The sequence below is a fragment of the Cibotium barometz genome, chromosome 21 (genome assembly GCF_041138505.1).
Source record: "Cibotium barometz isolate CiBa-2024 chromosome 21, ASM4113850v1, whole genome shotgun sequence".
NCBI classification, from domain to species: Eukaryota; Viridiplantae; Streptophyta; class Polypodiopsida; order Cyatheales; family Cibotiaceae; genus Cibotium; species Cibotium barometz.
In genome coordinates, this window is record NC_141066.1 from 15,775,746 (window position 1) to 15,844,433 (window position 68,688).

General features: G+C 42.5%; 1 protein-coding gene across 1 annotated transcript; it reads left to right on the top strand.

The window, feature by feature from the left end:
• Window positions 1-18,499: 18,499 nt before the first annotated feature.
• On the top strand, window positions 18,500-60,571 carry ELO3 (radical SAM domain-containing protein / GCN5-related N-acetyltransferase (GNAT) family protein). Its single transcript, XM_086815441.1, has 9 exons — window positions 18,500-19,259; window positions 19,654-19,723; window positions 19,817-19,989; window positions 20,247-20,421; window positions 20,661-20,827; window positions 23,059-23,278; window positions 23,402-23,506; window positions 59,742-59,894; window positions 60,070-60,571. The coding sequence occupies exons 1-9, from the start codon at window positions 18,727-18,729 to the stop codon at window positions 60,232-60,234; spliced, it is 1,761 nt and encodes a 586-aa protein (XP_086671567.1). The 5' UTR covers window positions 18,500-18,726; the 3' UTR covers window positions 60,235-60,571.
• The last annotated feature ends 8,117 nt before the right edge of the window (window positions 60,572-68,688 follow it).

Here is a 68,688-nt window from a genome sequence, read left to right on the forward strand (position 1 = left end):
AACTTTAGAATTTTACCTTCCACAAAAATGATGTGACAAGGCAACAATACATTCATGTCTCTAACTTATACCTTAGTGTTTATAAATTCTTTCAACATTAGAGACTAGCTCAAGGTTTTTGGGTTGTGATTTCATAGAAGACTTGATTGTTTTGTAAACAAGATCATCGTGGAAGAGTGATATTCTAACTATATTTTGATGGAGAGAACGGGCTTTGATGAAAAAATATACCAACTGTGCTTTGATATTAAATGACTGCATTATGAATGCAAAAGTATACTAGATATATTAAATCTCAAATTAGTCTCATTATTGTTGTTTTGATTTTTATTTTCAAGGGTAACGTAGATATCCTTTTTCCAACTTAGAAACATTCAGCACAAATATAGACAAAAAGAATATAGTGTTCTTTGATCTCAAATAATTCTAAGTAATATTTTTTTGGGATTTTCTTTTCGAGACTATTAACCACACATACATATTCTTTCCAACTTACTAGAAAGAGCTAACCAAAATTATAACCATACTATTATATTGTATGGCAACTATGCATATGTAGTCAAAGGTCAAGGGTTAGAGAGAGAGAGAGAGAGAGAGAGACAGAGAGAGAGAGAGAGAATGCATTGATGTCCAAGCATCATGTATTAATATAAAGTGAAGTAAAGAAGAAATTCCTTAGGAAAACACACATACTTTATAGTTTTCTAGTTATTTTTTCAACATTTAATTTGCTTTATTCTCATAGATAAGGTAAACTTTTAGGTTTGGCTATAAAAATACAAATATTTATATACAAAATGCACAAAAAATAGGTCTATTTCTCAAAGTGGGACTTAGGAAATTCCCAAATTCCCCAATATGGTGTTTAAATTTATTAGCATTGTGTGATGTACCGATAGAGTCCAAAATCTTTTGGTTGGGTTTATTGGAGGAAAACAAGACAACCAAAAATATGTTTGGCCTTATGCACGGAGATCATATCTATAGACAGTAAGTCATTGTTTTCTATAGCTATTTATGTTTAGTTGTTTGCAATTTCTACAAATATGTCAAATGCATACTTTCCTTTATGATGTGATTTCTTTTCACTTTGAAGCTGGCTTCGAAAAAAGAGGTCACTCTTGAAAAGATTTTGCAAAGGGCAAATGCTATCCTTAAAGATTTTGTGGATGAGCCTAATGGCCTAGTGGTGCCCAATGATTGCTTGCTCTATGATTATTATGAGGAGATAAAGATTGAGAAGAGGAAGCAATTGTTCCCTCTTGAGACAAGCCAAGACACAAGGGAAAAAAAGAGTGCTGAAAAGGAAACAAAGAAGTCTAACATGGTCCAGATGGCTACATTATTTTTTGCGAGTAGTGTTGTAAGATTTTTTTTTCACGAGTAGTGTTGGAAATGTTCATAAGAAAATGCTACATTCTTTTTTACTCAATAATACATTCCCAATCATATGTTTCTTTTCAATGTTTTCATATATTTCGTTTGTTTAAAAGAAAGGGGTCATTTGTTTGTCATGCCTGTAAGAGCAAAGAAATGGTTGGCTCTGGATAATGAGACTTTGTGTATGTACCCTCAAAGTATGCATAAGTTGTCCAAGTGTGAGCTAGAAATGTGTCCTTGGTGGATTGACCTTGAGAAGGGTCATGTTTTGGAGCAGGAGAAGAATTTCCATCAGCATTTCAAGCTTGGGCAGCCTGTCGAGGTGGAGGAGGTGGAGAAAAAGAGACCTACACAAAGGAGAGGTTAGTTGAGCTCTTTATCAATATGTAGGCATCTACTAACTATTGGTCATTGTCTTGAGTTGCTCGTTGCTTTATTTTACATATGTAAGACAAAGACAAAGTTGTGGAAGAGCAGATGATGAGATAGACATGAATATTGCGGATACTCTTGATGATCGTAATTCATTTTCAACCTCTCTAGAATTGAGCTTGGAATATTCTTTTTGTTATGTTAATAGTTCATTATGTCAAGTTATGGTTTTTGACTTTTTGACTATCCTATCGACAATTGCATGAAGAATTGTCTTTCTTTGGATTATTTTCAAGATGACGGCCTTAATGGAAAAACAACACGAATCATTTCTAAAAGAATGACAACATATGTCTACCAGACACATTTGCCAGTTTCCGATGTGTCATGTGGGGATGGTGCAAAGTGTTTGGCTGTTGTTGGGGATTATATTGCTATTCCACAAGGATTTTATGATTGGCACAAAGAATGCATCTTACACTATAGTTCATGAGCACATGCAAAAAATTCTCACCCAAGGGTAGACAATATGCAAGGAAAGGGAGATTAGTTTCTTGGGCAGCTAATTTGATATTTTTGGACCTCCCTTTTTCGGTGGAGTAGTACATGGTGCCGCTGACTCTAGGCCCCCATGGCATACAATATCTGAGGACCATGTGTAGTATGGAGTTGGTTTGGCTGCATTGACTCTTGGTGGTTCTGGGCTGGTTGTTGATTATGGCATCGATGGGAGGTAATATTCCATGTGTTGGAAGCTTTCAAGCCTTTCCTTTTGTCTTGCAATTTGTTTGATAAAAGCTATGTTATATTTTATAGGAGAGACAATGGGTTAGGTTGATCGCTATTGCCGTGTATCGAATTTGGAGATTTTGCACCGTGTTATTGTCATACAAACCCTATGGATACTATGAGACTACTAGTTTCCGAACAAAGGTAGTGTCTTTAGTGGTGGTTCCATGGAATTTTGTTCGATATATATGATTTTTTTTACCTCATTAGATTGTTGTCATCATGTTGTAGTATACCTCTTTTATGCTCTTTGTAGTTCACAGATGAGGTATAATTCCTTTGATTTATTAATTGGAGAGTGCACCTCTTTTCGAGGTGCTCATATGCATCCTATGGATTCGGTGGTATACCATTATTTGCCAGATGTATCTCGTGCTAGGGATCTCAAGGGTGTGGAGATCCGTGGTGTTTTGGAGCATAGCATTACTTTCATTGTAGGGTATTTGGAGTTGTTCTGTCGTCCTAGTGGTGTTTGCCTTGAGTTGGGGCTGTGGCACAGCTCCTCTACTTAAGGCATGTTTGAGGTCAAGTTTTTTATGCACTTCGATGGACTCTGACGAGGGTCTTCTATCTTCATACGTATAGCCATTGCTTCTACCTAAGAGGCAAGGAGGCTAGGGGGAGGCTAGCAGTTCACATGATTGGGATGATAGCGTGTGGGATAGAATCCATATGATTAGTGAGCATCTTGACCTTATTCAGTGCTACATTGATGACTATTTATTTGGGTTTGTTTTTTTATGTGCTTGGACTATTGTCACTCTATTTTGCTATGGATTTAGGAGTGTTTTACATTAGGTCAATGCTTAAGGATCCAAGTTTGTGATTTTGGTTACCTTTGTGCTAATGTTTTAAGACTAGAACATTCAAGTTTGATCTAGAATACACATATATACTTAAACATGTGAATTTGCAAAAACTAAACAATTTTTATTCTTTATTTTCTATGCAAAGTGTTATGCCAATGTACGCCGAAGCAATGGTAAGAACCATGGTTGGAGACGCACATTTTGAGAAGGACCATGCAGAACGATGATGTCACACTCGTCGTGTTTTTATAGACGATAAGTGTGACTCAACTTGATTTGTTATGGTGTATGCAGTGGACAATGCAACACGTGGTTTTTGTGTTTGTTTGCGAGCCATGATTGGCGATTTTGTTTTGGTCTTGTTTAATGCAGATATTGTTGGGTCATGTTCTGTGCAGTCAAAAAATTATACTTGGAGTGGTATTTCAATTTTATATGGATCTTCTCGTGCACTATAATGATAGGAACCATTTTGCTTCAATCAAAGATTATCCTGCACGTGAATGGAAAATAATGTAACTGCTTATGTCTTGTGCTCACTTTGCATTGTTTTCTGTTCTAAAAGTTTGTTGAGTTACTTCCAATTTTTTGGGGTTTGTTGCCAAGTTTCACTCTAATTTTCAACTAGCTCGAAAAAGGTTGCTCGCTGTTTGGTAAGACTCTTTCCTTTTAAATGTAACAAGGCATCCCCTTTCAAATGTAACAAGGCATCCCCTTTGCATTAAAACCGCCCCTATGGCCTCCCCACTTGCATCTCTCTCTAATATAAATGGTTCATTAGGATCCACAATACTCAAAATAGGTGCAGTGGCTATGGCCACCTTGAGTTTTTCAAAACTCATTTGTTGAGGATCCTCCCAATGAATAGTTTTGTCCTTTGTCCTTGACTGATCGATTAAGGGGACTGTGATCTGCATGTAATCCTTGACAGACTATCGGCGGTACAACCCCTACAAGCCTAGAGAAATTTGCAATTCTTCTAGGTTCTTTGGTTCCAGCCATTTGAGAATGGATTCCACCTTCTCAGGATCCACGTTCCCTCTACGAATATAATATAACCCAAATATTGAATTTGCTAAGAAGAAATGTGCATTTGCTTTTCTTTGCAAAATAACTTATTTTTCCTAAGCAATTCAAACACCAAGCACAAATGCTATAAGTGTTCCTTTCTAGACTTATTGTAAACCAGTATGTTGTCTTAGAAAACAAATTTTCCTAAGTATTGATGTAACACATTGTCCATCAGTGTCATAAATGTCACTGGCATATTTGTCTAGCTAAACAACATGACTAGGAACTCATAATGTCAAAAATGAGTCCTAAATACAATCTTAAGAATATCATGTTCCCTTAACTTGGTGATACCCCGATCTAAGATCAATCTTAAAAAAGTATTGTGTACCATTATGTTGGTCAAACAACTCGTCAATGCACGGCATTGGGTATTTGTTTTTTAATCGTAATCTGATTAAGAGCATGGTTCTATGCACATCCGCACAGACCCATCTTTCTTTTTTACCAAAAGAATAGGTGATGCCCATGGTGAAGAGCTTGGTCTTATGAACCCTTTCTTCATGTACTCGGCTAACAACCATTCCACCCCTGTGCTTTGGAGTGGCTAATTCTATAAGCAGGCTTGCTTACAGGTTTTGAACTAGGAAGCACTTAATTGCTATGGTTAATATCCATAGATGGTGGAACACCATCAAGAAAAACATCCCTAAACTCTCACAATAAAGAACTCAAAGTAACTGCATACTTGTCAGCTTTTTCTATCTCGGTTTCTACCTTAGATTTTTGGGTTTTATTCACAAGATGACAAAACAATGTTTAACACGTACAGGTCTCTTCCAAAGCTGTTTAAGTTTTCATTACTTAAACCAATTTCAATTACAGAAACATTAACTTTAACACTTACTTCATCTCTGCATATAGTTTTGGATAGGGATAGAAAATTTGCTAGTCACTTTTGGAGGGAAGTCTTCAAAAAGTTAGACACTACTATGAGTATCAGTACAGTTGATCATCCACAGTCTGATGCTCAGGCTGAGAGATTTAATCAAGTGCTAGAGGACATGATTCGAGCGTATGTACCTACCACATTTGGAGTTTGTTATAATAGTTCGAAACATTCACCTGGATTTAGTCCATTCATGTTAATGTATAGTTTCCAGAGTTGAGATCTCATGTGGCCGCCGTAAGGCTACAAAAGGAGAAGATTCAATTTATCAAGTATTTCCTTGAAGACATGCAAGAAATGCTAAAAGTAGCAAGAGATAGCATTTGCAGTGCACAAGGTCGTGCAAAAATGTACGTTGACAAGAGCTATAGAGAAGGGACCTTTGAAGAGGGTAACTTTGTTTTCTTGAAAGTCCCTGCTGTGAAGTCAGAGACTCTCAAGATAAGAAAGCTTTCTCCTAGATATTGTGATCCATTTAAAATCCTTAAGAAGATTAGTAGCGTAGCATACAAACTTGAGTTGCCAAAGAGCTCTCGAGTATATCCTATTTTTCATGTTAGTAGAGTCCGAAAAATCGTTGACCATAAGGAGAACATAGTTGCTCCTAATGTTTTGGTGGAACTTGTTGAACCACCGTCTCTTCCACATGAACCCGAGAAGATTCTCAAATTTAGAGAACACAAGAACAAGCATACTATGCACCCAGAGGCACTTGTTAAGTGGAAGGATAGAGAGGATGAAGCGTCCACATGGGAACTCTTGAGTACACTTACCAAGAACTATCCAGAGTTTGTTTTCATGGATGAAAACTCTTCTTAAGGGGGAGGTAATGTCACGTAGCATGTAGCGCTTACGTGGGCTTGATCGGACTTTGAGTAAACACGTCGAAGAGTGGGTAGTGAGTAGGTCCAGGATTCAAGGGTGAGACACCCAGGTCGAAGTATCGTGAGCGTCTTCGGGCTAGTGTAGGTAGGCATTCCACTACATATAGCCCGACAGGATGGGGGACTCCTCATTCTACTCTATGGCTAAGGAGGTGAACATGAGCCTTACCTTCTCCATCTCAGTGTAGTCGGAGTGTGTCCCCCGTACATGTCCATAGTGACAGGGACGTCACATAGCACAATTGGATCCCCCCCACAAAACTGGACAGATCCAAGGTTCCAATGATCAAAAAAGCCTTCCAATGACCAAAAAATCCACTTCCCCCATACATACTATATCATATTACCACCAATAAGGTGGGCTATTTGCATACAAAGGGGGATTGCATGCTAAAGTTTCATGATGTAAAGGATGGCCATACCGATAAGAACTATTATGCCATGGTACCATCTGCTATAGAGTGCCACCATGAGGATGTAGAAGCCTGTAGTGGGCTGCTCTAGAAGGTGGACCTCCTAGCCTTCTTTGGACTATTGCCATGGGGCATGGATAAAAAGCAATGAATTCTAATGATAGAAATAACCAAGGCCTGTTCAAGGCTGATCTAATCTAGGGCCAAAGAAGAGTGATACTCAAACTAGCCATGGAGGTAGTAGAGAATACATTTGATTGCCAAGGGTGGGACATGCTTGAGTGAAATAGAATGCATCAGAAGTACAGAGAGCAACCATGTTAAGATAGACCAAAATCACCAATCCCCATTGATGGACAACATGGGCCGATGTAGTATTTCATTAGGCTCAGTAAAGCTATATGCACCAATTTCTCTTTTTATAAGCCTAACAAGTTCAGCAAAGTAGAATCCAGGGTACTATTAAAGCTCAACAAGAGGCATATAGAGAGCAAGATGCAGAGGCTAAGTGATCAAAAATTTTACAAAGCATGTTTATAAGGAAGTTGAGAAGCTCCTGACACTCGGAGGCCAATACCTCAGTGCATGACTTCTACTTACCAAAATCATCTATTCCATCCTCAAATCCCTCCCATAATTTCCAAAGCCCATGGTGAGGCCACCTGAAGAGCGAGCATCTACTCAAACTCCCAAAAATCCCAATAGGAAAGAGGTAGACTCACCAAGGCTAACTTGGAAGAGACCCCCCATACCACAACAAAAAAGTTCTACAGGAGCCAAAGATCGAAAGCAAAAGTTGGTGCTCATGGGTATTGATCTTAGAGTCTGACACTAACTCAAAAAGAACACTCTCAAAGTACACTCTCTTCAAAGCCATAACCACCACAAGGGAAGGACAAGGACCAAAGAACATCGAGTGCAACCTAGCACGCAACCAAGACAAGAAAGAGGCCACTAGCAAGAGACAATAATTCCAAGGGGCACACTTGGAGGGACTACTATCCCTAAATGCTAAAAAAACAACCAAATGGATGTCTAAAGATGCATGTGCCAACAAGGCTCCTTTTAAGAGCCAATGCTTAATTGTCAAAGGACAATCGGAAATCCAAGTTGGGTGTATCAAATTGTTCCAACAATATGCTCCACTCTCACAAATACATGTAATACAAGCTCAAGAGCCTATAGAGGATGCTCGACATGCACCAAGAACACATCAGGTAGCTGGAGGCTCAGAAATATGAGCTTATGGGCTCTAGGGATGCTTTGTCTATAAAAATTGGGACATGGGGGAAAGGGCTAAGTCAAAAGTGTAATAGTACCATGTGGCTGGAATGGAAAAACTTTCCTCCCAACTCCTTGCAAACCAATCCCTCTTCCTCATCCCTCATTGCATTGGCTAAGCAGCAAAGCAAGGTGGACCGACTTGTAGAGTGAAGCGAGCCTGCAAGCAACCAAGCTCATAAGGAAGGATGCCATGACCAAAGAGTTGCAAGAGCTAGAAAAATAGACAGCTTAAGATTCAGTAAGCCTAGACTTTGTAGAGTTGTCAGGAATGCAGAAAAGGAGCAACTTATCCTGGGTGTGGCTATCAACTTGCCTACTTTAGTGCTGCAACCCCACATCCCAACCCAATATCTTCATCTGACTCTCAAGAAATATCACTCATGTTTATCTATTAAGGATATGCCTTGCACTAGCCTCTCACTCTCCACTTGTTTACAGAGCTATGTTGCATAGTGCTAATAGATTACATGCATCATGTACTAGTAATAAACATGTTGATCTTCAAAGGTGATATCTGCCTCAAGCACCAACACACATTTACATTCAAAAGTTGCATTTAAATATTTCAAAGTACCTAACTTGGTGCTCTTTACTACCCATGTGTACAGGCTGATGTAGAGTAATTCGTGTGCTAATGAATGCTGAGCGATTTGTTTAGTTTGCAGACCATGCTAAATAATGGGTTCATAAAGAAGGCCTTGCACTCATGCAGACTACTTATAGGCTGCTTACAAAGCAATGTAGGTTGGTCCATTGGATATTACCTATAACCCAATCGATGTTATAGACCTCTATTACCAAATTGCAAGCCCAAATTGTAAAGCAAAAGGCCACCAATGCCTTTTTCTTTACCACCACACACGTAGCATATCCCACCTTTGAGACAGGATGGAAGGTAATGAGGCCCTGGACTTTATCCACATGATCTTAACAAGAAAGACTACTTTGATAAGAACCACAAGTTGGGAGGTCATGACCCATAGGACTCGAGCAAAGGTGTTGAAGGGGCTGAGAAGGACACATAAGAAGGGGACAAGGATTTGCCTCTAGAACTATCACACAAGAACCGCCAAGAGATACAAAGTCATCCTAAAGGGCTAGTAAGGAACAAGATGAGGGGACCCAAGATGTTAAGTTTCCTGATCTCAACATCGACACCTTTGATGAGCCATCACAACCGCAAGAAGCCTAGAAGCCATTAGAAGTCGATGAGGTCCCACCAACTCCTGATCAGAAAACCACACCTCAGTGGGAAAGAGACCCCTCCTAGGAGGTTTCAACCCATCAAATCTCTTCTTTAAAGCATAATAAAGGCTGCTAGAGAGGACATCCCATAGGACCTCTTGCACCTCCCAACTATCCGTGATTATAATGATACTATTTACATGCTTGCAAATACCCTTACCTACAGAGATTTTACCATACTATACACATACTTGAGGTCCCACTAATGTGGCTATACCTAGAAAGACCTTTCAAGGAATGACTGCTGAAGACTCCCAAGAGGTGGATACAAGAGGCTGACAGAGCATTCAATAGTGCTAAGATGAAGAATTAGCCAAGATGGTGGCTCCGCTACCTTAGGAACCTCAACTGTTGGGCCACATACTACACTACACCAGTAAACCAAAAGGATTAGCCCCATGTAGATCCCATTGCATCGGAGCATGCGACGAAAAGAGTATAGAGAAAAAAATAAGATCAATCTGCTACTCCTCAACTTTAAACTTTTCATAGTTTAAATCACCATCATTTGGCATGATCCCAACAAAGGATTTTTACAACCCCACTCTTGACTCTTATGCCCTTGGCATGTTTTGACCTCCGAGACAACTTGACATTATGACAGGTTACACACACCTGTCTTTCTGTTATGCTTTGTGTTGCCATTAACTAAGCAGCAACTTCTTCTTCTTTGTGTTATGATTAAGTGAGCAACAACTTCTTCTGCTTTGTGTTACGATTCGATGTGTAGTTGGACAACAATCTCTTTATCACAATAAAGCTTCAACCCATGTAAGAATCAAAAACTTGAGGGTCTTAGGACTTCCTTGGAATAAGGTTTTCTTATCGATAGGTTCTTCTACTATGACTATTGGTGTGGAAGTAGGGGTTGCTATAGGATCTGTTCTTAGGGAATCTTTTTTGGGCTTAAGGTCGATGGGAGTCCTTGGATTTACTTTTGGATTTCTTCCCTTTCTCTCTCGATCCATAGTTCTCTATTTTGGCCTTGCCTTTTGTAGATCTTTTTAGGCACCCATACCTGCTTTGGTGTGGCCTGTTGGTGTATCATCTTTGAGCATGATGCTGATTTTTAGTTGCTCTACTTTGGCCTTTACCTTTGTAGATCTTTTTAGGCACCCATACCTACTTTGTTGTGGCCTGTTTGGTGTATCATCTTTGAGCATGATGGTAATTTTTTAGGCACTTTAGTTCTCATGCTTTGTTAGTTACACCTTTGAGCTAGCTTCATCTTTGGTACCCAAATTAGTATTTGTTCTTATTAGTAGCCGTGGGATTTTAAGTAGTGTTATGTGGCTACCTAACCTTGTGTGGCAAGCCCATTCTTCAGTTTGCAACTTCTCCCTTTATTTGGGATCCATACTAGCTTATCGCTTGCCATTTGTGTTGCAGACTCATAATATTAGCTTTTGGTATTCATACCTGCTTTGGCTTTTTGACCTTAGTTTTTGAAGAGGTGTGGACACTTGCTCCCATTGAGAAATCCTTCCATTTGAACTCCATCTAATGTTCTAAGAGGATAGCTCCTCCCATGGTTATTTCGTAAATCTTGAAAGCACCCATTCCCTTAAGCTTGAGTTTTCTTTTGTTTTTCTTGAGGTTGTAGAGTAAGACCATGTCCCCTTCCTTAAACCTCTTGGTTTTGATGTTTGAATCAAACTATCTTTTCCTCCTTTCCTTTTTAGCATACATGCCCACCAAAGAGTGTAACCTAGCCTTTTCTAGTTTTTCAAGCTCAATGAGTGGTTCAGGCAAGCAGCTCATGGCTAGTCCATTCCATTTTCTTGGCTACCCTCAAAGTTGGGATCATGAATTCCACAAGTAGAATCACATCCAGTGCAAGGACCAAGTTATAAGGTGTCATCCCTATTAAAGTTTTAGAAGCAGTTCTATATGCCCAACATTAACAATTGTTTTTTAGAGCACTATGCATAGAACTTTGTTTGTGCTCTCTACTTGTCCATTTGTTTATGAATAGTAGGGGAAAGACTTACAATGGGCCAACCATCCTTTTGAGGCTGCCTTCCATGAGATCCCATTGAAGGCGGCTTTAAAGGTAACTGTCAATAATCCCATGCAGCCTTCCATGAGATCCCGAGGCTACACCCGGGCTACACCCGAACTCTAGTAGATACTAAGGGTCATGTACCCTCAAAGCCATAATTAACTCCTCCCAGTCCAAGTACCCCATGCTTGAAGGTGTGACCATGCCACCTCCAAGTTTACCCTCCGTCATCTCACTAACATGTTGAAATCCACCCCCCCATGCACCAGAAATCAGCCCATAGGAGGGACTGATGAACCGCGCTCCAAAAAGTGACTACATGCGGTGTTTAATGCGTATAGGTTCATAAAGCCCACTCTATCTTCTCCAATCTTGATAATCACCCATTGAGTTCTCTCAGCAAGCGAGTGACAATGGTGCGTGAATTGTCACTGTGCTAGTAAGAACTGCTTCGTTGATGGAAATGCATACCCCACCCGGGGTCCGAGGACCAAAATCATGAGACCAACTTGTGTTCTAAAAAATATTCCCAACTCAAATAGATGATGCTCTTGGAGGAAAAGAATGTAAATGGGTTTGCCAAATATGGTTCTGTAAAGCTCATCTCTGCGGATCCCCTGCCTTTGTAAACAGTGTATCCTCCCATATCCAGAATGTTCCATGAGAAAATCTGCATAACTAAAAGCGGTGGGAGGCAAAATTGTTAGAACTGGCCTACACTCAAAGAGTCTTGGGCATGGGTTTGGATGGAGTGTAATCTCTATCTGTCCTAGGGAAAAGCTCACCAAATGGGCATGAATCCTACCCTTCATGTGGAGGCACTCCTGTCCAACATGGAGAAATACAAAGAGAAGCACCTCCAGAGCAAAGGTGCTTCCCATGTTTTAAAGAAGGTGGATAAATTCAAAGAGAAGCATCTCTAGAGAGGAGTTGGTGTTCTCCACTCTACACTATCTCCCCTCCTAGGTCCTTATGGCCAACAGAGCCACCGACCTCCATTCCTGCCAATGGCTAGAAGTGAGTGAGCGCGTGAGTGATACCTAAATCATGCAAATGGTGTGAAAGCTCTATTGCATGCCTATAGATGGTGATATACATAGACTCGATGCTCTGTTCCATCCCTAGTGTGCTGCACTCAGAGGGAAGGAGAATATCATTGAGCCACTCTTTGGGGTGGAGGGCCTGGAGTGATGTAAAACCATGTGGATATGGATGGGGGCCACCATCACCTCAAAGATACCCACTCCCTCAATGAGGAGGCATCGACGAAAGAAGTTGTAATCTATAGGTTGCCCCATAACTCGGGGGGAGGGATTTGAGAAATAATGGATCAAGTGGCAAACCAAACTAGCTTGCTACCTCCTCTCTAGGTCATGCATGGCTGCCCGTCCATTGAGGCGACACGTATGCTCTGGCAAGCCAGTGGGGGGGGGGAAGGATCCAATGAAGCCAAGGGGGGAGGGATGGAAGGAGCTGAAGGGGGGGAAGTCAAAGTAAAAGTTGGGAGAGGCAGGGGGGATAATGGGGGGGGAAGGGCTGATGAGGATAGAGCTTTGAGGAAAAGGGCTAAGGAGGGAGATTTGAGGAAGAAGGGTTTACCTCTACGAGGGAAAAAGGGGGCTGAGGTTGAGAGGCAGGGCCTACTAGGGACTATGATAGGTCTAAGGAAACTCGAAAACCTAGAGGGGGATCTCGACGAGGTAATGATCTCTATAAAGGGGGGGTGACACTGTTCTCGGTGGGATTGGCATCAATAAGTGCAGTGATAAGTGATTATAAATGGTTCTCTTACACAATTGTATCCGGCATGCGAGATGGTACTACCCTACTCTGAAAGTCCGATGGTGGTTCCACCTAGAACCAGTGGGCCTACCACTCTCCTGCACCACTAGGATCCGTAGGGGTCAAGACCCTAGTGCACTGAATCCTAAGGGCTGAGATCCCCCCTCCCCCCTAAGATAAGAAGCTGAGTTGGGAATCAAGGGGGCTTTGGTGGTGCTCTCCTTGGACTAAGGAACAAGCTCTAGCAAAGTGCCCCATATGTGAGATGATAAAAATGAAGCATTACCAAGTGAGGCTAGAGTACTCAACTTTCAACAAAATAGGAGCCCCAAGGAGGCATGGACATGATATGATGTGTGGAACTATCTCCAAAGAGGCTATGTAGATGCAAAGAGAGGGAATCCCTACTACTAGCTGCAGAGGCAATGGTGGGGGGGATTCCATCACTCTCTCGACGATAACACCACCTATCATTGGGAGGAGTGGAAGATATTCCTTCCCAAGGCCAAGGAAGCAAACTATGAGACATGAAAGCCTGAGATGCTAGCTAGGGGTCAGATATGCTGGGTTAAAGACATCCTACCACCACGCAAAGAAGGCTTAGGCTGTGTGTAGTAATGTGGCTTAGGTGCATGCCGATGAGGCTAGGTTGCAAAAGATCCCTGAGCTGTTTGCGCAACGGGGACGACTACCCACAATCTTGCAAACCAAGGTGGAGGTCTCCAAGGAGGCAATTGTTGAAGCAAGAGCTGGAGGCCCACTTTAGAAAAGAAAAGGCAAGGGACGACGAGCTCAATTAGGGATGACAGAGCGACTGCCATGGAGTCCTCCTGGAGGTGAGATGAGTAGAAGACATCAACACTCATCGAAGAAAAAACTGCCCAAAATCTAGAAACACCTAACGTAGGGACTAAAGAGGATAAGGCTCGAGGGAGGGAGGGAGGGGGGAGGGAGGATCATGATGATGATGGGAGAAAGCTAGCAAAGGACACGAGGGTGGCAGAATGCAAGACTGGAAAACACCAAAGGGGAAGAAACAAGGAGGAGATAACAACATGAAGGAGGAAAGGGGGGTACATAGAGATGCATATATGGGGGGGAAGCTCCATCTCCATCTTGCATGTTCTTCATTGGTCACTGGATTGGAAACCTTAAGGTTTTTGATTTTTTAATCCCAGAATTTTTTAACATAAACAGAGCGAGTCTCTTTCTCTAAATTGATGAATTGTGTCCACTATTGTCTAACTCGTGGGTTAAGCCATGAAAGTATAACTCGTCGGTCCTTCTTCCCATCATAATTTTGAAATGTGAATGATTCACGGTTGATTGCACACTCCTCCTTGTAATCTTATACCCGTAGTGTGTAGTTTCGATCGGGGATGACAGAGCGACTGCCATGGAGTCCTCCTCGAGGTGAGATGAGTAGAAGACACCAACACTCATCGAAGAAAAAATTGCCCAAAATCTAAAAACATCTGACATAGGGACTGATGAAGAGGATAAGGCTCAAGGGAGGGAGGGGGGGACGGAGGGAGGATCATGGTGATGATGGGAGCAAGCTAGCAAAGGACACGAGGGTGGCGGAATGCAAGACTAGCAAACACCAAAGGGGAAGAAACAATGAGGAGACACCAGCATGAAGGAGGAAAGGGGGGTACATAGAGATGCATAGACGGGGGGAAGCTCTAGCTCCATCTTACATGTTCTTCACTGGTCACTGGATTGGAAACCTTAATGTTTTTTATTTTTTGATGCCAAAATTTTTTAACATAAGCAGAGCGAGTCTCTTTGTCTAACTAATGAATTGTGTCCCACTATTGTCTAACTCGTGGGTTAAGCCATGAAAGTATAACTCGTCGATCCTTCTTCCCATCATAATTTTGAAAAGTGAACAATTCACGGTTGATTGCACTCTCCTCCTTGTAATCTTATACCCGTAGTGTGTAGCTTTAATAGTTCTACAGATCTAGTCTTCTTTAGAATCCGATGATTTTATACTAGCATGTCTTCTACTCTTTTATAGGTAAGACAATGTTCTGATTCCCTCCTCGAATCCCTCTTGTGGCTGCTTGTGCAAATGCATTAAGTTGGTCTTAATAGTGGGTGGTTGCAAATTGTTTATTGTAGTAGCAAGATTTTAAGATAGAAAAAAGGAAAAAAGAGGTATTAAAGTGCAAAAAGGTACAACTTTCCTTATCTATCACACCTTGCCTTGAGTTGAAAAACCTACCATCAGTCATAATTTATGCAAGGTCCAACGAACAAGATGGGTGTCAAAATACTCCATCTCTAATCGTCCCAGTGATAATAAGGTCAATAGCACTTCAATTCAATTGTAGAAGGAGTGAAGAATTCAACTTTCAGAAGCGATAGAGAACTGAGGAAGAAAACATGCTACTTTCTTTATATTGCAAGCTCTCAAAACTCTGCATAGAAACCACCTCTCCAGCTTGGCCTCCCACTTGTGAAAAGGGCAAGAATTTTGGACTTTGGCCACTTGAAAAAGGGCAAGAATTTTGGACTTTGGCCACTTGAAAAAGGTTAATAAAGTGTGCATAAATGATGTGATAGCATAAATCCAAGTGCTACTCCCAAATATGAGATTAATAAAACATAATCCTCCATAATAAGAGCTCTCAATTTTGGCACATAGTTGTTAGGGATTGAGTTCTGTGTTTTGCTCACCAAATCCAACTTTTCTTACATATATAGATAGCCTAGGTCATGGTGATCAGCTCTATGTGGTATCTACTTTAGAATAGGTGAAGAAAATAGATTTCAGTTTTTGCCTCTTCCATTGCACGTGAAGGGGGTGCCAATTTCTTGAACGGGATTCCATTATATAATTACCTAGAGCCATGTAGTACTTACAAATGAAGAGGATGCTAGTTCCTCAAATGGGATTCCATTATGTAATTAGCCAAAGCCTCTTGTTTTGGCTTTAACCTTTGACTCTTGCTTTACCCAAAGGTATTTCCCCTTGATATTCCTTTGCCCAAAAGGTCCAAAGGTAAGCACTCAAGCTTATTTTTTTATGTGAATTCACTTTTCTTCATGGTTTCCTATAGACCAATTTCCCTTTTCTCCACATAAAGCCCTTGAAATCTAATTTTCTCTATGAAGCTTTTGAGATGTGATTTTTCCACATAGTTTTGAAGCTCTAAATTCTCTCCTTTAAAAAGACTTTAGCTCTGATACCAGTAAGACAATCTTGGACAAAGAGATATTAATCAACCACATACATGTCGACAACCATAGCTTGAATAACTAGCATAAGCAAATTAAACAGCCCAAGATAGGAACTTGAACAATGAGATATTAATCAATAGCATACATGTCAACAACCATAGCTTTAATAATTGACATAAGCAAATTGAACAACCTGAACAAAAGCACACAACAAAGGTGCAATCTCCCCTCCCTTAACGTGAGAGGCTCCCTCTTCTCATGTGGGTATTTTAATTTATTACATAATATATAGCTTTCCTTGTCAAATTTATGCTTCCCTATAAATAACCATATGCCCATGCATGTGGGTATTTTAAATTTATTACATAATATATAGCTTTCTTTGTCAAATTTAGGCTTCCCTTTGCATAAATAACCATATGCCCATGCATATAAGTTTTTTTTTTGGCATAAAATAAATAGTAAAGCATATAAGGCTTATAAATCAAAGCCCTGATAATACAAAATGGGGAGAATTCTATGAAATCCAAAAAAGCGACACACAACCAATCAAAATAATACTCCATAGTGTGACACATAGTGGGTGTTCACATACTATGTAGACCATCATCAATGTAGCACCTCAGTTTCAGCACCATCCCACTCTCATCACTTATCTCACAAAACATCAACCATGTCATTTACCACAATTGGAATACATACAATCTATCCTGACATAATAACATAAGATATGCACAAACATATACAACGATAATACACTAGGTCTATATAGAGATCAACCAGTACTGATAACACTAGCATGGCCCCAAATTCATATACCATCCGTATTAAGTAGTCTCACCCATGATACAAAACATCAACCATGTTAGTCACAACAACTGGAATACATACAATCTATCCTAACATAAGATAGGCACAAACATATACACATATAATACACTAGCTCTATATGGAGATCACCCGCAATATTGATAACATTAGCATGGCCCCAAATTCATATAACATCAGTAGTCTCACCCATGATACAACCCGTAGTACAGATAACACTAGCATGGCCCCAAATTCATATACCATCAGCATTAATTAGTCTCATTCACGATGATACAACACTCAGCATGGTACAGTGATCACCTAGTATTCTCGAATCACCATAGAGGGAGATGAGATCTAATAGAATACCTGGATTATACATACATCAAGAGTAATTGGATACTTTGGGCATTCTCGAATCATCATCGAGGGATGAGATCTAATATAATACAGTGATTATGCGTACATCGAGAGTAATTGGATACTCAAACAACTTTTTAAAAAAAAAGTATGAGTAGAAAAGCTCCTTTTTTTGAGATGTGTACAAGATAATTTTGATACGTAGATGAATATTTATAAGTTTGTGTATAGAGCTAAGATTAAGGATTAATTGATTGTAAACTATGCCATTATTATGGGTAGTTGGATAGGCTTTTGAGTTGGTTTTAAGTGGAATTTGAAAAGTGAATGATGGTCATTCGTCATTCACACGAGTTATTAATACCAAACTTTAGTCTCCAATGGACTTGGCCATACTATGGAAGGCTAGCATCCTCACACATATTCATAGATCATCACACACACGGTATGGAGGCTAGGATCCTCAAACATATTCTTGGATCATGCTCTTTAGCCAAAGAGTTGATCACTATCATGGAGAGAAAGTAAAGTGTCAATTAAAGGTACTTGATATTTTTGGATTCTTGGTGTTGCTAGAATGGGGAAATTAGTCACGATGATCTGGTTCATAGGACATCATAGAGCACAACAAATCTTAGTTAGTCAAGAGAGTTAAGCTTGAGACTATTTTTATCCATAGAACTCTCCATGCATGGAGAGTATCTAGTGTTTGCAACATTAACTTGAGGACCCTTTCGTATATAGTTTCTAAGAGATCAAATCATTATTGTTGTGATTGATCTAGAATTAAACTTACGTGGAAATACTTGATATATTGATCAAGGCAATGGGGTTATCAAGGTCTTATTCATTGTGATAAGTTGATATAGTTGGTTAATTTGCTAATTTGGCATTAATTGAAATACCATAAAGGTTTCATAAGTTTGGAGTTTTCTTTGGCTACTAAGACTTAAGGTTCTTAAATAGAGATATGAGATTATTTGCCTTGGCATGAAAGAGAACGGAGACTAAGGGTAGATCCCCCCCCACCCAATCTGCGCGCAATGTGTCACCTCATCTATGTAGAGCCTAAAGGATGTGGGGGAGAGCGAGAGCCTCATTCTCAACCTCATTGAGGCAACAACAATGACACAATTCAGGCTGAAATTTGGAACCCTAGCTTGGACTTCAGAATTGTAAGGCCTACAAGGTACCTTGGCCTTCAAGTGAAACCCACTACTTACTAAAATTTAATATGGACAGCCTTTCAAACCCTATTTTCAAAGGTGGGTTTCTATTGAAGTCCAAAATGGGCTATTGTATGGACGTAAACGTGAAAGCGCCTAGGTCGAGACTAGCAGGGCACAGGCAGAGAGAATCGACTTGAATTTCCTTCCATCGACAACTGCTGAGTGTGTCAAAGGAGTGCTGGAAATTAGGGGTTTCTGTGCACTTCGTGGAAGTAGCTATGGCGATAGACTGTCCGGATGTCACCGCCGCAGATGAGCATGCCCAGAAACAGGAGAAGAACCTCAACGACAACAACAACAACACGAAGAAGAAGAAGCCAACTCCAGGAAGGGGTGGTGTGGTCCATCACCATCTCAGCGAGGAAGAGGCGAGGATACAAGCCATAGCAGACATAGTGGGGGCGATGGTGGAAGGTTGCAGGAAAGGCGAAAACGTGGATCTGAATGCGCTAAAGTCTGCGGCCTGCCGTCGCTACGGCCTCTCCCGAGCGCCTAAATTGGTGGAGATGATCGCTGCCCTGCCTGAAAATGACAAGGCCATGGTTTTGCCCAGACTCAAGGCCAAGCCTGTCCGTACGGCCTCTGGCATTGCCGTTGTTGCTGTCATGTCCAAGCCCCATCGTTGCCCTCACATCGCAACCACCGGTAACATCTGTGTCTACTGCCCTGGCGGCCCTGACTCAGATTTCGAATACAGCACCCAGTCCTACACTGGTTATGAGCCCACCAGCATGCGTGCCATCCGAGCCAGGTACATGCGCTTTGTTTGTCTTCGATTTTGTTCAAGCTAGGCAATGGCTTGTGAGACCTAGATTGCCTAGTTTCAGGCACAGACAAGGGCGGCATGGCCTTTCTGGGTGCAGCTATGTCCGTGACAAGGGAGTCCTGCATTGGAGCTAGCATCACCTCTCCCAGGAGTCTAGAGGATGTGAGGGGCCTCCCTTGGCTCGGGTCAGAGATTTCTGTCCATGGAGGGCAAGGTCTCGACCCAGAAATTTACTGGGGTTGCTTTGGTTACCCCAGGAGGCATAGAGGGTGATGTGAGGGTCCTCTTGTCTTTTGGGGTGGCCTAGTTGATGCCAACAGCAATCATTTACAGCAACTCCACCTTCCCTTGCCTTTTCCACAATGATTTTTTATTGCAGATACAATCCCTACGTTCAGGCCCGTAGTCGAATAGATCAACTGAAGCGGCTGGGCCACAGTGTTGATAAAGTAAGTTTTCATGACCACGTATCTTATGTATATGCATGGTTCAAAAGATGCTTTCTAGCTGCTAAGACATCATTCAAATTGAGCCTATTGTAGGTAGAGTTCATTTTGATGGGAGGTACATTCATGTCCTTACCTGCTGATTACCGGGACTACTTCATAAGGAACCTGCATGATGCTTTATCCGGTCACACCTCTCGAAATGTCGAAGAAGCAGTTCAGTATTCGGAACATGGTGCTATCAAGTGCATTGGCTTGACAATTGAGACGTAAGTATTTGTGGATCTCAAATCTTTTTAAGTGACCTTGCGACTGGGGTCCCATGCCCAGGGTAGGGGGTAGGCGCCCTTCTCCCTGCACCTCATCACGTGGTGGCCCCCGACGACGCATGTCACCCACTATCTCCTGGATCCTGCATGGGGCTGAGGCACCCTGCTGTGGGAGGACATCCCCGGGGTGACATGTCCACATTCAAACACGTTTAAGCCTTCAGATTTTGGGATTGTCTGTTGTTTTGTTTTGTCAGGCGGCCTGATTACTGCCTTGCTCCTCACTTACGGCAAATGTTGTCTTACGGTTGCACACGATTAGAAATTGGGGTTCAGAGCACTTATGAAGATGTGGCCCGGGACACAAATAGAGGGCACACCGTAGCTGCAGTTTCAGACTGCTTTTGTCTTGCGAAAGATGCAGGGTTCAAGGTATTCCTCATATTTGATGCTTTCTTCTTATTACAACTAAATTGGGCGGGGAAGAAAAAAGATGGATTGGGTAGACTCCAGGGCCTTAACCTGCTACACCCCAGACATCATCATCAGAACGATAGGAAGGGTCAAGTGTGGAAAGCCCTTCAATAGGCTCTGATTTCTACCACCAGCTTTTTTAGATAGATGCAGTGGCTATGATTCAATAAAAATTGCTTGCATGCTTGTGTTCACAGGTTGTTGCCCACATGATGCCGGACCTTCCAAATGTGGGTATGGAGCGGGACTTGGAGAGCTTTCGAGAGTTTTTTGAGAACCCTGCATTCCGAACAGATGGGCTTAAGATCTATCCTACCCTTGTGATTCGAGGGACTGGCTTATATGAACTTTGGAAGACTGGCAGGTGAGTTTAATCTCCCTTTAGAGCATTTTTACCATATAAGAGTATCTTTTCAGCTTTGGTTTGGGAATAGCTTACTTTGTTCTTGTGTAAGGATATGTACATCTGTAACAATGCACCCTGCACTTGGGTGCTAGTGGACGTACAGTCATTCTTTATTTGCAAGTCTGGGGTCAGTGATGTGCACCATGCCCCATTGTGAGTCCTAGTCTAGGGACATGGGAGTGAGTGGTGATGTGGGTAGGCTTGGGTAAGTCCAGGCAGTTGTACGTTCATGAACCCTGCACTGTTTCTTAACCCCATGATGTATGGAAAGACACCATTCTAATTCATAGATATGATACTTCCGGTACAAAATGCGTGGTTTACAATTATTGCGATAACACAGTGTATGGCACCTGTATGAGAATACATTGCAGTTGGGAGACTAAGGAATGAGCACATGGGTGCTTTATCCCTTTGAGTGTTGACATTATATAGCTGCCACCAGTGGCCATACTCTTAAGCTTTGATATATTTTTGGGATTTGAAGTTTGAAGTTTAAACTTTGAAGTATTATGTTTTTGGGGTTTGGATTATTAGTTTTTAGTTTATGTTCTTCAAACTTCACTATTGACTCTTGAGACTATGCATATAGAGTCTAAGAGTTAATGCTTTGACAAGCTTCAAATTCATGAATCATTATGTTTTTTGGTCATCTATATGTTTTTTATGGTTTGTCTCTAAATAAAATCGGGAAATGTTTCTTGTGGCTATGTTAGCAACATACTTTTTCAACAAGCTAATATAAAACGTATGGTGAATCTTAATATTCTTGGGTAACTCAAGTAAGCAAGCGAGCTTTTCATATCTCTGGAGAACCTTAAGCCAGCATTTCTAAAAGACTATCTTATCCTTGCCTAGTCTGAAATTTCTCTTCTTTGGCTTGATTCTTAAGAATATCATGTCTCCTTTAAATTCTCTTGGTAATCTTTTCTTATTATATTAGTTCTTCTACAAGTCTTATGTCTTTTTTATGCACTCCTTAGTAAGTGTCGTGTTATTTTCCATCTTTCTCAACATTTCCTTATATACTTCCAATCTATTTCTTTGGTTCGAAAAAATTTACAGGCATATAACAATCTTGATCAGAACTTTCTCAAAAGGCTGGTATCCTTTGTGGGGGGATCTGAATTGTAAGAAGTACTTTAGATAGAGATTTTTCTTCTTGCTGTGTATACTTGTATAGCTCAGCCTCTAGCTGCTCTCAACAGGAGGTGATTTTGTATTTTGACAAGTTGTATATTGCTGGCCTGGCTCTGAGGTGGTACTAAGCTAGTTTGGCCTTGGTACCCATGAAGATCGTGTTGTGTGGACTGATGTTATTTTACTAATATATAAAACCATTTCCTTAAAAACAGAATAAGAAGATTAGATTCACCACAAGCATCTAGTATAGAATTGCGTTCAATGGAAAGCTTTGCATCAACCTCCATTGGGGTGCCAACTGACTTGCACTGAGCCATGCCAAATGCCTTTGGTATCTCTCACTACTTATAGTAAGGACAATTAGGTAATAAATTCCAGCCCAATTAGCCTGATTTCACAAGTCAATATTAGAATCTATTTGCATCTGCTTAGTTTAAATGATATTATACTATTGCTATTGTAGCAAAAGGCATCACAACTATCGCAGATTCTAAGGTTAGTTCACTCACCTCTATCTCGGTTGGTTCAAGACTTTTGACTTGGGCAAAGATGAAGCGGATTGGTACACAAGAAGCAGATGACGCAGTTGGAATTACCCTCTATTTGTTGCATCTGTTGTTTGCTATGGATTGTTTGTCATATTGGCTTGAATTCGGGTGACTATACAGGGACATGTGCTGTGCCAGCGGTGGAGTTGCTGCTGAGAGCATGTCCGTGGATCCTTGACCAGCTTGTCGGTTATGGGGTTTCTGCAGTGCTTGGTTTATGGGATCCGTGTTTGTATATCAATCTAAGGACAACTGAATTGAGCAGTTGTAATTAGTGTGATGCGTGGTCATCATAAACACGGGTCAGCCAGGTTTGAACGGCTGGACAGTAGGCCTGAATTGGGCACATGTGGGCTGGTGAAGCATAAGCAAGCTTAGGTTCTATGCAGATTCTTTGTTTAGAATGGTTAAGGACTTGTTCCCAAGCTTGATTTATCACCATATTTGTGAATGCTTTTTAATCCAGCTGCTCTCATAGGTTGTGAATATGTACTGCAGGTACAGAAATTATCCTCCAGAGCTTCTAGTCGATTTGATAGCAAGAGTGCTGTCACTTGTTCCCCCGTGGACCCGAGTGTACCGTATCCAAAGAGACATTCCCATGCCTCTGGTGACTTCTGGAGTTGAGAAAGGCAACCTTAGGGAGCTAGCACTTGCACGTATGGAAGATTTGGGCTTGAAGTGTCGGGATGTGAGAACACGTGAAGCTGGTATTCAGGTGCTTTTCTCTTCTGGGCCTTTAAGATTGAAATAAGTATGTGAACCCTTATCCCTCATCTTCTTCTACGCTTCCATATTGTTTTCTCTTCATAAAAGCTTGAGTTGTGTTGTTATGTCTCAGGATATCCACAACAAAATAAGGCCGGAAGAAGTGGAGCTTTTAAGGCGTGATTATGTTGCCAATGAAGGCTGGGAGACTTTCCTTTCTTATGAGGACACACAGCAGGTTCATTTTTTTTTTTGAGATTTTTGGGTATGTCAACTTGACTAGCTAGAGACTGGTCCTTCATTCATCATGTGGCACCCGGCTGCAATGAGTAGGGGTTCAATTTGGTTTTCTTGAGAAATTTTGTTCTTGATTTTGGCAAAGCTGTCAATTTCATTATTTTTCATCGGGTTGATAACATGTGTTGTTTCAAGTGAAGATTTATAGCAGCAGGCATGGGGGAGGTGAGATCTAAGTGTCGAATCCAATAAATGTACCTAAGGTTTCAGAAACTCAGTGAGAGAATCATTCAAAGATGTAATGTTCCACCTCACTAATCATTGAATATAAACCGGTGTAACTGTGAAACCACGAACGCAAACAATCCCCATTCTTACTCCCGCTCCTATAGTTGATTTGTCTAAATCAAGTAGGTCAACTATCCCGATGGAATAAGACATCCAAGGATCAAAATTTAGGTACATCGAGAAACCATACATGCGATATCCTAATGTCCTCTATCAGATATATTCCATATAATTTTTTTAAAGATGCATAAGACTGGATTACAGTAATTAATTCCTTCTTAGTCCATGTCTTGACGTAACTAGTTTTCCACCTCAATGCATGGTCAAACCTTGAGGTTAACTACGCATCAATCTATCTGCCCCTACATCCCCAACAACACCTCCCTCAAATCCGGGGTTCCCAAAGTTCGCTTGTACTTAAAAACAAGAAGTTGACAGCCCTACAATAACTCTATCCTCATTAGTTAAATCACTTGCACCCATAGCAACCGTAAATGGTTTGCTAGGATCACACATAGCTATGACATTTAAGTCCTTCATGGGAATACATGGGAAATATCATCTAGCTTCTTTCTATTTGCTACTTCCCTTAGTGCTAGGCTTCATTATGGCTGAGTCTGCCCTGCATCTCCGGAGTTTTGACCGAAACTTAGTACGAAGGGCTTTGTGTGAATATATGCTCGTGTGTGTGTGTGTGTGTGTGTGTGTGGAGTGTGTCACCAGCCTGGACATTTCCTAGTATGAAAGGGTTTGGTGGACTCCAGTGTCATGTGCACAGTGTGTATCTACCATGTGCTATACGCATGCAAGACTAGTTTCGAGGCTTGGGGAAGCTTGGAACTAGGCAGGCTGATTGACGAGCTGAGTTAGGGAAATACTAATGGGCGGACACCCAAGTATGGACGGGCGGGCGGCCAAGTGTGGATGCCCGATGACCGGTCAAGAGCCTATAAAAGGGTGGCCAAGGTTAGTTATTGTAATATAGAGAGTCTCGCGAGTTTGTGAGAGCTCTATGGTCTTGGAGCCTGGATCTAGTGCAGACGTGTACCTGCTTTGCGCAGCCGAGGCCGGTAGCAGTCTCGAGGCCCGCGAGGGCAGCTTCGTGGCGGTATGGGACGTCGCGAGGAGGAGATTGGTCGGTACGTCAGTCTAGTTAGCTCAGCTCGTGGCTCAGTGGGGACAGCCAAGACTGTGGGCTTGCCCACGGCTGTCATGGTTGGGAGGTGAGTCAGGCCTCTGCACCCCCTTGCTTGTTTGTTTGTTCGTTTGATTGCAGGATTCGAGTTTCGAACCGAGATCGATCACTAGGAGATCCGTGGGGATTTGACAGTGGTAGTAGAGCATACCTCGTGAACGAGCAAGTCGGTAGGTAGAGAAGAAGAGGTTGAAGAACGGTATGTGTTAAAAAACTTGCTGTTTTTTCTGTGCATACTGCAGTTTTCAAAAATAGTATGTGTTTTTCTTCATCAAGAAACCCATGTTGATGGGGGGGATGGTAGTTAAGTAGGGTTGATTGCTTTGCAAAGAAGAGGCCTGAATCGGTTGTGCAGTCGCATGTACTGTAGAGAGAGAAAAAAGAAAAAAAAAGCACGTTGCTTTTCGTTGAATGTTTGAGAGAGAGATCGGTTGTGAGAAGAGGCGCTGCAGGTTGGTGTGTTTGGGAGCTGACGGGTGTTGATGGCGTTGGGCTACAGTCGGCTGAAGGCACCTTAGGCTTGCCAAGCCAGGCGGCCAGGCAGCTAGGCCAGGCCAGGCCGGCGCCTAGGCTAGGCCAGGCGGGCCGGCGCCCAGGCCAGGCCGGCGCCCAGGCCAGGCAAGGCGGGCTGATGCTACCCAGGCCAGGCCAAGCCAGCGCCCAGGCCACGCATAGCACGCCGGCGTTTACACAGGCTGGCGAGAAGCGCAGGCGACAGCCGCATGGGTGACGCACGCAGGCGCCGGCAGTGGTTGACGTCAGCAGCTCACCGACGGGCCAATCCAGGAGGGAAGTGAAAAAAAAACAAGGAAAGCACTCGTTTATTTTTGGGCTTTCGTTTTTTTTAGCTTAAATTTTTTTATAAAAATTTAAAAGTCACCCTCTCTCCAAGGTTTAAAAGTGTTTTTTTAAAAGACTTTAGAATATATATATCTATATATATATATATATATCTATATATATATCTATATATATATATGTATGTATATATGTATATATATCTATATATATATATTTATTCAAGAAAAAAAAAACACAAAAGCAAAGAAAAAGCCAAGCATAGCTTTTGGGGGCTTTTAGTTTTTTTGGGAAACCTTTATAAACCCCCTCAAGTGGGCTTCTTGCCACACATCTCTCAAGTTCTCAAGCTCTCAAGTTCACTCGCACTTTTGCTGTGCAAAGATCAAATTTTCTCTCCGCGTACCCTCTTCCCGATGTCGACCCAAGAATCAGAGTTGAAGCCCCTTGTGGAACGCGAAGGCTTGCCGGCTACGGAAGGTACCGATGCCGATCTTTTTGACGATTTTGTGTCAAAATTTGATTTCCAAGAGTTCAAAGTAGCTCTTGAAGCTTCTTCGACGGAACGTCAGGCACAAATCGCAGCCCAGATGCAAGCTTTGCAGAACTCCATCGCTCTCTTGACCACTACCCTCTCTACTTTCTCGGGTATGGATACCTTGGCTTCAGCTTTAGGCTCCAACATTACTCCGGAACCGTTCGGGGGCGAGCAAAAGCAGCGAACCAAGGAGATCGTGGACACGTGGCTACATAAGTGGCAAGTTCACTTTCAGTTTCATCCATATGATGATGGAAAGAAGATCCAGTTAGCAGCAGGTTTTCTGTCCGGCAAAGCTTTGCTTTGGTGGAAGGAACTCAACCCTAAGCCAACGACTTGGGCACAATTTGAAGATATCTTCAAGAAAGAATTCCTCAAGAAAGAGGATGACTATGATGTTGTTGCCCGGTTTTCAGCTTTGACCATGACCTCGCAGCACCTCACTTAAGAGGTCTACCTCCAGAAGTTTCGTGACTTGCAGATGAAAGCTACAAAGATGGATCCCAGTACTCTTTTGGGATTTTTCGTAGCTGGTTTACCAGACTCGTACCGATTGCAGGTTAAAAATAACAAATGTAAAACTTTGGACGAGGCCATTCATTCAGCTCGTATCTATGATGATACGATGGTCTCTTCCAAGTCGAAACCCGTTACCGAGCAGGGGAACAAGCATAAAAGAAAGTTCTCCGCACCTATGGCTAACACGACAGAAGGAAAGTCTTCGGACCAACCTTCGAAGAATTCAAGTTCGACACCAGCGAAGAAGAAACGACTTCTTAGGGCTTTAAAGCTCAAGAAGGAAGGACGTTGTTTTATCTGCGAAGAAAAAGGACACATGCGTAATGAGTGTCCGAAGCAAAAGGGTACCAAGTCAAACGCAGGACCCAAGCCAAAGGCAGCTAACCAGTTGTCTTTGACAGGTATGTCAATTACTGTACTTTCTCGCCCTAGTACTTGTTCTGATTGTCTGTTCAACTCTAAAGTGTTTGGCTTGCATGATCTTCTCCGAGTTTATGGGAAAGTAAATGGCCATAAAATTCACATTCTTTTAGACCCTGGCAGTTCGCATAACTTTGTTAACTACAAACTTGTGCAGAAATTGAGTCTTGATACGACACTCAGCGACCATACCTATGAGGTACGTCTACCTGCAGGCAGGCAAGTTTGGGATCGCAAGGTGGAGATGCTTCCAATCCAGATTCAGGACTACAAAGATACTCTGGAATGCTATGTTATGCATCTGGAAAATGTAGACTTGTTATTAGAGATTGAGTGGTTTAAGACTCTTGACGTCCAGATAGATTGGTCTAGTCATATTTTTTCTTTTCAGCATAGGGACACCCAGTATAGTATTTTAGGTGATTGTATTCATCCCTCTCAGGGACCTCTTGTAAATACAATTGATTTTGGAAATATAATGGATTCTTCTTTGTATACCGCTTTGATTTGTAGGCATACATTTGCACAAGACATTTGGTTGCCTGGCAGTGCACATTGGTGCGTGGTTTGCTTGCAGATATATTTTGTTGACATGGCACAAAATGCTACAGATGTATTTGGTGTGCTCACCCAGGAGGACAAGCTGGATGGATCTAACTATTGGAGTTTCATGATCCGTAATTTGCTGGTAGCCAAAGGGCTTTGGGGCATCGTGTGTGGTGATGACACACGCCCACATACCATACAGCCAGCCACGCCTCAAAGGGGAGGTGCTCAAAGAGCTCCTGATGTAGATCCTGCTCCCATACAAGAGCAGAAGAGATGGGACTCTCGAGATGCACATGCCATGTCATTGATAGCCCTTTCAGTGAAAAGGACTATTATTCCGCACATTCGTTCATGCAAGACATCGAAGCTTGCATGGGACACATTGGAAGCACTGTATCAGGTACGCAACGAGGCAAGAGTTGCCTACTTGAAGAGGCAATTGGATCTTCTTTCTATGGATGAGGGTGACTATGGCAGATCATCTCACCAAAGTGAGATTTGCAAGAACAATTGCTCAACAGTGATGAGGTTATCCCAGACAGACAGATGGTCACCAACACTCTTCATTCTTTACTGCCTTCCTACTTGGGCTTTCACACCTCTCTCAACCTCTCAATGAGAGGAGGTGGTGATCCCGTCACTTTTGAAGAGCTCGTGGGTTTACTCTTGCAGGAAGAGCAAACAAGAGCAAACTTATCGAGCAACCGTGGTGGAGAAAAGGCATTTACAGCCAAGGATAAGGGTAAAGCAAAGAGCTTTAGGCATGGGGGACAACAGTCTAGCAAGGCTGGTCATGGACAGCCCTCTTCTAGTGGTGAAAAGTCTGACAAAGGGGATGCAAACAAGCCCAAAAAGAAGGGCAAATGTCACTACTTCCATAAGCCTGGACACTACATCAGTGAATTGTTGGGTTAAAGCCCTAAATGACCCCTCAATGTGTATATTGTACATGTATTTTAAAGGCTTAGAACATTTAAAGCCTTGGCCATGTTCACATTGGACATGGCCACATTATTTTTAAAGTCACTTGAATAAAAGGAAAGGCCAACAATACAAATCGTATGGCCATTTCCCCCAACCTACGAATTGCTCTCCTCTCTCAATTTTCGATAGCTCACGCCCCTCCTTTTCTCTGCTCACGCCTGTGTTCTATTGCCCCAACCTTGCACGCCTAGTCTTGGTCTACCACCTGGTGCCTTCTTCTCTCCACAACAACTGGTATCAGAGCTTTAGGGTTCCAAAAACCCTCTGCGCAGGCTGCTGGACAGCGAAAGAAAGATGCTTTTCCGGCGATGTTTTTTGTTTCTATCGCGAAGAAGAGGGTTCCCGGGCTCAAGGGGGGGTCCTAGAGTACCAAAACAGCCCAAAACAGGCTGTTTTTAGGTCAAAAACAGGTTATGACAGCAATACGCAGGTGTACCAAATCGTTTAATTCACATGTATAAGTGTTTCCCCTCACGAAATTGACCAAACAGGTGAAAACAGGCACTTGAAAACGCAGTTTCAGTCGAAATTTCTGCAAATTTCAGGTTCGGACTGCTTTTATGTACGATATTTGTGGTCTTATGTACGCAAGCATTGTGGTTGCGCCCAATTGCTGAAATTTTCAGCGTGTTGCATTCCTCTTGTGGTACATAGTCGCAGTGAGTCATCATGGCCGCCACTTCCTCTGAGTCATCATGGCCGCCACTTCCTCTGCATCTGATGCCAAAAGTTTGATGGAGATCAAACGCTTTGATGGTACAGGTTTTGATTTGTGGCAGGATAGAATGCAGGGCATACTGTGTCTCAAAGATTGCGATGATGCTTTTTTGGAAACGAAGCCTGCAGACATGCCAGATGAGGATTGGGCCAGACTCAACAAGAGGGCCAAAGCCTACATAAAGATGGCAGTGAATGATGACATTCTTGTTGACATCAAGGGTTTGGACACTGCATTTGCTATATGGTAGAAACTGAAGGCCACGTATGAAAATGCTACGCCTGTCAATCAGGTGCACTTGATGCGTAAGCTGGTTAACATGATGCTTGATGAAGCCAAGTCGGCTTCTGAGCATTTAAGTGCCTTTACTAGTGTTTTGAGTCAGTTGCATGACACAGGATTACAGCCATTTGATGATAAGCTCAAGGCTATCTTCTTGCTTATGACTTTGCCTGACTCATGGGAAATGCTTGTGGTTTCTCTGAGTAATAGCCCCAGTCTCACTTATGATGGAGTGAGAGGCTCTATTCTCAATGAGGAGATTAGACGCAAGGCCAGTGGGGAAGGTGGCAGCTCTGCCTATAATGCAAGAGACAGGAGTCAAAAGCGGGATACAGGTACAGGTAACAGGACTCAAAACAGGAGCAAAAGCAAGACAAAGGACAAGGATGTAACTTGCTATCAGTGTGGCAGAAAGGGCCATAAGAAGCCCGATTGCAGGTACTTCAAGAAAGAGCAGGAAAGGAAGGAGGAAGCGCAAGAGAAGAAGAAGAAGGACGAGAAGAAAGGGGAAAAATCAGCAGGTGACTCTTCCAAAGATGCGGAGAATGCAAATGTATCCTCTAGTGTTGTCATTGAGGAGTTGTCAGACATTGAGGAGATTTTGGTTGCATCTTCATGCCCCTCAGATTTTATGCTTTTGAATGCAGAAGACATGCTTATCTCAAGAAAGGATGTCATTGATGCATTGCTGAGTGCTAATGATGGCCTATCTCAGTCTTGGATAGTAGACTCGGGTGCCTCTTTCCATGTTACTCCATCTTTGGAGTGTTTTGCTACATATACAGCAGGCAGGTATGGCAAAGTTTACCTCGGTGATAACCATGCTTGCAACATTGAGGGAATGGGCACCATACGCTTGGCTCTTAACAATGGCCAAGAGTTTATGTTGAATGATGTCAGGTATGTTCCAGGCATTAAGAAGAGTCTGCTGTCAGTGGGCCAATTGGATGCACATGGCTATACGACCATATTTGCTGGGGGTTCATGGAAGTTGCTTAAAGGTTCTATGCTCATTGTCAAAGGTTGCAAGAATGGTACTTTGTATTATTTACATTGTAAAGCTTTGCCTGGCAAGTTTCTTGCAGTGGCTGACATTGCCTCCCACTTGGAGTTATGGCATAAGAGACTTGGCCACATGAGCCAGAAGGGTATTGATGTGCTCTCCTCTTTGAAGAGGGTTGATGTAAAGGGCACAAAGTTGGACTTTTGTAATGATTGTCTGTTTGGAAAACAAAAGAAAACTTCTTATTATTCTGGTGTCTCTCGCAAAGCTAATCCTCTTGACCTTATTCACTCCGATGTGTGCACTATGCCTGTTAAATCTCATGGTGGTGCATTATATTTTGTGACATTCATTGATGATTGCACTAGGAAGGGTTGGGTGCATTTGTTGAAAAGTAAAAGTGAGACGTTTAATGCTTTCAAGAAGTTTCATGCTTTTGTTACCACTCAAAAGAATGCTAAGGTTAAATGTCTCAAATCTGATAATGGAGGAGAGTATGTGTCTGCTGAATTTCAGCGTTTTTGTGATGATAACGGGATTAAAAGGGAGTTGACAGCCCCTTATAATCCGTCTTCTAATGGTGTGGCTGAGAGGTATAATCGTACTTTATGTGAGAGAGTGCGTTGCATGTTGTCCACCGCTAATCTCCCTCAAGAGTTTTGGGGAGAGGCATTGAAAACTGCAGTTCATATTTGCAATCGCTCTCCTAATAGTACGCTGAAAAATGACATTCCAGAGGAGGTTTGGTCTGGCAAACCTGCCTCTTATGATCATTTGAGAGTGTTCGGCTGCGAAGCTTTTGTTCATGTACGTAATGACTTGAGAACAAAGCTTGATATGAAGTCCATTAAGGGACTCTTCCTCGGTTATGGGGAAGAAGGTGAAATGGGCTATAGAGTGTGGTTACCACAGTTTAGAAAGGTAATTCGCAGCCGTGATGTAGTATTCAACGAGGCAAAGTTGCTCAAAAATGCTACATCTGCTGAGTTTGACAAGAAAAGAGTCAAATTTCAGCCTCTTGTGCCACCCATTGGTGTTGAAATAGAGCCTCATGATGCATTACCACAGGCTGAAATTGATAATCAGCCGGTTAACCTTGAGCCAGAAGAGGTAGGACATGATATTGATGCTCCTAATGAGGATTGACAGCCACCTGCATTGGCTGAAAATGATTTTCAGCAACATGAACAAGCTGAAAATGAGTTGCCTCTCGATGTGGAACCATTGCCTGAGAATGTAGATCATTGGGTACGCAGGTCCACTCGTTTGAGAAGGCAACCGCAACGTTTTGATCCCTCTTTGCATCATATAATGTTGTCAGATGAGGGTGAGCCTCTTACTTACAAGGAGGCAAAGTCATGTGAGTTGAGTAGCAAGTGGGAGCTTGCAATGCAAGAAGAAATGAAATCTTTGCATGCAAATGATACTTGGGATCTTGTACCATTGCCCAAAGGGAGAAAGGCTCTTCCTAACAAATGGGTGTACAAAGTCAAGTGTGTTGATGGAAAACCCAAGTACAAGGCAAGATTGGTTGCCAAAGGATATGCACAGAAGGAAGGGATTGATTTTCAAGAAATCTTTTCCCCTGTTGTGAAGCTTACCACATTGCGTGTCCTTTTTGCTCTCGTTGCAATACTTGATTTGGAATTGAATCAAATGGATGTGAAGACAGCTTTTCTTCATGGTGACATTGAAGAGGACATCTACATGAAGCAACCTGAGGGTTTTGTTGTTCCTGGAAGAGAGGAATTGGTATGCAAGCTGAAAAGAGCACTGTATGGTTTGAGACAGTCATCACGGCAGTGGTATAAGAAGTTTGACACTTTTATGCTGTCTCAAGGCTTTAAACGCAGCCATGCAGATCATTGTTTGTATACGAAAAAGGATGAGGATGGAAGTCCTATTATCCTTGTTCTTTATGTGGATGATATGTTGATTGCTGGGAAACATAAGACCAGTCTTGATGCTCTCAAACGCAAGCTGAATTCAGCTTTTGCTATGAAGGATTTAGGTGATGCAGAGCATATTTTGGGCATGCGTGTTAAAAGAGATAGAAAGCTGAAATTGCTGTTTTTATCTCAAGAGAAGTACATTGCTAAAGTACTTGACAGGTTTAATATGGCTGATGCTAAGCCTCTTGGAGTACCTTTACCTCCATACACTAAGCTTAGCAAAGCAGATTGCCCGAAGGATGATATGGCAGTGAAAGCTATGAAGGGAATCCCTTATGCATCAGCTTGTGGTTCCCTCATGTATGCTATGGTTGCTACTCGTCCTGACATTGCTCATGCAGTGGGAGTTGTCAGTAGATACATGTCGAATCCTGTCAAAGCAGATTGGGAAGCTGTCAAATGCATTTTGAGATACTTGTTAGGTACACAATCAAAGTGTATCTCTTATGGCAAAAGTGACCTAAAGTTGCAGGGATATTGTGATGCAGACATGGCAGGTGACTTGGACACCAGGAAATCTACCAGTGGCTATGTCTTTACTATTGCTGGTGGTGCAGTCTCTTGGTGTTCTAGGTTGCAGAAAATTGTGGCATTGAGTACTACTGAAGCTGAATATATTTCAGCTATTGAAGCTTCAAAAGAAGCCATATGGCTGGGCAGACTTGCAAAGGAGCTTGGCATGCCTGTGAGTACGCCAGTCTTGGGATGTGATAGCCAGAGTGCTGTCTATTTGGCCAAGAATGCCATGTTTCATGCTCGTACCAAGCACATTGATGTGTGGTACCACTTCATACGACAGGTATTGGAGGATGGTCTAGTCACCTTGACTAAGATCAACACACAGGATAACCCTGCAGATGTTCTCACCAAGAGTCTTGCTAAGGCTCAACATGAGCATTGCATACAGATGGTGGGAGTTGGATAGCTTAAAGGCGTCATTTATGCCTTTAAGTGGGAGGTTGTTGGGTTAAAGCCCTAAATGACCCCTCAATGTGTATATTGTACATGTATTTTAAAGGCTTAGAACATTTAAAGCCTTGGCCATGTTCACATTGGACATGGCCACATTATTTTTAAAGTCACTTGAATAAAAGGAAAGGCCAACAATACAAATCGTATGGCCATTTCCCCCAACCTACGAATTGCTCTTCTCTCTCAATTTTCGATAGCTCACGCCCCTCCTTTTCTCTGCTCACGCCTGTGTTCTATTGCCCCAACCTTGCACGCCTAGTCTTAGGTTATGAGAATAGTCCAGCTGAAAGCACATTGTATGTGAAGAAAACCGATGCCGATATTCTCATAGTCATCTTGTATATAGATGACATGCTCATTACAGGTACAAGCAAAGCACAAATTTCAGATTTCAAAGCTGATTTGAAAGCTGAATTTGATGTGTCAGATTTGGGGCCTTTACACTACTATCTCGGCATACAGTTTATGCATTCAGATGATGGCATTGTTATGCAACAAACTAAGTACATAAAAAGTTTGCTAAAAAGGTTTTACATGGATGAATGTAAGTCCATTTCTACTCCGGTAGAACCAGGTGTACGGCTTACTATGCATGATATTGGAAAGCCTTTTGAGGCCGGCATTTACAGCCAGGCAGTAGGATGCCTCATTTACTTGTGTAACACGAGGCCAGACATATCTTTTGGGGTGTCTTTGTTGAGCAAATTCATGCACAGCCCAGGCACAAAGCATTGGCAAGCAGTCAAATGCATCTTTCGTTATCTTAAGGGTACCCTGGATCTTGGTTTGTTCTATCCCAGGGGGGGTAGCTTGCAGCTTTATGCATACAATGATTCAGATTGGGCTGGTGATTATTATACCAGGCAATCCACCAGTGGGAATTGTTTTTTTCTTGGCAGTTCATGCATATCTTGGTTGAGTAAAAAGCAACCCACTGTTGCTACATCTACTTGTGAGGCTGAGTACAGGGCAGTCTTTACAGCTACAGTAGATTGTGTATGGTTGAGGAGACTATTGGCTGATCTTCGTGAGTGTCAGCAGACACCCACCACCATTCTCATTGATAGCCAGAGTGCTATGGCCGTGGCACGAAATCCAGTATTTCATGCACATACCAAGCACATAGAGATTCATTATCACTATGTCAGAGAGAGGCTACATGCAGGGGAGATCGGTTTATCTTATTGCCCTACACAGGATAATGTTGCAGATCTATTCACAAAGGCTTTACCTCGAGAAAAGTTTGAAGCTTTTCGCAAAGCTTTGGGCTTACTCTCATACAGAGAGTGATCTGCTACCTTGTACAGGTTCACACTTCCACTACAGGGGGGATTTGTTGGCATATGCTCACTTATGGTAGTGCTGTGTGTGAACAGGGCTTAACCAAGGGCACTTTTTCCCATGTGGTTTTTCCCCTTGGACATCAAGTGTGAAAGGACACTCTAACAGATAATATTTTGTACTTCTATATTATATGGATGTGGCACACATGCAAGGGTTGACTTGCATTTTGTGGATACCACACTTTTGGCTCTCTCTCTCTCTCTCTCTCTCTCTCTCTCTCTCTCTCATTTCTGTGTGTGAGCTTCTCTACCCTGCACCTAACCCTAATGTGCAGGTTTGTGTGAGTGTGTGAGTCCAACACCCAACATTATATAGATATTGGGCTTCACAAGCAATTTCTATGGACGAATCTGTCCGAGTTTATAGAGAAGAAATCTTTGGATATCTCATGGATATGATGCTTTTATGGATAAAGTCCACCTCTACTCCAAGGTGTGTGGTTAGCACGGAGTATGTGGTAAGAGTTATGGTATACAAGTCTATGGATTCCTAGACTTCTTTTCTAGGGATCTATCCTCAGGTTTATGGATTATTCTTTATGGCTCTAGAGAGCAGATGGAAGGGAACATGGACACTTGAGAGGGTAGTGTGAATTGGTGGCCGAAATGCCTTTAAACTATGTGTAGCAGAAATGCTTATGGAGCACCAGGTTATCTATGCCTGCGAGTGATTGTTTTATCTTGTTACTTGAGTCCACCTCTCATCCAAGGTGTGTGGTCAGAGTACCAACACGGAGTGCAAGTGGTAAAGTGGACATGACTCCTGGTTGGCACGGGACTTATGTCTATGCCAAGGGTCATGTGGACCGATGTCTTGTTGGGAGGAGACTTGAGACATGGATTTATTTATTTTTTAAAGCCATATTAGAATCACCATCTCCCCATACAAAGGCCAAGAGGTTCATTGTTCATCTCACCATGCATGTGGATTCATGTTGGGATTGTGAGAGGGCAATTCAATGAACACTCCACCATACACGTGGATTCGTGTTGCGATTGTGGAGTGAGTGTTTCATTGTTTTCACACCATGCTTATTGATCAGAGTTGGGATTGTATGGGAGAACATGGGAACTGTTGGGATTGGGAGAAAGGATTGCGAGAACTATGGAGAACCAGCTTTTCTATCACCATGGTTTGTGCTCTTGAATGGCACCAGTTTGTGTGCATAGCACATGTTTTTGTGCGAGGCACTAGTTTCTTGTGCATGGCACTTATTTAAGTGTCTTAGCACCTGGTTGGTGATTTTCATTGGCATAAAATTATCTCATTGATATTGGTGATTGAGACACAATTGACTCTTGTGCTTGTGTCTAGCATATCTTCCATGGAATTCTCGCCCATTTATTTTGGGACATGATTTTGATATTGGTATTATGGAGACTTATTTAGTCTCACCCATTTCTTTGGGACATGAATTCTTCAGTTATATTGGATTTTTGAGACTGTCTCGTCTCGCCCACTTAATGGGACATGATTATATCTTGAATATATGGCTTGAAGCTTAAAGTTGCGGCCAACTTTTAAGAAGCTAGGGAGGATGTCACCAGCGTGGACATTTCCTAGTATGAAAGGGGTCTGGTGGACTCCAGGATGTTCAAATATTTGGAAAGTACAAGCTTTGGGAATGGGGGATTATCCTAGAATACAAAGGACCACACTCCTAAAATTTAGGAGAGTTGCTATTTTTGGCCCGACTCTGATGGAAATTCTGTTCACGTCATTACATCTGGAATTGAGCAGATACCAAGAGTTGGCAAAGTGCCTATGAAAGAATGTCTACTAGTTGGGATATTTTTAGAGGTAAAGATTATGGAAGGATCCATCTCTTAGATTGGCAAGAAGGTGGACCAAAGTGAGACAAGTGGCCTGACACTTGTTAGAAAGTGGATCAAAGTGAGACAAGTGGCCTCACACTTGTCACTTCAGCTATTGTGTGGCTCTCCACTTGTCATTGTAGCCTTCTCTTGCCATTTTAGCTCATGGGAGGCCCAAATCTATAAATTGGAGCCCTTTCTCTTCATTAATGGAGGCTCTCTTGCTGCACACTAGCCTCTACCACCGTTACAAGCTGCCTTAATGATGGCTACTCTCTTTCTCTCTCTCTTGAAGGCTGCCCATGAAGAATACCGGCTGTTGGGGACTGTTTTGGAGGCTTCCATCGCGAAGAAATACTAAAGGCAAGGGTATTTAATCATTTATTATGATTTCTAGCCATTGTACTTGTTGTACCAGCCCTTGTACCTACTGTACCAGCCATTATATTGGCTGTACGAGTCTTTGTACTTGTTGTATCTACTGTACCACCTATTGTACCGGTTGTACCAGCCATTGTACTTATTGTACCAGCCACTGTACATGCTATACCAGCATTTGTACTTATTGTACCTACTGTACCAGCCACCGTACCTGCTATACATGTCATGTGCACAGTGTGTATCTACCGTGTGCTACACGCACACAAGACTAGCTTCGAGGTTTGGGGAAGCTTGGAGCTAGGCAGGTTGATTGGCGAGCTGAGTTAGGGATAGACTAACGGGCGGGCACCCAAGTATGGACGGGCGGGCACCCAAGTGTGGACGCCCGATGACCGGCCAAGAGCCTATAAAAGGGGGGCCAAGGTTAGTCATTAGTCATTATGAGTCGCGAGATTTTTGAGAGCTCTATGGTCTTGGAGCCTGGATCTAGTGCAGACGTGCACCTTCTTTACGCAGCCGAGGCCGGCAGCAATCTCGAGGCCCGCGAGGGTAGCTTGGTCAGTACGTCAACCTAGTTAGCTCAGCTCGTGGCTCGGTGGGGGCAGCCAAGACTGTGGACTTGCCCACGGCTATCATGGTTGGGAGGTGAGTCGGGGGGCCTGCACCCCCTGTTTGTTTGTTTGTAGGATTTGAGTCTCGTACCAGGAGCGATCACAAGGAGATCCGGTGGGGATTTGACAGTGGTATCAGAGCATGCCTCGTGAACAAGCAAGTCAGTAGGTAGAGAAGATGAGGTCAAAGAAAGGTATGTGTTCAAAAAAGCTTGCTGTTTTTCTGTACATACTGCTGTTTTTCAGATTCAGTATGTTGTTTTTTTCATCATAGGAACCCGTGATGATAGTGATTGTGGTCTAGAAAGGGTTGTTTGCTTTGCGAAGAAGAGGAAAGATGTTTTTGAACTGTGTAAACAGTTTTAGGTGAGAGAAAACAGGAAAAAAAAAAGCACGTTTGCTTTTGGTTGCACGCAAAAGAGAGAGAGAGAGAGAGAGAGAGAGAGAGAGAGAGAGAGAGAGAGAAGGTCGCTAGGGTGGTGCTCATTTGCAGTCACTGGCTGGATCTTGCACATGGTCAGTAGGCGCACGTGGGCAGAAAGGTCTGGCGCGAAGACTGTTTTGTGTAGCCAGGCACAGGTGGGATACGTAGTCAATGCAGGCAGCATATGGGCACTCAGGCGGCGCTCCAATCTCTGAGCACAGGCGAGTGGTACACGTAGTAGCCGGGCTTGTAGCAGTCGCCGGCGGGTGATACACATAGGCAGGCGGGCCCATGCTCGCAGGTAGACGGGCTGGTATTCACAGCCGGGTGGTATTCACACGCGAGTAGGTGATTGCATACGCAGGCGCGGACAACCAAGCCTATGTGCAGGCGGCCAACCACGTGCACAGCCGACGGTACATTACAAGTGCATACTCGCAGTTCGACGGGTGGCTGAAAGGAGGCGACGGTTTTAGCGAAAAAGCAACGGAGCGTTGGTTTTTTTTCTCATGCTTTCGTTTAAAAAAAAAAACTAAACCTTAGTAAAAGGGTTTAAAGATCCATTTTAAGCTTAAAGGTGTTTAAAAAAAATAAAGAATAAAGAAAACAGAATATATATATATATATATGTATGTATGTATGTATGTATGTATGTATGTATGTATGAAAAAAAAAACACAAAAGCAAAAGCTCAAGTAGCTTTTGGGGATAGTTATATAAACCCCTTAAGTGGGCTTCTTACCACACATCTCTCAAGTTTTCAAGCTCTCAAGCTATAAAGTTCCCTCGCACTTTTATTGTGCAAAGATGTAATTTTCTCTCCACTTGTTCTCTTCACGATGTCAACCCAAGAATCGGAATTGGAGCCTCTTGTCGAAAGTGAAGGCTTGCCGGCTACGGAAGATACCGATGCCGATCTTTTTGACGATTATGTGTCAAAATCAGATTTCCAAGAGTTCAAAGTTGCTCTCGAAGCTTCTTCTTTGGAACGTCAGGCACAAATTGCCACCCAGATGCAAGCCTTGTAGAACTCCATCTCTCTCTTGACCACTACTCTCTCTACTCTTTCAGGTGTGGATACATTCGCCTCTGCTTTAGGTCCCAACATTACTCCGGAACCGTTCGGGGGCGAGCAAAAGCAGCGTACCAAGGAGATCGTGGACACTTGGCTACACAAGTGGCAGGTCCATTTTCAGTTTCATCCGTATGATGATGGAAAAAAGATCCAGTTAGCAGTAGGTTTCCTCTCAGGCAAAGCTTTGCTTTGGTGGAAGGAACTCAACCTTAAGCCAACAACTTGGGCACAATTTGAAGACGTCTTCAAGAAGGAATTCCTCAAGAAAGAGGATGATTATGATGTTGCCCGGTTTACAGCTTTGACCATGACCTTGCAGCACCTCACTTATGAGGTCTACCTCCAGAAGTTTAGGGACTTGCAGATGAAAGCTACAAAGATGGATCCCACTACTCTTTTGGGGTTTTTCGTAGCTGGTTTACCAGACTCATACCGTTTACAAGTTAAAAATAACAAATGCAAAACATTGGACGAGGCCATTCATTCAGCTCGTATCTATGATGATACAATGGTCTCTTCTAAGTCTAAACCCGTTACCGAGCAGGGGAACAAGCATAAAAGAAAGTTCTCTGCACCTATGGCTAACTCGAGTGAAGGAAAGTCTTCGGAGCAACCCTCGAAGAATTCAAGTTCGACACCAGCGAAGAAGAAACGACTCCTTAGGGCTTTAAAGCTCAAGAAGGAAGGACGTTGTTTTATCTGCGAAGAAAAAGAACACATGCGTAATGAGTGCCTAAAGCAAAAGGGTGCAAAGACCAACGCAGGACTCAAGCCAAAGGCAGCTAACCAGTTGTCCTTGACAGGTATGTCAGTTACTGTACTTTCTCGCCCTAGTGCATGTTCTGATTGTCTGTTCAACTCTAAAGTATTTGGCTTGCATGATCTTCTCCGAGTTTATAGAGAAGTGAATGGCCATAAAATTCACATTCTTCTAGACCCTCGCAGCTCACACAACTTTGTTAACTACAAACTTGTGCAGAAATTGAGTCTTGATACGACATCCAACGATCGTACCTATGAGGTACGCCTACTTGCGGGAAGGCAAGTATGGGATCGAAAGGTGGAGATGCTTCCAATCCAGATTCAGGACTACAAAGATACTCTGGAATGCTATGTTATGCACCTAGAAAATGTAGACTTGTTATTAGGGATTGAGTGGTTTAAGACTCTTCAAGTCCAGATAGATTGGTCTAGTCATATTTTTTCTTTTCAGCATAGGGATATCCAGTATAGTATTTTAGGTGATTGTATTCATTCCTCTCAGGGACCTCTTGTAAATACAGTTGATTTTGGAAATATAATGGATTCTTCTTTGTATACCGCTTTTCATTGTGTATTGATTGCACTTTCTTTATTTCTCATCCCTTCCATAGAAGTCAATGAATTAAGTGTGTTTGAAAGCAAAGAATTACAGAAGATACTTGATTCATTTCAAGATGTATTTTCTAAGGAACTGCCATCGGGTTTACCACCTGAAAGGGCATTAGATCATCGTATTGACTTGATCCCTGGTGCCTATCCTATCAGTATTCCACCTTACAGGATGAGCCAAGCCGAGGAGGATGAGTTGGCTAAACAACTCGAAGATTATTTGAGGATGGGCCAGATCCGTCCAAGTAAATCACCTTGGGGTGCACCTGTGTTGCTTAGGAGAAAGAAGGACAACACCTGGAGAATGTGTATAGATTACAAGAGATTGAACAAGCTGACAATTAAGAACCGTTATCCTCTCCCTAGATCAGATGACCTGATTGACCGGTTTGCAGGAGCGAAATATTTCACGAAGATAGATTTACGTACTAGCTATCACCAGATACGTATTCATGAAAGGCATGTCGAAAGAACCGCCTTTCGGACTAGGTATGGCCATTACGAGTTTCTCGTATTACCTTTTGGGTTAACTAATGCTCCAGTCATTTTCCAGTAAATGATGAACAATCTTTTTCGTGAACATTTGGAAAAATTTGTGATGGTGTTCTTGGATGATATTTTGATATATAGTCGTACTCTTGAGGATCATGTTAGACACCTCACGATTGTCTTATCTATTTTAAGACAGAATCGACTATATGCTAAGCTAAGTAAATGTGAGTTTTTTATGACAGACATCATTTACTTGGGACACAAGATCACTAGAGATGGATTGAGCATTGACTATGACCGAGTTCAGAAGGTTCTGGACTGGCCTATACCGCGAACAGTGAAACAACTTCGTTCTTTTCTCGGTTTTGTTATTTTTCTTCGGAAATTTGTGCGGGAGGACTCTCAGCTCACACTACCGATAACCGACTTATTGAAAGATCGTGGACGTAAGTCAAATCAACCTCTCAGTTGGAATAACGATTTGGATATGGCCTTCAGACTTTTGAAAGATAAAGTCAAGGAAGCACCTATCTTAGCATTACCTGATCCTAGTCGGCCTTATGTTCTTGAAATTGATGCTAGTGACTATGCTATCGGGACTGCTCTATTTCAAGATGGTAGACCGGTTGCTCTTGAAAGTAAAAAGCTAGATGACACTCAATCTCGTTGGCCAACCCTTGAGAAGGAGCTTATTCATGCTCTTAAGGTTTGGAGACATTATTTATATGGCTCCAAGTTTGTGGTATTTTGATTTTGAGATCCGTTATCAGAAAGGGTCCATGAATAGTGTTGCAGATGCACTTAGTCAAATTAGAGAGGTGAATACTTTGTCGTTCACCGAGATTTCTACTGACTTATTTCAGTTATTAAGAGGGCTTTGCAGGACTGATAGTTATTTTGGTCCATTTTGGCAGAAGATCCAGGACGGGAGCTCATTGATTGACCAAGACTTAATGACTGAGTAGTCTACCATTCAGGCTGCAGAGGAGGCCAGTGGATGATTCGGAATGGTTTACTGTTCCGTAATGACAAAATTTGTGTACGAAAGTATCCCGGACATTAGGTCCAAGATTCCTAAGGAGTGTCACGACGCCCCTTCTGTTGGACACCGTGGGGTACACAGGACGCTATCGTTAGTGAAACACACTTTTTATTGGCCAAAGATGAAAGGGTATGTAGAAGATTATGTTCTCAAGTGTCAAATTTGTCAGGCAAATAAAGCTGAACGCTTTAGACAGGCTGGGTTGTTGCATCCTTTGCAAATTCCAGGTAGAGGAAGGGGAGTATGTCATGTGCACAGTGTGTATCTACCGTGTGCTACACGCACACAAGACTAGCTTCCAGGTTTGGGGACACTTGAAGCTAGGCAGGCTGATTGGCGAGCTGAGTTAGGGATAGACTAACGGGCGGGCACCCAAGTATAGGCGGGCGCCCAAGTGTGGACGCCTGATGACCGGCCAAGAGCCTATAAAAGGGGGGCCAAGGTTAGTCATTAGTCATATAGAGTCTCGCGAGATTTGTGAGAGCTCTATGGTCTTGGAGCCTGGATCTAGTGCAGACGTGCACCTGCTTTACGCAGCCGAGGCCGGCAGCTATCTCGAGGCCCGCGAGGGTAGCTTCGTGGCGGTATGGGACGTTGCGAGGTGGAGATTGGTCGGTACGGCAACCTAGTTAGCTCAGCTTGTGGCTCGTGGGGGCAGCCAAGAATGTGGGCTTGCCCACAGTTGTCATGGTTGGGAGGTGAGTCAGGTGTGCATCCCCTTGTTGTTTGTTTGTTTGTTTGTTTGCAGGATTCGAGTCTCGTACCAGGAGCGATCACGAGGAGATCCGGTGGGGATTTGACAATACCAGTCCTTGTACTTGTTGTACCTATTGTACCACCTATTGTACCAGTTGTACCAGCCATTGTACTTATTGTACCAGCATTTGTACTTGCTATACCAACATTTATACTTGTTGTACTAGCCATCGTACTTGTTTGTACAAACCCTTGTACTTGCTGTACCAGCCACTGTATCAACTGTACCAACCACTGTACTTGATGTACCAACCACTATTTTGGTTGTACCAACCCTTGTACCGATTGTACCAACCACTGTATCTATTGTACCAGCCACTGTACCTATTGTGCCGGCTGAATGGAGGGTTGAACCTGTTGTAGCAGCTCTATTGCATGAAGATCCGTGGTTTTTGGGGAAGAATCAGTACCCACACGGAGGTATATGGATTATATTGTTGGCTCGGCATTTCTACACCCTGTGTTCCAGCTTGGTAGCCTCGTGTTGGGCTGTGTTATGGCATTTGTATATGGATAATCCGGCATCTCCCATGGGGAGAGTAAGGCTCGCAAAGCTTGTACATGATATTATTCTCCTTGGGTAATAAAATACTCCAGGGGGGGGTCAGCCCATTCCGGCCTCTATGCGGTGTCACACGTTGTCGTGCCATGGCACGTCTATGATATGAAACCGTGCATGTGAGGCCGTCAAATACACATCCAGATGCATGGGTTAAGTGCCATGACGAGTCATTATATGATGCCATGTACATATGTTCATATTGTATATGAGGTTCAATAAGACAAGCTGAGGCTGAGTCAGATTTAGGAGTTTTTTGTATATGAGTATGGAGGATGATGTTTTTGCTGTTACTCAGAGTTCATGGGCAAGTTAGAAGCATCCAGATATATATGATGGCATGAGGGCATACCAATGCACAAAGGAATGCATTTATAAAGGCATGAAGAAATACTTGAATGGGCAATTGGAGATTCTATAAATCACATGGGCCGATATGATGACTTATAAACTATGAAGGTATCACAGTGCCGAAGAGTTCATTGAATGTTGGGGAAATGTGGGGATAGAAAACTGCACTTGGACTTCATGGATCATCATGTAGAAGCATATGTATCTTACGTATATCTAATGCGGAGAGTGGAGATAGGAAACATGGAGCTAGTAAGCATGTTTTCATAGAGGTGCTAATGCCTTGGGAGTCTTGTGGTTAAGACTTAAAACATGGTGCTAATGCCTTGGGAGTCTTGTGGTTAAGACTTGCTACCTTAATGCTAAGGTTTAATGCTACTAGCAAAACGTGGCTAGTAGCATACGTGGAAAGGGAAAATAGTTTATTTAATTAGAATTTTCTGGAGCTTGGTAGCGCAGCCTTTGTAATGGAAACTCCCGCGTTAATAGTGGGAAAAAGGTGGGTATGGGCACCGAGATCGCCGCGGGGGAAAAGAGGAAAGACACCGGAGCTTCACGGCGGAAACCAGAGGGGAAAGAGAATTCTGCAGCGTTGGAGGAACAGTGTCCATCCAACCAGAGTTAAAAAAATCAAAGAGAGTGCTTCTGTTCATAGCGTGTAGGAGCTAGAATTGTAAAGGATAATGAGAGCTATCCAATGATAAAGCTTCCATCAAATGCTTGTAATTTGCCTTCAGTGGTCTGCAGCGAGCCGCCGTCAGAGGAATAAAGAAGAAAAACGATGAAAAACTCATCTATCTTTACTTGCAGTTAAGTGGGATTTATTTTTACTTTGAATATATAAATCAATAAATGGAAAAAATCGCATGTTTAGCATACCTTTAAAGGATTTGAGGAAAGGGAAGATCTTGTGACTTGGAGTATTGTGGAAATAAAGTACAAAAAGCATATTAAGGTTCCGAAAGGTGGTTTACTTCCTACTCGATCGGATTTTTTGGAATTCAAGCCATGGAATTTTCTAAATCTCATGAGCATGATAAAGCTATGCAAAATGCTATATTTTACTTGTGAAATGTTAGTATATTAAGGCAGGTTTTCAGGTGATAAAGTACATCTCGAAATAAAGGATTTGAGGGCACTGGATGTAATGGATGTAACTGGCTACATGTATATTGGAAAAATTAGAAAGCTTTATTATGCCCACATGTGAATGGTTCAAAGGAATTTCATGCAATTCTGTGCAATCATCTGGATGAATTCAAGGATGTATTGAGGGAAGTGGACACATGTATTTGTCATTGGAAATAATGATGTTCAATACTCCTTGGGAAATCTTGTACGTGAAATTCCTTGTTGGATTTGACATTCACTCTCACAGCTAGAAGTTTCGTACTTTCCTGGCTGTACCGCACACGTCACGACAACTTTGGTGAACCCGACGTGAAACTGCTGGGGTGAGAGTGTGGTGAAATTTACAGGGAAGCTATGGCTGAGAATTCTGAGGGCCAGGGGGTTCATTTTGACCCCGGAGTTATGCAGATGTTCCAAATGTTTTCCATGTACATGCAACAGCAACAAGCTGCTGAGAGGGGACAGATTTCCACGACCAAAGCCTTACAATCAATTGTGAAAAAGGTGGATCAATTTGATGGGAAGGACATTACAAAGTATCTGCGCAATTATATAAAGGAGATGGAGCTAAACAGGGTGACCGAGGAGGATATGGTTCGAAGTTTCGAGTTGGTATGCGTTCCTGAAATAAGAGAGCGCATAAAAGGATTGCAGACAGCACAGGGTGGCAGAAATTGGGAAGAATTCAAACTTGCTTTAAAGGATGAATACTTCATGGAGGATTCTGAGCGAGTGACCAAACGAACTTTTTTGGAATGGGTCACAAAACCTAAAATGGGAATTTCTGCCACAGAATTGCTAAGGGAGTTTGAGAAGCGTTATGCCCAGTTGTCAAGAATGGAGCGTGCAACTTTGGACAGAGAAAAGACAGAGCTCTTCTTGCAAGCAGCTGGGAAAGATCTCCAGGAGAAATTGGAAATCCTCCTTGAGGATAAAAATACAGAGCAAGGATTAAAGAGTGATTGGAATGATGTTGAGGATGCAGTCACTATGTTAGCAAAGCGGCAGCGGAGGAGAGATAAAATGGTGATGGGCTCTGCAACCCCCATAGTTGCTGTTAGCCCTGAAAATTTATCCAAGCCAGCTGCCACAATTCCTAAGATAGATGGGCCGATGGATGAGCTTATCAAGGGTATGCGTGATTTAAAATTGAAGATGTCCAGGATCGAAGAAAAAGGTCTACCATTGGGGCAGGCTTCTATGCAAAGGCCTCAAATCAAAGAAGGGTTTACATATAGATGCATATGGTGTGATGACCCAGAGCATGCAAAGAAGGATTGTACCAGCTATAAAGAAGCTCTTAAAAATCAACTTGTGTTCTTCAAAGATGGGAAAATCCATCTTACAGAGACTGGTCTTCCATTGAGTACAAACTTTGGGAAAGGAGGGATGAAAAAGCTGGTAGAGGATATGGCTGCTAGTCATGCCATTTCTATGGTTGAGGCAGCAACCTATGGATTAAAGGTTGGTCAACAAAAGCAGGAATTTGAGAATGATGAGGATTATGAGAATGAGAATTTTTGGCCGTCAACAATGGAATTAATTGCATCAAAGAAAGTGTCAAAGCAAGCTTTGCATGAGGCAGGTGATTGTATACGTCTTGAGACTGGCTGGGAGGAGCCTGTGGATTCTTTATCCATTCATGCCTATATTGCCAAATGCCAAAATAATGAGGCACAGGTAGAGGAGAAACGTAAAAGGGAAAATGAGGAAGGAGGGCCATCAAAAAGAGTTACACGTGGAAGTGAAAAGAAGGATCCTGGGCCATCACATATGCCTCCACAGCAAAGCAGACCTCCACATGATGTTTCAATGGAAGAAGTGCCAGCAAAAATGAAGGAGAAGGGTAAAGGGAAAAGTCCACTCTACAAGCTTCAATCTGATATTGAAGTTGCAACAGATCTCAAAAAGGTGCTTGAAGAGAGAATTCTAAACAGCAGGGTGGAATTCACACTAGGGGAAGTCTTGGGGATTGCAAAGAAAGAATTTCATGATGAGATAATTGATATTATACGAAGAAAAAGGCAGTCCATAATTGAATCTATTCCATCACAAGGGGAAGCAAGCACTTCCAAGACTCATGGTGTACAGGTACAGAAAAAGGAAGAGAGAGAAAATGTGGTGGAATGTAATCACTCTGCTGATGGGGCACGACAAGTGCGTTTTGTGGAAGAGGATGATGAAAAAGAAGTTCTTACAAAGAGTCATTACTCCAGGAGTCATTGGGCAAGAGCAACCACTGAAACCCTTGTCAAGATAGGTGATTTGGAAGAGCCGTATGTCGCTCTAATTGATCATGGGTCTGAAATAAATCTTATGGCTAAAAATCTCTACAACAAATGTAAGTGGCCAATGGATGTGGATCATGGGTGGATGATTAAAGCAGCCAATAATTCATCTGGAGAGCTTTATGCAGCATGTCCAAATGTAAGGGTAACTATAGGGGATGTGAAGGATGATCAGAATTTCTTTGTTCAGGAGATGTCATCGTATCCCCTCATTCTTGGGCAACCCTACATTACAGCTGTAAGGATGGAAACAAAGGTTTTGGATGATGGTTCGGCTTATGCAAGAATAAGGAGTAAAGATGGCAAAAAAGCTGTTCAGTTTTTGACAGTATGCATTAATCATGAAAGGAATCGTGAATCTCTTCGGGCACAGTCACTCCCAAAGATAAACAGAGAGTTTATGAATTACAGGGAGATGAGGGATTTTGGCCAGGTGCCATTGTAAAGCGGGATTCCAATGGTACAAGGGGAAATGAGTTCTCGCAGGACTCAATCAATGTAAATAGTTTTTCAGCAAATTTTCAGGGATTCTCCAGCTATGGGTCACTGGTTTTTGTAAAAAGCAAGGATTTAAAGCGTGGCATGCAAAAACATATACAAAATGAACAAAAAAGTTTTGAGCAGTGTGGTCTTTTGGAGAAAAATGAGTTTATTTCAGGGGTGCTTGATGAGGTGGATGTACTTTTTGATATGAGAAGAGCATGCTTACAGGGTGGAAATGAAATGATAAAGGTGTCATCTGTGGAGATGTATGATATAATCCAGGGATTTGAGGGGGTGGAATGTAAAAACATGAATTGTGAAATGGATGCTCATGTTGATACAAAGTACAAAACGGTTGCAAAAAAGGTGAAGCCAGTTGCCTTGCCCTTGCCACCAGGAAGCAAGGAGAAGATAGATGAAGCTTCTATGCAACCAAATCTTAGAGATCCGAAGAAAATTGGGCATAAATTTACTCAAGAAACTCTGAAAGAGCTGAAGATTGGTGAGAGGGATTTTCTGTTGCCAGTTGAAAGGGAATGCTTTGAGGAGATGCTTGTAAAACATGGGAAAGCTTTTGCCTTTCAGCCGCATGAGATTGGTTGTGTTGATCCAAGTGTAACAGCACCAATGGTGATCTTTACTGTTCCACATGTGCCCTGGAACCTGCGGCCAATTCCAGTACCAAAGGCTCTCTTGCCAAAGTTGATGGAATTACTAAAGGAAAAGATCAAGATGGGAATCTTGGAGCCTTCATGTGCCCCATATTCCAACAGATGGTTTACTGTACCAAAGAAAAATGGGACATTGCGCTTTATTCAAGACATGCAACCTGTAAACAAAGTCACAATCAGGAATGTGGGAGCAGGTCCAATTGTGGATGAGTTTGCAGAAGCATTTGCAGGGAAAGCTATATACTCTATGGGTGATTTGTATTCGGGATATGATCAGTTCCAGCTGGATATACAAAGCAGGGACTTGACCACAATGAGAACTCCTTTGGGATTAGTAAGGATGTGTACCTTACCACAGGGAGCCACTAACTCAGTGGCACATATGATGAATGGAATGAATAAAGTCTTACGGGACTTCATACCACAAAAAACTATGCCATTTTTGGATGATGTGCCAATAAAGGGCTGTGATGAGAAAGACAAAGATGAGAATTTGGATTCAAAAGGGTGCCGCAAGTTTGTGGCAGATCATATAAAGGATTGTGACATGATTCTATCCAGGCTTGAAGAAGTGAATCTTACTTTATCTGGGCAAAAATCAGTGTTTGGGGTTGGTGAAGTGCTAATAGTGGGACATCTTTGTAGTACTAGTGGACGCCGTCCTTGTCCAGCCAAGATAGATGCAATACAAAGAATGAAGGAAATATGCATTAATGTTACAGAGCTGAGGAGATTTCTTGGAGCATGTGTCTTTTATGTTATTTGGATCCCACATTATGCACATGTAGCAGATCCTCTTTATCAGCTTTTGAGGAAAAATCAAAAATTTTTGTGGAGTGCAGTACATATTAAAGCTATGCGGAAGCTGAAATATTTGCTCCAATCATCACCCATTTTGAGAAAGGCAGATTATGAGTGTGGCAGGCCTGTGATTGTTACAGTAGATACTAGTCCTACTGGGATTGGATGGGCAGTAGGGCAAGATGATGAGGATGATCATAGGTATGTAATTAGATTTGGAGCAAAGGTATTAAGCTTTCGGCAGCGAAAGTATCCACAGATCAAGAGAGAATTATGGGGGATTGTCACTGCTCTAAAATGTGAAAAAGAATATCTTATTGGGGCATCTGTACTTGTGGAGACTGATTGCTTGCCACTTCTTGGGATGATAGCAAGTTGTACCACTCCAGATATTGCTATGCTTAGGTGGATTGCTTATATCAAGTCACTAAATCCTGAGTTTGAGGATATTGCGGGAAAAGATAATCCAGTTGCAGATATGCTATCACGAGCCAGGTATGAAGAAGAGGAAGAGATGGTTAGTGACATTGATGATGTGGGTACAAAGTTCTATACTACAGCATATGCAAAGGGGGATCATATTTGCTTATCAAATGCACTTGAGTCTTTTATTGAGGAAATATATGAAGGAGATTGGTTGCTTATTGGTCAATATTTGAGCACTCTAACAAGGCAACAAAATTGGTCTGACTCAGAATTTAAGAGGATCCGCAGAAAAGCATATGGTTACTTTCTAAAGGATGGGTATCTCTGGAAGCATCCTAAACAGAGGAATGCTATGCCACAGAGAGTCATATGTGATAAAGAGACTCAAGGAAAGCTTGTGAAAGAATTCCATGAGAGTCTCTGGGCTGGGCATAGAAGTGTGTGGGCCACTTTTACCAAAATAAAGGAAAAATATTGGTGGAGAGGAATGTACAAGGATATTTCCCAATATGTGGAAACATGCATAGTATGCCAAATGTACTCAAATGTGAGGCATCGTGATGGCTTACAACCAACCTACCCACCTGCCATGCACTACAAATGGGTAGTGGATCTAGTTACAATGCCTTTGGGAATTTGGCAGATGCGGTATATAGCACTTGCAAGAGAAGATTTGACAAATCAGGTAGAAGGGCGTGCTCTTAGAACAAAGAGTACGGAAACAGTATGCAAATTTCTCTTGGAAGATGTGATCTGCCGATATGGTTGTGTTGGGAAAATAACAGCTGATAGAGGCGAGCTAGATGTTGGAGAAGCAAAGGAATTCTTCTCTAGAATTGGTATCAAACTGTCTCTAACATGTGCTTACAATCCTGAGGGCAATGGAAAAAGTGAACGAGGACATCCTCCAATCATTAAAGCTTTGGCTAAAGCATGCAGAGAAAGGATGAGAGAGTGGCCAAAGCTGCTACCATATGCCTTGTGGGCTGACCGTACAACTCATAGCTCAGTGACAGGATACATGCCTGCAGAATTAATGTATGGTCAGAAGCCAGTGATGCCAGTTGAAGAAGTAATTCTAACTTGGAATGTATTGCCCTGGGTGGAAGGATTGAGCAGAGATGACCTCCTTGCATTGCGAATAAGACAGTTGGAGAGGAGGCCTGAAGATGTAGAGCTTGCTAAAGCTCGCCTGAAAGATGCAAGGTTGAAAAATAAAGAAAGATTTGATAGTAGACACAGACTCCGGCCAAAACCTATTGAAGAAGGTGATTGGGTTCTAATGTATGATAGTAGCCTTGACAACCAATTCACTGTTCAAAGAAAATTTGCAAAAAGATGGTTTGGCCCTTACATTGTCAGGCATGTGCATGGAAATGCCACATATACTCTGTGTGAGCTTGATGGAACAGAAGTAAAGAATCTTGTGGCTGGCAAAAGAATCAAGATATTTAAAAGAAGGCATGATGGTGATCCTTTTGATTCACAAGAGATTCAGGATGAGAAGCTTGACAGTGGAAGTATGGATATGGTTGAAGAGGAAGAGGATGATCTTCCTGGAACTGCAGAAGATGAAGACGACATCCAGCTATATGTAGATCTTGATGATGATTTGGCACATACCAGAGGATGTGCAGGTTTAGAGGGGGTGGATGTCGTGCCATGGCACGTCTATGATATGAAACCGTGCATGTGAGGCCGTCAAATACACATCCAGATGCATGGGTTAAGTGCCATGACGAGTCATTATATGATGCCATGTACATATGTTCATATTGTATATGAGGTTCAATAAGACAAGCTGAGGCTGAGTCAGATTTAGGAGTTTTTTGTATATGAGTATGGAGGATGATGTTTTTGCTGTTACTCAGAGTTCATGGGCAAGTTAGAAGCATCCAGATATATATGATGGCATGAGGGCATACCAATGCACAAAGGAATGCATTTATAAAGGCATGAAGAAATACTTGAATGGGCAATTGGAGATTCTATAAATCACATGGGCCGATATGATGACTTATAAACTATGAAGGTATCACAGTGCCGAAGAGTTCATTGAATGTTGGGGAAATGTGGGGATAGAAAACTGCACTTGGACTTCATGGATCATCATGTAGAAGCATATGTATCTTACGTATATCTAATGCGGAGAGTGGAGATAGGAAACATGGAGCTAGTAAGCATGTTTTCATAGAGGTGCTAATGCCTTGGGAGTCTTGTGGTTAAGACTTAAAACATGGTGCTAATGCCTTGGGAGTCTTGTGGTTAAGACTTGCTACCTTAATGCTAAGGTTTAATGCTACTAGCAAAACGTGGCTAGTAGCATACGTGGAAAGGGAAAATAGTTTATTTAATTAGAATTTTCTGGAGCTTGGTAGCGCAGCCTTTGTAATGGAAACTCCCGCGTTAATAGTGGGAAAAAGGTGGGTATGGGCACCGAGATCGCCGCGGGGGAAAAGAGGAAAGACACCGGAGCTTCACGGCGGAAACCAGAGGGGAAAGAGAATTCTGCAGCGTTGGAGGAACAGTGTCCATCCAACCAGAGTTAAAAAAATCAAAGAGAGTGCTTCTGTTCATAGCGTGTAGGAGCTAGAATTGTAAAGGATAATGAGAGCTATCCAATGATAAAGCTTCCATCAAATGCTTGTAATTTGCCTTCAGTGGTCTGCAGCGAGCCGCCGTCAGAGGAATAAAGAAGAAAAACGATGAAAAACTCATCTATCTTTACTTGCAGTTAAGTGGGATTTATTTTTACTTTGAATATATAAATCAATAAATGGGAAAAATCGCATGTTTAGCATACCTTTAAAGGATTTGAGGAAAGGGAAGATCTTGTGACTTGGAGTATTGTGGAAATAAAGTACAAAAAGCATATTAAGGTTTCGAAAGGTGGTTTACTTCCTGCTCGATCGGATTTTTTGGAATTCAAGCCATGGAATTTTCTAAATCTCATGAGCATGATAAAGCTATGCAAAATGCTATATTTTACTTGTGAAATGTTAGTATATTAAGGCAGGTTTTCAGGTGATAAAGTACATCTCGAAATAAAGGATTTGAGGGCACTGGATGTAATGGATGTAACTGGCTACATGTATATTGGAAAAATTAGAAAGCTTTATTATGCCCACATGTGAATGGTTCAAAGGAATTTCATGCAATTCTGTGCAATCATCTGGATGAATTCAAGGATGTATTGAGGGAAGTGGACACATGTATTTGTCATTGGAAATAATGATGTTCAATACTCCTTGGGAAATCTTGTACGTGAAATTCCTTGTTGGATTTGACATTCACTCTCACAGCTAGAAGTTTCGTACTTTCCTGGCTGTACCGCACACGTCACGACAACGTGCAAGCTCCATTTTCAGCATTTGTGGATGTTTTGTCCAGCTTTTATGTTTTATATGCAAAGTGATGATGGATATGTGTTAAGGCTGTGGCCATGTTTAAATGTTTTAATATGCATTGATGGTATCAACAAGTGTGTCAAAGGCCCTAGTCTCCCGGGCGCCGCGAGTTACAAAGTGCGTGTGTGAGAGCATATCTTGATACAGAGTTCTACACCCACTATTGGGCACTGATGACGTTAGTGGAGATGTCGTAGTATCTAGTCCATACTATGCATAATGGAGTTGATAGTTATATAGTCTTGTGGGTTGACTACCATGAGTATATAACATGCACGTTCCTAAAAGGTGAATTTGGGCATGTTCCTGGATTCATCTATATATATATATATACATGGGAAGTATCATCTAGCTTCTCATCACGGGAATACATGTTTTTAAGTTCGCTTGTACTTAAAAACAACAAGTTGAGAGCCCCACAATAACTCTATCCTCATTAGTTAAATCGCTTGCACCCATAGCAACCATAAACGGTTTGCTAGGATCACACGTAGCTATGACAGTTAAGTCCTTCACGGGAATACATGGGAAGTATCATCTAGCTTCTCATCTCGGACCAAACACTCTTGAACATTTGTCCAAATCTATGTCCAGGCTATTCAACCAGATGACTTGGAGGATTTAGTGGCAGATAGACAACACATTTTGGACGAGCATGGACACATGTTGAGTGCCGCGATTTGTCCGAGGAGTTACCTTCGAGAGGGCCGAGGATCACCACATTTCTCATTCCTTGTGCAGAGCCCCCACCTCGTGCGCCATACCGGATGAGTCATCTCGAGATGACAAAGCTCAAGCAGCAGTGGGAGGAAACGTTGGCCAAGCACTCAACAAGCTCACTTTCAAAAACAAGTTCTCGCCGCCCCGCATTGATGACTAGTTGGATGAGCTCGCAGGGGCGAAGTGGTTTAGGAAGCTAGATCTCAAATCCGAATACCATGAGGGTCCCATATATCTAGTTGAGAAGACAGCTTTTCGAACTTCGTTCGGTTTGTTCGAGTTTCTTGTGATGCCATTTGGGTTAACAAATGTCCTAGCTACCTTCAGCAGGATGATGTCCTGGATCTTCCAGGCTTTCCTTGGGGTATTCATCATTGTCTTCTTGGATGATATTTTGGTCTTTTAGCAAGACAGCCTCTCAAGCTCGATCTCTCGATGAAGGGCATCGGCCCTTGCGGCTGCCTCACGCCTTTCCTAAACCCCACGGGCTTCGGCAAGGCATTTGGCCTCCATTGTAGAGGCCTCCTCTTTGAGGGTGTGATGGAACTTCTCCAACTCCAAGGCACTTTGTTGACGATTGGCCTTTGAATCTCGATGTAGCGGAGATACCTAGGTAGAAGGCTAGAGGATGGCAAGAAGTAATTGTTGCTGTATTTGTTGTTGCATGTGCTACTATATCAAGGAAAAAATGAATGCCCCGGATACCTTCAGTAGGATGATGTCCCGGATCTTCCAGCTTTTCCTTGGGATATTCATCATTGTCTTCCTGGATGATATCTTGGTCTTGACAGCCTCTCAAGCTCGATCTCTCGATGAAGGGCATCGGCCCTTGCGGCTACCTCACGAGCTTCGGCAAGGCATCTGGCCTCCACTGCATAGGCCTCCTCCTGGAGGGTGTGACGGAACTGCCCCAACTTCAAGGTTCTTTGTTGACAATTGGCCTCCAATTCTCAATGTAGCGGAGATACTTAGGTAGAAGGTTGGAGGATGGCAAGAAGTAACTTCTGCATGTCCTCTTGCAGCTGTATTTGTTTTTGCATCTGCAGCTGTTGCTGCTTTATCAAGGAAAAAATGAAAGTCATGGACGGCTCGCGTCCAGATGAAGAGACAATCAGAGAAGGACGCTCTATGGGAGAAGAGGAATCAAGGGTGTGTGAAAATTACTTTTTATCCAGTCCTAAAAAGGAGACTATTCTAGATTTATTAGTTTTTATTCATGTTTTTTTGTCTTGCTACTGGCCGATTGCCCTTTCACTGTACTAATTCTTTCTATTTGCTACTTCCCTTAGTTCTAGGCTTCATTATGGCTGAGTCTGCCTTGCATCTTCAGGGGTTTGACAGAAACTCAGTACGAAGGGCTCTGTGTGAATATATGCTCTTATGTGTGTGTGTGTGTGTGGAGTGCATGTGTGAGAGCGTATCTTGATACAGAGTTCTACACCCACTATTGGGCACTGATGAGGTTAGTGGGGATGTCGTAATATCTAGTCCATGCTATGCATAATGGAGTTGATAGTTATATAGTCTTGTGGGTTGACTACCATGAGTATATAACATGTATGTTCCTAAAAGGTGAATTTGGGCATGTTCCTAGATTCATCCAGGTATATAATTCAGCCGTATTAGCGGACATGCAGATTTCACATTGTGAAGTTTTCGTTCGAGTTGCGGCCAGTTGATATTGTGCTTATTCTTTCTATCTTTAGCGGTGCATTTGCCCTATCAACTACTTATTTGTTGTACTAATTCTTTCTATTTGCTACTTCCCTTAGTGCTAGGCTTCATTATGGCTGAGTCTGCCCTGCATCTTCGGAGGTTTGACAGAAACTTAGTACGAAGGGCTTTGTGTGAATATATGCTCTTATGTGTGTGTGTGTGGAGTGCGCGTGTGAGAGCATATATTGATATAGAGTTCTACACCCACTATTGGGCACTAATGACGTTAGTGGGGATGTCGTAATATCTAGTCCATGCTATGCATAATGGAGTTGATAGTTATATAGTCTTGTGGGTTGATTACAATGAGTATATAACATGCACGTTCCAAATAGGTGAATTTGGACATGTTTATGGATTCATCTAGGTATATATATATATATATATAGCATAGCTTCATCATTTAGCAGTATGTACCACTTCATTGACCCTATCAGGTACCATATGTGCTGTTGCTGCTGCTGCCGGCGCCTACACTCCATCTGCATCATCATCTGTGCCTGTCAGCTCCAGCACACCAGCCTTTTACTTCTGCTCATGAGTCATGGGACAGCAGCCCTCTCTGCTACACAGAGCACACCAGTGTTTTACTTCTGCTCATGGGACAACAGCCCTCTCTGCTACACAGAGCACACCAGCGTTTTATCTTCAGTTCATGGGGACAGCAGCCCTCTCTGCTACACAGTGCACACCAGCGTTTTATCTTCAGTTTATGGGGACAGCAGCTCTCTCTGCTACATAGAGTACATCATTGTTTTTCTTATACAGTTTACCTTGGGACAACAGCCCCCACTTTGCTATAGTACATCAGCGTAGTTCACCTCGGGACAGTAGCCCTCTCTGCTCACCATCTCACAGCATCGGGATAGCAGCCCTCTGTGCTTATCTTCACCATCAACACCACTCAGGACAACAACCCTCTTGCTCCTCACCGGTATTGCAGCACCCTTGTCACCACTCGAGATGGCAACCCTCTCTGCTCCTCACCACCACTCAGGTATTGCAACACCCTCATCGCCAGAGCCTACACCACTCGGGACGGCAGCCCTCTCTGCTCTTCCTCACCCTTCAAGTAGTGCAACACCCTTGTCGCCGGAGTCTGCATCACTTCAGCTTCCGCTGCCCACTACCACCTCGAAGTGCCTCTGCATCCACCGACGCGAGCCTTTGACACCGACACTTCACGGAGTGCCTTTGCCTTACATCGACGCAAGCGTTCGTCATTGACCGTGCTTTAGCTCTGACATCATCTTTGCTTTTGCACTTGTCTTCTACTCAGAATCACCTCACATCAAAGGGCCTCTTGTACATATTTTCAGTCACCATCATATATACACTCACTCATCCATTTCATGCTGTGTTGTTTTGCTCTGATCTCTCGTACATTTTGCCCTTTTGCCCTTTTGCCCTCACATGGTATTAGAGCTATCGTGAGCAAAGGGATTGAAGACCTCGAGAGCACACATCATGGATCATCTACCCGTACTCCCGGAGGACCAATTTTTCCCACCAGAAGTTTTTTCTCCTATATTTGATCTAAACTTCTCCTATATCTGATCTGGACCACACAAGGAATGGGACTTCTTACTCAGAGGACTCCTCCGTTCAAGATCTTACTTTGGGGAGACGATCAACCCATGTACATCTACTCATCTTCATCACCTTTGCCATCACAATCTCCCTCTTTGATCTTATCAAACTTTGCTTCCAGAGGGGGATACATTCCTTCTGCCAGTGTGTCGGTGTGGGACCTTGGTATCCTTTATCTTCTCTCATCTTCCCTCATGGTCCCCTTTTTGGCCTGAGGGGGACTTTTTATCCAGCCCTAAAATATTCTGGATTTACTAGTTTTTATTCATGTTTTTTGTGTCTTGCTACTGACCGACTGCCCTTTCATTGGACCAACCAGCAGCACACCACCATATATATAGCATAGCTTCATCATTCAGCAGTTTGTACCACTTCATTGACCCTATCAGGTACCATATGTGCTGCTGCTGCTGCTGCCAGCGCCCACAGTCCATCTGCTTCATCATCCGCACCTGTCAACTCCAGCACACCAGCTTTTTTCTTCAGCTCATAGGACAGCAGCCCTCTCTGCCACACTGAGCACATTAGCGTTTTACTTCTGCTCATGGGACATCAGCCCTCTCTGCTACACAGAGCACACCTGCGTTTTACTTCTGCTCATGGGACAGCAACCCTCTCTGCTACATAGAGCACACCAGCATTTACATCTGCTTATGGGACAGCAGCCCTCTCTGCTACACAGAGTGCACCAGCGTTTTATCTTCAGTTCATGGGGCAGCAGCCCTCTTTGCTACACAATGCACTCTAACGTTTTATCTTCAGTTTATGGGGACAGCAGCCCTCTCTCCTACACAGAGTACACCAGGGTTTTATCTTCAGTTCATGGGGCAGAAGCCCTCTCTGCTACATAGTGCACACCAGCATTTTATCTTCAGTTTATGGGGACAACAGCCCTCTCTGCAGTTTACCTTGGAACAGCAGCCCACTCTCTGCTACAGTACATCAGCGTTTCTCTGCATCTCACATCATTTGGACGGCAACCCTCTCTGCTTATCTTCACCATCGACACCACTCTGGATGGCAGCCTTCTTTGCTCCTCTCTCCACCCTTGTCACCAGAGCTTGCACCGCTTTCACCACTCGGGACGGCAGCCCTCTCTGCTTCTCACCACCACTCAGGTATTGGAGCACCCTCGTCACCAGAGCCTGCACCACTCGGGACGGCAGCCCCCTCTGCTCTTCATCACCCTTCAGGTACCGCAGCACCCTTGTCACCAGAGTCTGCATCACTTCACGTTCCGCTGACCACTACCACCTTGGAGCGCCTTTGCATCCACCGACGCGAGCCTTCGACACTGACCACCTCACGGAGTGCCTTTGCCTCACATCGACATGAGCCTTCGTCATCTATTGTGCTTCAGCTCCGACTTCGTCTTTGCTTCTGCTCTGGTCTTCTACTCAGAGTCACCTCACATCAGAGGGTCTCTTGTACATATTTTCACTCACCATCATATATACACTCACTCACCCATTTCATGCTGTGTTGTTTTGCTTTGATCTCTCGTACATCTGGTCCTTTCGTCCTTTTGCCCTCACAAAGGGGAGTAGTGAGCTGCTCCCATGGTGAGGCTAAGTCTTCGAGATTACTCATGGTGAGAGTGCTCGTGTTCAAGCCCGAGTGCAGGTAAACCATCCACCATGGGTGTGGGAGGCTCTTTCAGAGGCTTTCCCGGTTGGCTAGGAAACCGATAGTCTATGACGAGATGGGAGCAACACCCGGAACTTGGGTGTGTTTCCTGATCTTGAAAACCAACCACACAAGGAAGAAAAATTTTAGCTTTCTCTTTTACCAAAGCCAAAAATCTCATACCAGTGTGATATGTGACTTATGCAGAAGTATTCGTTCAATGGAATAGAGAGGAGATTGCTTAAAGTGCTTGCTGAAATTTGCAGAAAAATGATAAAGGAGAGGTAGTAGAGAGATAGAAATAGCACTCAACACACCCGATTGGGTTCCAACCACCCTCTCAAGGCCCCCCACCTGTTGTCAGCTGTATTTGCTTATGTATTGCAAGATGTGAATGAAGTACAAGATTGACTTACTGGCTGACCACTAAACAGTGAACAGAGACACCTTGGTGACTGTTTTGGGCTGATTTGTGGCACCTTTAGGGCTGTGTTTTCTCTGTATCATGGAACAGAAAATAAAATAGAACCAGTCAAAACTATCTCACTAGAGTGATACAAAACTGTCCATGGAAATCTCATCATTGAATACCAGGAGCATGAAACATGAAACTGAAACATGAGAGGAGCATCAGCCCCCAATAGATGGTATACCACTCTTAAAGTATCAAGCATGGGGCTAATGAGTATGGCAGAGAGGTCTCCCTCAGCTACGTCATGTGGGGGAGAGAGAGAGAGAGAGAGAGAGAGAGAGAGAGAGAACTTGTGTTGACTTCCAACTGGCAACCATGTATGTGTGCCTGTATGTGATGTTTTCAATGTAGATTAATTAGTCACATAATTGCCTTCTTCTGGCTTCCATGTGAGGGAATTTGTTAGCTGACGACTATATAATGGTTTATATTTATAAGGCTTACTTGCTTCCCTCCTCTCCTCACAGGATATCTTAGTAGGTTTGCTTCGCTTGCGCAAGTGTGGACGAAACACGACATGCCCAGAATTGACAGGCCGATGCTCTATTGTACGTGAGCTTCATGTGTATGGGACTGCTGTTCCTGTTCATGGACGTGATGCTGAGAAACTCCAGCATCAGGTACCTCCTAAGCACATAAGCCTAATTCACTTTTAAAAACGGGCCACCCATAATTTTTTAGTAATCATGGTTCAAGTTTTTGATAGATTCTAGGAGGGTTTTTTATGAAAAAAGTTTATTGCAGTGCATAAAAAAGTAGGTTTATCGCAGTGGATGTTTTGTTGCTGTTTCTCAGGGTTATGGCACCCTTCTCATGGAAGAGGCTGAGAGGATTGCTATCACCGAGCATAGGTCTACCAAGGTAGCTGTCATTTCGGGTATCGGCACACGACATTATTACAGAAAGCTAGGGTATGAGCTGGAGGGGCCTTACATGCTGAAACACTTGACAGCTGAGTGAGCATTGTACAGAAAAACCATCAGTTTTGTAGGAAAGGCAATGCTAGCTTTCAGGCTTTTGCGTCTTTGGTCTCCCATAGATAGCTTAATCATGAAGTCATGATCGTCATGATCGCACACTTTCCTACCAGATATGGGGGCAATGATCCTTGTATATATAGTTGGCAGCATTTTGAGCTTTTAAAGGTGTAGAAGCTCGAGCACTTTGTTGTAATGAATGGGTTGGTGAGTTTTGTACAAGCGTTACTTAGTACATCCTTTTACCTGAGCACGGGTTGCGAATCTTGTAAGTTTCCAAAGTTTGAGCAACTGTGAGCTAATATGGTGGATTAGTACAAGTCTTATGGTAATATGCCTTGATAGGTTCTTGCTTTAATGAAGCAGCCCTTTAACCTAGGCCTTTTTTGTTGAAATAGTGACTTTTATGGGAAGATAGTCAGCTGCTGTTGGTTGCTGGTACTAACCTGAGGTTACTTAACACTCTTTGATATGCATTTCGCTACCCCCTCCCTTCCAACAAGAAGAAAAACAAGAACTTGCCTCCCGCCCACTCTCTTGGCAGAAGCACCTGATATGTTGGGCTAATGGATGAAAGCTAAATGAAAGGAGTCTTCTTAATGAAATTACCCAGCACTAGGTGCTCTTTCAGTAGAAGGGAATTTATGCCTTCTGCACTGTGTTGGTCCTCTGAAGTGGCAGACACCCAATGTAAGAGAGGATAAGTTCATTTTTCTCGTCACACTGAAGATTTTGAGCACTTACTTGCATACAACCTAATAGCATTGATCACAACTTTGAACTGTGATGTGACAAGACTCAGTGTGAGGAGGGAGTAACTTCTCCAACTGTTGATGGATGCCTCATGATCTGGTTTGTTTCTAAGACATGATTTCACAGCTTTGTGACTAACGAGTCATTGTAACATCCTGACAAGGTGTTGACACTTTTTCAACTTTTTGAGGTATTAAGAGCATTCTTGCTTATTCTCGAGGAAAATGAAAGAGCACTCTTGCTCATGTCTTTGGATTTGAATGGAAGACCCCCTATATTACACCAATATTTGCTAGCCCATTCTGCCCTAGTATTGTAGAGAGTTACTGGTTCTCATGGTATACCATTGTTTCCACCATAGGCGAAAGAGTTCTTGGCAGTTACCATTAAATGTGTTAATTCTACTCGAGAAGTTGCCTGGTCATTGGACCTCTATATATAAATACCTACAAATCTGGGTTCCCATTTGTAAATCTCCCCTCTTCAAAAGATAAATTGTTTCAAAATGCTACACATGTATCTTGCTCTTTAACTGTCATCAGTAAGCCACCACAGTGTCAATGAATTTTGTGTTGAAAAGTTTTCTTTATCCTTGCTAGCATTAAAAAAAAACCCCCTTGATTAGAAAGTTTATGTTTAAGTTTTCTCCTTGCAGCATTGCATTTGAACTCCTGATTTAAGTAAGTTTTCTCCTTGCAGCATTGCATTTGAACTCCTGATTTAAGAGAATGTGTTATTCAAATTCCCGGGGTAGCCAGAAAGTTCACTGTACAGGAGTTTCCACGTAGCAGGGAGTTAAAGAGTATTTGCAAAACCCATTTCAAAGGCCCTTGTTGTAGAAGACTTATTATTAAGAGAAAAAAACTCTTGCCTTGTAAATCTCTTGAAGCAGCAATAAAGGATCTGCCCACACATTCGTGTGCTTGTATGAGTTCGTGTGCTTGTATGAGCATAATTATTATTACAATTCTTTTTTTTTTCTTCTTCTACTTTTTTTCTTCTAAATATCAAAGAAGAGAGGAATATTCTCTCCTCCATAGGATATAACTAGATTAAATAATAATAAGAAGAAATAAATTAAAATAGGAATCTTACATCCAATGATATTTGAAGCTTTAATAAATCACCAGAACTCCATAGGTTTCAGTTTTTAATCACGTTATTGCAACAAGGTCGTGGAAAAAATAAGTTTATGCAAGGTAGTGTTGGAAAAAGCCACTTTTCATCAAGTGGCTTAAACTCAAGCTAATGTTTTTTTGAAGTTTGATTGTGTTTAGTGTTAACTAACTCATCATCAAGTGGTTTAATCTCAAACTAAGGTTGAATTAAAGTTTAGGTGTGCCTTGCACAAGACTAGTTTTGGCATAGCTTGCCTCTTGTTACCTTTTGCTCAAGCCTTTGACAACAATATAAAATTGGTGTGACTATGAGATTTTTCTTTTCAAACTAATTGTGTACATTTGTTTGGAAATCATGAGGTGCACGGGGGCCAATTATTGATATGTAAACATGAGAGGTAATATTACTAGAAGCTGACAAGTGAGCCTATCTAGCTCTATTGCACGGTGAGTCTTAGAATGAGTCCTTTCCATATCCCGTATGGTTGCTAGCAATGCATCCTTGGAAAGTTTTATGTATTTGTGCCTCCCTCAATTTGATTTGTTCTTATAAGATGGGGATTTGTTAAACATTTCTTGTAGCTCTTCGTGCTTGAATTGTGTGTACCTTGGAGAGTTGTGCAACAAAGTGTTGGATCAACTCGATATATCTAGCTTGGATGTCTGGTTGTCCAATGCCAGTTAGGCTTTGGCTCTCTAAAGTAGCCTTGCTAGCACTTATATCTATTGCCATCGTCTATTCGGCAATCTGCTTTGCATTTGGGGACAACAGTCTCATCAATTGTGCTTGTGTTGCACTGAAGTCATTCTTTTGGACTCACTTGGTCCTTGCACACAATGCTTTCCTTCAGCCCTTGTTCTCTGGTGGTTGCCTAGTTAGTGCTGATAGATTGGCCTTCAAGCTTGTTGCCCTTGCCCTTTCCTTGTGGCTATGGTTGCGGAGATGGTTTTCTTTCCATGTGTGTGTTTGACTCAGAGGTCATCACTAAGTCATTGCCTACGGTACGGCCTTTGGCTTCTACAGACTTCTCAATATTAGTTTGTGCCTCCTCTTCTACTTGGGGCTTCTTTGTAGTGGGGGAGCCACGGATTCTGTTTCTTTTTGTTGAGTGGGGCCCTGAGTGGAAGTCTATCCTCTTGTGGGTCTTTTCATTGGTGCAGGCAGCTGCTGGAGTGTTTCAAGTCTTGAATATATAATCCTTGTGAGCAAGAAGTATTGCTCCCCCAATGTCAGTAGCTTTTCTAACTGTATGTAGACGAGCTCTATAATTTTTTTTGCATGCTAGCACAGGCGGGGGAGCACAACATGGACCTTCTTGTGACCTTTGCTAGTCGTCAACTTGATGATGACGACTAGTAGGCAGGTGTTAGAGTGTTTCAAGTCTTGAATATATAATCCTTGTGAGCAAGAAGTATTGTCCCCCCAATGTTAGTAGCTTTTCTAACTGTATGTAGAAACAGCTCTATAAAATTTTTTTGCATGCTAGCACAAGCGGAGGAGCACAACATGGAATTCTGACCTTTGCTAGTCGTCAACTTAATGACGTTGGAGCGCGACTACACCACCACTGAAAAAGAGGGGTTAGCCATGATATGTTCCATGAAGATGTACATGCATTATGTGATGGCTACCAAATTTGTGTTCTTTGTAGACCATCAAGAATTGTTGTATTTGGAGCCTTACACCACAGGGTGCATCATCAGATGGTTTCTTATTCTTTTGGGGTACAATTTCACCATCACGGTGTGAAAGAAGAGGTTTGTGTATGTCCTTGCTGACCACCTTTCTAGAATTCCAAATAGAGAACCCCTTGTAGGGGTGGAAGATAATCTTCCCGACACTTCACTGTTCCACATTGACCACGTATCGGAATCGAGTGAATACATTCGCCCACTTCTTAGTCAATGGATCCCCATTGACCGCCCCATTAAAAAGGGTAAAGCCAGATGCCTCATTAGGAAGGTGGCCCCCTATCAATTAATAGTGGTAATGCTTTACAAGAAGGGCCAAGACAACATCATGAGGAAATGTGTTCATGAAGATGACTTTGTCGCCTTTCTTGAATAAGCTCATTCTCGGATAGGTAGAGGACACTTTGCCGGCGGGGACACGATTGCCGCAAGGTTCTTGAGGCCGAACTTTGGTGGCCTACAGTCTTTGGAGATATGACGACCTTAGTCAAGTGCTACAACAAATGCCAAAGTCTAGGTTTGTCATATTCCACGAGAACCGAATAGAGTTTCTAGTTGGATTTTAAACTTACGTCATGAAAGTTTTATGTGACCCCCGCGCAACAACAAGAGAGCATCATCCTGGGTACCCAAGAGCACTACTGGCTAGCCAAGGAAAGTAGGCTTCTAGCAAACCTCAACCTCGTCGAACGAAGACTAAGAGCACCCCCAAACCTTAGTCTTAGCCACCCTTCAGGAGGTCACCAAGAAAGAATGGGTAACCAAGAGCACTACTGGCTCGCCAAGGAAAGTACGATGTCCATGTAAGGACTTGGCAACAGCCACCATTTGGCCTAAAGCGTAACCGTGAGCGAAGAGTTGCCAAGTGAGAACCCCAAGCAACAAAGTTTTACCCAAACCCCAAGCTGTACTGGATCCTATCAAGTTGCTAGAAGCCTAGGGATTCTACAAAGGGAACCCATCTATCTAGGTCCCAAAAACCTCGCCGTGTCTGCACAAACCCAGAAGCCAAAAAGATCCAGGTGATGACCTTAGCACCTAGTACCACCCTAGAAAGCTATGTCTCATTGGCTCCAGACCAAAATGCTAGAATTACAAGGATTCTACAAAGGAAATTCCCACATATGGGTACCAAGATTAAAGAAATTAGTGCCCCAGACCCCTGCATGTGCACCCTCAAACATCAAATCCAAGTAGGTGTGGAGACCCAAAGCCATGCTTTGACACCAACTCCAAAGCTTGAGCAAGTATAGAGGCTTCCACTTCGACTTATGTGCCAACACCACATTCAGAAAGAGCCCATGGACCTTGAGTAGTAAGAGACAACATGTTGCCCATGTGCAGTGGCCTTTTCCCATCAAAGAAGAGCTGCTCATGGTGCTGAAACCCAAAGAGAACCGTGCACACTTGTGGCATCGTCGAGTAGCCCCATAGCTCAAAAAGATTACCATGGTCCCACAACACCTATGTGTGTAGTTGTAACATCAAATCACTAGCTTAGACTAATTCATTTACCTTACCAGATTAATTTTTCAACCCAAGTTTGGAAGAATATGGATATATTTTGAATAGTCTCTAGAAATTGAAGTTTCTTTCAAAATACTAGAAGTACGTGTAAGAGGGAACTTACATTCTCCCCCTACTTAAGATTCAAGATGCCTTATCTCCCTCACAGACTAAGCTATCCCTTGAACAATTCTTTTTTCCAAGTTGCATCTTCAATTGTGTAAAATTTCTCCTTTACAAGATATTCTCGTATAATTGTGTTTCTAAGAGGCTCCTCTCAAACTTCTAGAATATGTTCAATTTCATGCTCTATTTTATTTTGAGCTGGAAGCATTATCTGCTCATCATCCTCCAGAAGATGACTAGGGTTTGGAATATACTTCTTTAGAGCAAACTCACATAAAAAACATTATGAACCTTCAAATGGGGCGGAAGTAAAAGTTCATAAGCTTGATCCCCAACCTTCTTAGTGAGATGACATATGGACCACAATACCTTGAAGATAGCTTGTTGAATTTTCTCAAAGATATTGAACTTTTCTTTGGGCGAACATGTAGAAATACCATGTCATCTTCTTCAAATTCTCGATTTAACCTTCTAGGATCGGTATATTGAATTTTCCTATCTTGAGCAACTTTAATATTCTTGCGAATAGATCTAAGTTGATGTTCCATTTTATCCAACATCTACTTTGAAACTTCATCTCTTACTATGGGATTTGAGCAATTCAAGGGCGTGAGGAAATCCTCTCCATATAATGCCTTGAATGGACTCATCTTTATGCTATGATGATAGGAAGTATTGCAAGAAACTTCCACACCCAAAAAATGTAATTTATCCATCTACGGGGTTCTTTTTTTTGGGAACAATAAATATATATCATATTTACTGCCATCTAGCCTTATCAGCATCTACTCTTTGATTAATCAATCCTAAGAGGTTATTCTCAGCTAGGAACCTTCTTTTGGAGCTATCCTCTTTCAAACTTGAAGTAAAGCCCAAGAACTCTACCCATTTCTTTGCAACCTGGTCTATCTGCCCCAAATCCTATCCATTTTCATCCATGATCTATCCCACTAGTTCCCTATTTCCTTTTTCTTCTACTAATCTGAATAGGTGTACGTTAGGTTTCTTCCTAGAGTTAAAGGTTCTCCATCTTTGACTACCTAGACCTATATTGGCAAACTTGTCATCTTTTAAAAAAAAAAGGCATTCTTGGCATCTAGCATATAGATTGATCTCTTCCTCAGTCAGTTTGCCAACCTGTCTTTTCCTTTGGAAGTATTAGATCTTGCAAGGTAAACAAGAACAAGCGCATCTTTCTACAGAAGGGCTATTGGATCTTTCAAGGCAAACACGAAAATTGCTTCTAGTTTTAATGTTGTCTATGACTATCCCACATGCCTTCACTCTCACTGAGTAGGTTAAACTTGCAAAGTTTCTTGAAAAGAAGGTGTTGATATCATCCACACGGAAGGTGGAATGACAAACCCCTTAAATCCAAGAGATTGCCACCTTCCTTGTTCCCATAGCAAGAACCGCCACCATCGCTGCCCCACCACCTGAGCTTGGCCCCACTAATAAACAAAGAGATAGTAGGAATGCACGTTTCATATTTCACTATCTTCAAGCACATACACAATGGCACTTACTAATGCCATATTCTTGAGGTCAGTGTGGTGGTGGTTAAGCTTTTGTAGGTTCAGATAGAGGTAGACTTCCCCATCCTCTTCCCCGTGATATAAACCTCGATCTCTTCGCAAAAACCATAGAATGCAAACCACTGCTCTTTCCCACCAGTCGTCGTAACTCGAAAAAGCACTAAGGCATGTGGGCACAAAGCTATTGATGCTGTATAAATGCTTTCATTCAGCCTACTGCGGCACTCTAGCAACATCAATGTTTGCATCTTCCCGATAACTTGACTCCCCACTAAGCGGGTAGAGATCATAATTGATGCAACATCGATGTTTGCATCTTCCCGATAACTTGACTCCCCACTAAGCGGGTAGAGTGCTCCCCAATGGAGGGTAGAGTTGGTACAATTGGGATTGCTTGCATGTACATCATGTGCAAGTAGCCAATTGCCAAACCACAAATCTTACTACCACCAAACCCAAATTAGCTTCCACTTACAACCAAACCTAGGAAAATTTTCAGTGTGCAGTCGACCTTCTTTATTCACATCTATTCTCGTCATCATCTGCACTTAGGAACTTTGACCTGTGCAGTCCTTCCTACATTGTGGTCTCCATCCAGAACCATCCATGCACTCATGTATTTCACATCCATGGTCTCTATTGCGCCTTATTAATGCACTCTGACACATCGTATCCTATTCTTACATATGAAGCCTCCATGCCTCATGCCCACACTTTGCATGTTTGCTTCCAATCCAATTATCTTGATTCATCCTCTTCATTGCATCTCATTCTTGCTTGGTCGAGTTTTCTTTCCATCCATGCATGCATCACAATTTTGGCATTTTCACACTCACAAGGGCTACTAGCTTTCCATCTGCACCTGGTATGCTGGGCTATTAGCTCTCCATCTATGCTAGGCATTTGTGACGATGCCACCCGAGAATCCTCCATCTTTCCTAATCAACGGGGTATCCCAATTGTGGTCTATGGAGCTGTTAGATCCATGCACCCAAATGAAGATCTTCACACTTAGTGTGATTCCATCAAACATGCTCCCCATCTCCAACATTTGTCTCCACCATCCATGCTAATCCAATGAGGTCGAGTTGACCTCCGTGCCTTAGAATTATTCCACCCTCATTGATAACACAATCACAGTCACACCCGCCTTATTGGCCAACCTTGTTACCCACCAACTACCAATTTCCTATCTCAAACAATGTGTAAGATTCAAAGAGTAGAATGGAAACTATTGAAGAACACATACGATTGGAGTTTTCACCAGAAGAAGCTTCTTTTGCCCAATGCCCATGCATGTCACCTTTAATATCCACAAGCTCTGCATGTAATATGCGCATAGGCACTGTTCTTTCATGAACTTACATTGAGCCTCATCATCAACAACCGTCTAGGTACATTTCTTGATGGGGAGACCATGACAGGTGTACTGTAATTCCAAAATTTTTCTTTTGTTGAGGCTTCTTTATTATAATGTGTAATATATATGTGTGGTGATTATTCATGTGGGACCTCACATTTCGTATGTTAGCAATGTTTATCGAAAGGGGATTGTATAAGAAGCTAAGCTTATGTGAATACTTTCTCCACAAGGTTTCATTGGTAACTTGGGAAGATTGTATAAGAAGCTGGCAACTTTTCATCTCATCTTCTACGGCTTTAAGATGATTCACCTCCAAATATTTGGTTTCACATGTCAGATTCTAA

What these genes read in the sequence shown, in the direction of transcription:
- ELO3 (XM_086815441.1), top strand. Translation starts at nt 18,727, where the DNA reads ATGGCGATAGACTGTCCGGATGTCACCGCCGCAGATGAGCATGCCCAG. An exon ending in ATTGGCTTGACAATTGAGAC is followed by an intron (nt 19,990 to 20,246) that starts GTAAGTATTTGT and finishes TTGTTTTGTCAG; the next exon opens with GCGGCCTGATTACTGCCTTG. An exon ending in GAACTTTGGAAGACTGGCAG is followed by an intron (nt 20,828 to 23,058) that starts GTGAGTTTAATC and finishes TATGTACTGCAG; the next exon opens with GTACAGAAATTATCCTCCAG.